Below are 72,089 nucleotides of genomic sequence, written 5' to 3'. Positions count from 1 at the left end.
TGATGAGGTTTATGTTATAATTATATTGATAGTGTATGGTTATATAGTATAATGTAATAATAAGAATTATAATATAATATAATAATAATTATTACAGATAGTATAACAATGGAATGTGTATAATAGTTATAATCGCAGTATAGTTATAGTTATTTTTATAATATAATCGCTACAATTATAATTACAACGTAATCTCCCCGACGATTTTAATTGCAATACGGAATAAATTGCCTCGGGTGACAGTGGCGTAATTTATTGAAATACAGTTCTGCAAACTTTTAGTCCGATCGGCTAAATCGTGCAGAAACTCGATCTATAATCCACGATTTATTTGAGTTCTTCTATCGGAAAGAAAAAACTGATCAAGAAACTCCGTCGAGCTGGATACATATACAGGTATATATACATATATGTATATACGTATATACATTCCCAAGCGACGACGTCGCGCAAATACTCCGCCGGTAAATAAGAAATGCATAGCCTATGCATTCTAATTAAAGAGAAGGGCCACTCCGGCGAACTTTATTCGTGAAAGTTGCAAATATATTCATCTGTGATCGCCTCGAAAGAGAAAGTTCAACGATCAAACGTCCAAATAGCTTTACGTCTACCCTGTTTTCTTTGTCTTCGTTACTCTTATCGCTCCTGTCGCGGATTCGTCCGGAAGTTTTGCGGAGAAAGTCACGCGACCGAGGACAGTCTATCTTTTCATAACTTTGACCTCTTTCTTTTTCTCGCGACGACGAAAATTTAGCAAAGATTGCGTCAGAACGAGTGATTTTTTTTTATTAAGATGACACTTATTTTACTTTGTTTGTAGGATGTGGTAATATTTGTAGTATGTATAAGGTGATATACATATTGCTGTACTACTTGTATAATAGGGTATTAAATATGGGAATTGTTAATTATTCTAGTATCTATAGTATCGTATTGAATACAGTAAATATGTTAACCCTTTGCACTCGAATGGTGACTCTGAGGCACCACTAAATTTATTCTATTACGTTACAAAATAATTTGTATTATAATAAAGTTTAGATTTTAAAAATTGTTGAGTAGTGAAAATGTTGCTATAAGTCGCAAGAGTCAATTCTGTTCGCATAAAAGTGCACTTTATTGCATACTATGAACCAGGAGAAATACTATGAGCCAGGAAAATTATTTCACATTTACAATTAAAGTGGCTTCGAGTGCAAAGGGTTAATAACTGTATTGTAGTATATTACTGTGTTAGTATAATACTATTACACTATCGTATAACACTACGTTACTGTATGATGCGGTATTAAATGTAGGAAATGTTAATAATTTTAGAATAAAATATTTTATCTCACTATATTACTGTATAGTATTGTACTAATTACAGTAAATATATTAGAACTTATACTATAGAATATAATTGTATTATACTGCTATGTTATTATGTAGAACAATAATATATAGAATATTATATATAGAATATTATATATTATTATACTATTCCACAGTACTTAATATACTGTACTACTTTACTACAGTAAATATAGTAAATATATTAATATTTCTAGTATAGAATATTACTGTATTATTTTGTAATGCTACTGTATAATACGATGATAAATATAGAAAATATTAATGATTCTAATATAAAATATTTTATATTACTATACTACTACAAAGTACTATATTAAGTATACTTCAACTATCGAATATTATTATATTGCTTCACTATAGTAGAATACGGTATTAAATATAGTCTAATCTTAATAATTCTGTTATAAAATATTACATGTTACTATATTGCACTATAGTACTATATTAAATATAATAACTAGTAACACCTCTATTAGAAGATACTGTGGTAATATATAAAATGCTGTAATAATAAAAAACAAACTAAATACTATAAAATACTACGCATATAACCATATCAAATATAACAAATAGTAACAGATCTAGTTTAAAATTCTACACAAGGCTCTACTATTAAAAGATTAAATTTAAATATTTAAATTAAATTACAAATTAATTATGATATTAAGATAATTTCAGTTTATAAATATAGTATATTACATGTATATTACATGTATATTACATGTAGATATAATTTTTATACCATTCAGTAAATGCAGTATTCCACAATTAATATAATAATGCATCATATTCTATAAATAACACAAAGTACTACAAATCTTGCATTATCAATATTTACTACTTTTGATATCCTATTACAATGCAGTATATTACTATCAATATTTAACATATTCAATATAGTAATACATAGAACTTTATGCGTGAAAAATGATACTTATTATATTCAGTACACGTATACAAAATATTATAGTATACCGAATATTTTCCGTAACTTCACATAAAGTATTTAACTTCCGAAAATATAGCCCAAAAATCGCGAATATAATTAATGAAATAATGATTGCCCTATAACGCCACAGTAGCCAACTGGGCTCGAGCATCCTTTCTAAAGATAATCGATACCCAATTAGCTGACAATTGAGCGAAACTGCCCCGTAATCGGGTCCCGTGTTCGCCGAAAATTCTCGGATAATTTCGGCGTTAGTTTTCGCAAGAACAGGTGCGTGTACAGGTAAAACTCAAGCGACGCAATTAACCGTCGTTACAAGAGCGGCCGCCGTTCCTCAGCACGTTTACGGCGCGCCCCCGACGAAAATGCTCCAATAGAAAAACACCTCTGCGCGAAAGGTGAGGCGAGGATTATAGTCGGCGGACTGTTACTTTGACTGTTAACGAGCCCTTTTATCGGCCGCCGGCTCGTAAACAACCGCGATAATTTATTTATACGAGCACTCCGCCGGCCTCGTAACTAATGCTATCCATTACGCTATCTCGAAGATCGCGTCTCTGCACAGCGATCGGTTCTCCTCGCCCGACTGTCCTTCCCGGTCCTTCGAATATCATTGGCGAAAAGGTCGGTCTAACGACTGGAAGAAAGCTCGTTTCGTTAAAAGATCGGCCAGGGTTAATTGTCTAAAAAAAAAATGTCATTCGCTAACCTCATTAACAGATGCGCAGAGCAGACTATCGTTGTTAGAATCGCTTTGTCGCACGATTTTAGCGAATAGTATAAACAGTGGATAATCGTTTCAACGGAAATTATTTCTGTGAATCAATCCGGTTAAATTATTTTTACAAATTATTTGTATAAATCACTTTTATATCATAAATGTGACAATCGTTTGCTGATGCCCGCGTTTTTCAGTTTTCTTGAGAGAAATTGTTTACGTAAACCTAGTGGATCGAATAAAATAAAAAATCTTTGAGGAATCTGATAATATATGATATTATTTAGTTAATTGTTAAAGGATTTTTGAAAAAATTGTTTCACGACAAAATGGCGACCGTTTGAAACGAAACTGTACAGCCCTGTTCAAATTTGTCTCGAACAGAAATGTTCTTTCTATAGAATTGTTCATTATCTAAAGAAACTCAGAATTTACGCTGTCACGATATAACCGAAGCGAATTGTTGTTAAACGAAATAGCATCCATTCGACTGAAACATACAGCGTCTCTGCTGGAATGCGATCTCCGTAAATCCGTAAAACGTCGTTCAACAAGAATCCGCGTACATTTTTAGAATTTATCGCCGATATCCCTGTAATTTATCAAAGAAAACGCTGCCGGTGTTTATTTATTAATTTCTCGAAGACGGGAAGGAGCGTCTCGCTTTGGGAGCACGCAGCTCGGACGCAGAACCGTTCGTCAAACAAAATTCCCTTCGCTCGTCTCACAAGCGTCTGATCGACAAAGAAAATGTTCCTCGCCGATGTAATTTAAATCTTCTTTCCCCCTCCCCCCCTCAGTCTCTCTGCCCTTTTCTCTGACCTTTCCTCTCCCTTTAGGGCCGACCTTTGCCACCCTCGAGTATAACGCCGGGCGGCACGGTCAAAGAGGAATCTAAAGTTGGTTTTTAATAACGATCGAAATTGAGTCGTTCGAACGGAATTAATCATATTTGATCGGCCACGGCGGACCGATGACACGCGTCGCGAAATTTCATCGGAACTATGGTAATTTGGCGGCGGATTTCTAATACGAAATTGTTCGGAAATTATACCGATATTGTACGGAAATGATGCGAATATTATTCTAATATCGCTCGCAAATTATTCGAGAATGATGTTATCTTAATAATATTTTAATATTGGTCTGAAATTATTCTGGTATTATTCTGATATCGTTCTGTTATTATTCTGATATTATTCTGATATTATTCTAATATTGTTGTGATATTGTTCCATTATTATTCTGATATTATTCTAATATTGGTCTGAGATTGCTCCAAAATTATTCAAAAATTATCCTGATTTTATTCTGATGTTATTGTGATATTATTCTGACATTATTCTAATATAATTTTAATATTACTCTCAACTCATTCTGACATTACTCTGATATCTTTCTAATATTACTCTGATATTATTCTAATATTAATATGAAATTATTCTAATATTATTCTGACGTTTCTCTGAAATTATTCTGAATTAGTTGCAAATTTGCATACTGTAGATAACAATAACTGATTACATTCATTCCTATAGTACTAGAAGATGACACCATCTTCCAAATCGTTGACCGTAATATTTTACTAAATTATTTAATACACTATCAAACACGACCACAAATGTTAATATCATTTTATCATATTATATAATACAACATTATTCAACAATGATCAATTTTTAACGAATTATGTAATATCAAATTAATGAACTACTATTGTTATATTCCTCTTTGGAAACTCGAAATTTTGATTCACTTTTCATAAATTATTTCCTAGCAGTAAACAAATTAAAAAAGCATACCTATATTACAAAATTGTACCAATTATTAAAAACTATTTTAAAATTGCACCAATATCGTCTTTAAAGTATCCAAAATCTCCACAAAACATTTAAATGCGATAGACGTTGAAAAAGTCAGCATTGCAGGCTTAAAAGTCGATTTAAAAATACCATTACCTAAAAATTCGACGATAACGTGATCTACGACGAAGTAGAATGATTAATACATTGTTTCGTCGCTGCCTGGAGCGTGTAACAACTTCGTTCAGCGAATCAGTGCAGAGAGAATCGCGCACTGCGGCTGGTTTTGTCCGGCTCTGCGCGAAACAAACCACCGTTTCCCAGTTAAGTCGTTGCCTTAGCCGGTCCCTTCAATTACAGTGAGTAGCGGCGAGGGATGCAGAATAACACAGGGACTGCAGTGATCAAACGTGCAAGGCGCGGCCGAGTTTTTAGAAAATTGCCGGGCAGCCGCGATGCGCCGAGCCGCTGCACCCCGTGGCGCATCGCCGGCGACAGAGTCGCGAGACTTTTGATGCAGTTAAGATTCCGCGGTGAAACCTTTCGCGAATTGCTCCGGCAACGTCGCCGAATGAGAGAAAAATAGGGAACGGCATTAAAAAATTCGTTTCCACTTCGACAATATTTATTGAAGTTGTCGCAGTCGACGCGGTCTTTCCAAAAATTTGGACTCGGACAATATAGATTTTATATTCGAATTCTTTTTCTGTTTAAATATTTAAAAATCCCAATACTACCAAATTGTAACATTTGAATGCTTTAATTTCATAATTGAAGCGTTAAATCAATATCACTTTATTAATGTAATCAATTACAAACTCAACGGGCTGGAATTAATGCATCTGAAAGGTAACCTCGAAGCTCAACTTTAATAATTATTCTCCAAGTGAAATCGACCGGGACAACTATTCCGCGTGTTTTTCTGTTATCGTGGAAGGTTTCAGCTCTCGTTTGAAAAAAAGTTCCATCCCGGTATCTCAACTAGATCAAAAGTTACGGGTACAAAAATGGCAAAATGGCTGCGGCGCTGGCGCGAGCGTTTCGGCAATCTGCACCGTGGAAATGGCCCCGGCATCGCTGATATGGCCGGCGCGTCCCACGATCCTGTCTGCTTGTAAACACAAGATGAATTTCCAAATCACCGTTCACGGGCCAATCACCATTCTCAGTTCGATGATCGTCCTATGGACGATTCATGATCGGCCCTGCCGGCGGTGTTCGTGGCGCAGGATGCTGGCAGGCATGCTCGATAACTACAGGGACGAACGCATTGCTTTAACACGCTGCCGCTCTGTCAATACGCCGCGATATTCTGGTTTTACATTCTGCCGATTCTGTTTCGACGATATCGATCACCGGCGATTTATTATCGGACCGTGGATCTTCATCGATTCCTGCTACGCTTGCAACGTCGTGGATTCGAATTAATTAAAATCGCCGTTACTTTGATTCGACCTGCAACAATTTCACGGCAAACGACGCCAGCTGTTTATTTATACTGCTTTTCGCGTAAAATGTAAAGAATCGCGGTTTATTTATTGCTGTTCGGATTTTTAAAAAATTTTTCTCTCCGATAGAATTTACTTTTCGAGTTCGATCAGAATTATTGAATTATATTATATTAACAGCAACAGCGTAACAAATAGTCTTGTTTATTACGCGCACGATTGCTTAATGTTGAATGACCGTTGGGCAAGAAAATATATTCCAAATAAAAAGTTGAACGAAATTGCATCGTGAATGGCAAACATTAAAAACAAATGGAAAATAACTGCATTAAATCTATATACTTACATTACAAATATGAATTTTTGCAAATTTCCGACAGAAGTTTGGACACTCACCTGTAACAGAAAAAATTCACCAATGTAAAATATTATTTAAAAGGAAGTTTATTCTCGTGTTTCTAATAGTCAATGACATTGTCCGAGAATTATTGACAAATCAATGAAAAAATAGATATTAGGAAATTATTGTTAAACAGTCGATTAAAGAACAGTTCAAATATTATTTAAAAAAATCAATCCGAAAGAGCAAATTTATCGCTTCGGTGTAAATTCGAAGCCAGAAATCAGAAATAAAATGTTCGCAGGTGTTCGACGTCCGCCAGATTTGTAGAGTCGTTCGGCCATTTTGTTTATCACGTTTATATAATTGTCGGACTGCAGGGAACCGGCCGACAAGCGGCCATCAAGCCCACTGTTAATTCGATTCCTCTGTTCGATTCGGATGTGTCCGTCGCCGTGCTTCATACACGGGATTCAACAGCTCCGTTGTCGACGACACGGCGACTTGCGTTCGCCGGTAGTTAGTGGACCGTGCAGCCACGCGGTCGCATAACCTGCAGGCTGATCAGAACATTTCGGTATACTGGGTGCGGCATGTAAAGCGCAAACCTTAAATGTCGCATTTATTTTCGATTTTAAAGCAAACATGTCCAGGATAAATTTGTTCTACACCAAACAGTACGAATAGTATTGTGAAGAATTTTTTTCAAAGTTATATTGTCATGGGAATTCAGAATTTTAATGGAATTTTATAATTTTGTTGAGATGTTATAAAGCGCGAGATAACGATTCAAACGAGTACAGTGAACGTACCATTCGGATCGTTTAATCGCCAGATATTCAAGTCTGAAAGATTTCGAGTATTTAGTGTATCCAGGCATACTTGTTTCAAAAAGGACCGTATATTTTTACTGAATATTCGCATAGATCATAAAAAGACGAGTCCAACGAGTATAATTACCACGGTTTTTCGATCATTCAATCTTGAGATACTTCGATCGAAAATATTAAGTAGTCCACCTTTCAGACACAAATATCTCGGGCTGGAATAATTGAGATGCTATTATCATTATACTCGTTGAACTCGTCTTTTCGTGCTCTGCAACAATATTGATACGGATATGCGTTTAAAAAACATCGAGTACTTTGGAAATTCTGAAAAAATTACCTCGAAACGATTATATTCTATGCTTCGGTGTGCAGGTTTGCGTGTCACACCCGGTACATGGGGCGAGAAGGAGAGAACGCAGAGATAGCGCGGGCCTCGAAACTGTGGCCAAACTGCCTTCGGCTATCCGGACGATTGTTCGTCAAATCGATTCATTGGATTGCCCTTTGCCAATTCATTTCCAAACAAACTGATCGATATGAAATCTACGTACGCGCGTCGAAATCGTCGGAACGTCGACGACTCCTTCACCGATCATATTAGGTCCGTGGAAAACTAATGCTAGTTCCGAACCGTCAACTCTCTCGAGCCGCGTACTACAGTCACGAATTCCGTGCACTTCCCTTTTCCCACGTATACACATGTATAATTATTTTTCAAACCAGCCAACTTTCGTATTGATTTTTAAAGTGGGTAATTTTCGTATTAATATTTAAGCTCGGCAATTTCCGCATTGATTTTTAAAGTGGTTAATTTTCGTATTCGACGTCATAACCGGAATTTTATGACGGGCCGTTTTGCAGGTTTATAAGTGCTCTTTAATCTCATAGTTGTAATATTACTTTTACTCGCACGGTTTCTTTCGTTCTCGATGTGCCGGGAATAAGAAATAAATATTTGGCTGTCGCGCAACAACGTGTCATTGTAGAATATTATTATACGGTCGGTAATTTAGGATTACAATATTTTATTGTATTAATATTTCAATGTATAGAATGTGTCGACATTACAATATACGAGTATTTTAATATTTCAATATTTAACCATTTTTATTCTTACTTTAATAGTTTAATATTAACATTCAATTTTATAATATTATATAGACAGTTGTTAGTATTCCAATATTTCAATTTTGAATTGCCTTAAGTTTTTATCAATTAAATATTTTAGTATTTTATGATTCCAATATTTCAATTTTTCAGGATTTTATTAATACTTCAATAATGTAATAATTGTATGTTTAAAAATTTTCGTTCTTTGAATTGTAATATTCCATTGTTTCAGTATTTCACCACCTCGATGTTCAAATATTTTATCATAATAATATTTCAATATTTCAATATCTCAATGTTTTGATATTTAAAAATTATATTCAATATTTTAATTCTACTTGCTGTAATTATTTTAATATTTCCATGTTTCAAGACCTCAATGTTTCAATATTTAAAAATCATCTTTAATATTTTAATTCTGCTAAATATAACTATTTTAATATTTCAATATTTAAATATCTCAATGTTTCAATATTTAAAAATCCTATTTAATATTTTAATTCTACTAAGTGTAACTATTTTATTATTTTAATATTTAAAGATTCCAATGCTTTAATAATCCAGTATTTCGTCGCTTTAACATTTCAAAATTTCACGATTTCAATATTTCACTATTTTACCGTTTAATTATTTCACTATTTTATTATTCTACAGTTTCAGTATCTCGTTACTCCATTACCTCGTCGTTCTAATATATTAACACGGCAATGAGCAATATTTGAAAAAATTTCATTCGAGAAATTCGGCTCGCATTATGTCCGAAAATCTGAGCGTCCTTGAAACACGTCCTCATCGTTTTGATCCTGGCGGCGTTGTCCCGTCCTTCCGATGAAAAATGAAAATCTGCGCGAGTCGAGGGTTGCAACTGCGACGGCAACTGCGACGGCAACTGCGACTGCAACTGTGACTGCAACTGTAACACGAGCATTCGAAATGGCGTCGAGCGGAGGAACGTCGTACGGCTGGTAGTCGTTGAGATATTTGATAAAATTTTCTGAAATATCGTGGAGGGGGAAAGCATCGAGGGTGGTGCACACGTATGTATGTAAGCAGGCAAACCGGGGCTATTTTTGATTTGAAACTGGGTTAGCCAAACAGTTTTCCGGCGCAGAACACTCCTGACATTATGCACGTCCTTCGTCGAGCTTAATCCCGAATTGCTGCTTCTTTTAGACACGTGGCATTAGATAAATAAAGAGATCGGTAGTAGCGTATGCACTCCTGAAAATTACGACCCCCGAAGCATGCGGTGATCCATTAAAGACTGTTTAATCCCTTCGAACACTCTCTCTTGATTATGTTACTTCGACATCAGAGTCGCTTAGAGATTTTATGTTCGATTTAGAGATGTTCGAAACTCGTGTATTTTCGACTTTGGCATTTTTGATATTTAAAATATTTTAATCGTCGATATTTCATTATTTTAACTATCATCAGGCTTTATAGCTTCAATGTTATCATTTTAAAGGTTTATTTATTTTAGTATTTGATATTTAGTAATTATTAATACTTCCGTTTCAATTTTCTATATTTAGTTATTTTATAAATTCAATATTTTATTGTTTTAACATTTTTATATTTCGTTTAAGTTTGCAGTATTTAATTGTTTAACCATTCTAGAATTTTGATATTTGCAATTCTTAATTTTTAATATTTACTTATTTCAGGGTTTTACGATTTAAATATTTCAGTTGTCAATATTTCATGATTTTAGTATTTCTATGTTTCAATATATTTTTCATCAATATTTGATTATATTCATATTTAAATAAATTAATTCTTGAATACTCTCATTTTCAAAATATTATTCATTTAACATTTGCAGTCGAGTTCATCTGCTATCACGCAATAAATATTGCTAAAAGAATACCATAAATATTCTACTTACAAAATCTTTTAACAAGCCAAAAGAAAATATCGCTAGATAATAATTTTATTCTATTAATTTCACGTGTCCTGACAATTCAATATCAAACGAAATATTATTTAAATATAAAATAATGCATTTATTTAAATAGTAATCTATCCAATACAAACTAGTACAGATTTATTCTGTAACTTCGTTACAAACGATTGCTAATTAGCGCATTGTTTGAACATCGGGTCGAAAATAAACAGCCGAGAACATAATTCTCTCAGTATGATAAGCCAGCCCTTGGCTCGCTAAAAACCTTTTCTATTTCCGAAGCGAGTTCCCATCAGCGGAATCGCATTCGCAGCATAATTACCACCTGTACTCGACATTTTACCCGGCACCGAAACGTAACACATTAAATCTGAAACATTCTGCTCGTTATCCGACGTTTTCCCGAAATACGGCTATTAAATCGTCGGAGTATTTTCGAACATCCCCGGGACATCGTTTCCGAACGTTCACCGTCCGGTCGGCGCGGCGCACGGCAAGTCTCGCAGATTAATGCGAAGTTAGCGTTGAATAATTAAGGTCGCGCGCGTAGTCGATACCGGGCAAGAAGAAATCCGGGATAGCATGATATCAGCAAGGGAACCGGGAAAGCCTCTTACGAACGGCGAAGAAAGAACCGTTCCTGTTAAAAATAAACGCGAGAGGTAAGAGGTTAAGCTGGAACGTAAGCTTCAATCGAGACCGGCCGCCATTGGTCGAGCCGGGGACTCGTTCGACCAACCGATCGTTCGCGGGTCTCGAAAACGAACGAACAACAAACGCGATCCCTTGCCGCTACCTCGACGATTTTTACATATTTTAAATAAGGGCGGAGAGGGGCTCCGTTAATGACTGGATTACGTGGAAATTGATCTTCATTTAACGCCATTTTCGGTACACTTGGTGACCTTGTTTTCTTTTCTTCTTCTTTTAGTATTTTGTGATCGTTGTATTTTAGCGTTCCAGCGTTTTGGGATTTTCATATTTTATTACTTTGATATTTCGGTGTATTAATATGTTAATATTTTAATATTTCAATGTTTCATGTTTTCGAGGTTCAATTTTTCAGGATTTTGGCACTACTTTCAGTTAATATTTTAATATTTTTATTTTAAAATGTATAGATATTACAATGTTGTGATATTAAACAATTTCGAGTATTTTGCTATTTAATAATTTAAGTACTTTAATATCATGTTAATCAATTGCAATTTTCACAAATGATTTCATTATAATATTACAGTATCTTAATATTTCAATATTTCGAGGCTCTAATATTTTAATAATTTAATTTTAAAAGTATTTTAATTTTTTAATATCTCAATATTATAATATTTAGAGATTTAAAGTATTTTAACATTCAGAAACTTAAGTGTTTCAATATTTTAATTTTTCAGAATTTTAATACAAAGTTAATTTATTATTTCAATATTTAATAATTTACATTCTTTTAAATTTTAACAGTTCAATTTTAATACTTTAATTTAAAAATGTACAGATATTTTAATGTTTCAATATCCCAATGTTATAATATTTAAAAATTGTATACATTTTGACAATTAGAAATTTAAGTATTTTATCATTTCAATGTCACAATATTTTAATATTTCAATTTTGTAATAAAATAATATTTCAGTAATTAAATTTCCTATTAAAATAGTATTACAATATTTCAATTTCTTAATAAAATAGCATATCAATGTTTCATTACATTACAATTTAAGTATTCCGACATTTAGAAGTACTTTAATATTTCAGCATCAACAGCACACTTAGTTAATAACGTAGCGTTTTAATATTTCAAAACTCGAACGTCCTAGAATAATTCATGGTCCGATCAATAATTTGAATGTCGCAGCCAATAGTTCAGTTGCTCCAAAGACCAATATCCCTTAAATTAATTGCGCCGAAACAATAAAACTGGCTTAGAAATGATTGAATTATCGGGATCGGTAATTCGTTCTCCGAATGCGAATCGTAATTCAGGATGAACGTGACTTAATCTAAGGTCGTTTAAAAGCGATGACGAAGGTGGTGGTTGAAGAACCACACAGGCGGCGGCGGCGGCGGCTGCGGCCGCGAGACGGAGAGGGAGGAAAGAAAAATGAGAAAAACGAAGCAAGTAGCGCGAGCTTGAAGACGGAATCCTTGTGCCTGACTCAGAATCCGAGACTAAGTCAGCAACTGTAAGCACAGATTTCTATTCCTGGCGGACTCAGTCATGGACCCCCATGGACTCTCACTTGCGGCGTTCCCGTTGCACATCCGAGACCGAGGAGAAGAGCCCCTTTATCTTCAGGGACCACCATTTTCTTCCCGGCGAAGCGTTTCACCAGATTACTGCAACCGCAACCTTGCATTTCATACTAATCTGCAAATATTTCCCCACCTCCGCTTTCCTACTTTCTTTATTTCATAAAATTCTTATATTTAATTCGAACGTTATTGTTCGTATATAATTGTTGTTTGCAGAAATTTGTTGAATTCTTAAGTTTAATACAAATTTTATCGTTAAAGGATAATCTTCTAATCATTATTTCTTATTATTATCATTACTTTTGTTATTACTGTTACTTTTATTCTTACTATTTTTATTTTTGATAAATACTTCTCAATTGTTATTTATGAAATTTAATTCGATTGAGGAATTTAATAGAAATTTTATTGCTAACTGTTGCCTCCTAATTTTTATAATTTTATTCAATGTTCTGTGTTTAAATATCGAAAGGAATAATTACATTATTATAATTGTTTACAGAAACTTAACCAACTATATCTATTATTCAATAATTTTGTACGATATGTTTCACATTATTAATTAAGTACAAAGTTAATCAGGTTGTATAAAAAGCACCTCTGTTATTAATTATTGAATATATTGTTACAATATTCATATCAATCTTTCAAAATAGTTAAATACATTGCTACGTTTAGAAATTTTAAATTTCACAAGTAATTTTGCAGGTAATGGATGGAAACGTAAACACAATTAACTAATAATAATTTTTATTACTATCATAATCAAGTAATCTTAATTTACAGTAATATTGTATTATATTGTACTATATTGTATAATATTGTATAATATTGTATGATATTGTATTATATTGTTCGATTTTATATTATATTATATTACAACGTATTAATAATCTCAGCAATAGTGGAAATATCAGACTAAAAATAAAAATAACTGCCATTAATACGCCGGTGGCAAGAAAACAAAATGGAGGACACCGCGGCGACGAACAAAGGGAGAAAATCAGTTTCCCGTAGTTCCTTCACCCATCGATGGAGTCACGCTCTCGAAAAGATCCGAATTCGATTGGCAATTCGAGTTTGATCAATGGCCGCCACTCGACGGTAAGTTACGTTACGCCGTCGGGTTCTGCGAATTTGATCGATAAGAGTAAGTGGCTCGAGTGTTTGAGAAAGCTCGGGAAAGACACTCGAGCTCCACTGTCCCGTCGAATAACAATTTGTTTAAATATATTCAGCCGGGACGAAAACCGTTCTCCGATATCGCAGCATAAAAGAATATTTTAAATCGAGCTTCTGACTTCTTTCTCTAGGACCGTGGCGGATCGTAATTATTCCGAATATTTTAATAAGCGCCGGTCCACTGAAAGCGAGGTTTAATAAATCGTTGCGCGCAATTAGCTGTTAATTAGCTCGGCGGGTTGTTAAACACGGTATTTACAATGCTGTTGGTATTCGGTGAATGATTGGAAGATAAGTTGGTCGAACAGCTTGAGACGACCTAACTTATTCGCATGATTTTGGGCGATTAGACGCTTGGGATTGAATTACAGTGGCAAAAGTGATTCAATATAATAATTAAAATAATAATTGTATCGCGATAATAAATTAAAATAATAATTATAACGATAGCATTTCTAAGTCGAAATTATTTGTTAATTTATTTGCAAGTGAATTCTACCGAGCATCCTATGGAAATGTTCTCTTTTAATTTTAACCAGCCGCGTTGGATCTGGGTCATCGATTAATCGATATTATCAATATTATTTTGTATTATTTATATTTTTTTTTACGTAGACATCATCGCCTGCATAAAACAACTATTGAGAAATACCGGCGGGGGAAAAGGTGCAGATAGTACGTGTTAAATATGGTAGAACGGATTCGCTTGTAATTCAAGCATAGTTAACCATAATTATGGGTCGGTAATAACAAGATGAACGCTATGGTTTGCATAATAGCTGGGGAACTTCACTGAAAAAGCTGCATCTTTCATCGAATAAAAATATGACGGTGCTTTAAACTTTCCCGTTTATACGGCCTCATTATAGAGATGATACAGGATTAAAATAAAAATTGTAGAATGTAAAAGAAGATTGCATTGTTCGTAGAAAATGATGATTATAACGGTGGAGTTTGTTTTTTACAGAGGCGAAAACATTGTGTTTACTTGCAGTTGAATTTTAAACTAGGATAATCTGATTACTTTTTGTCCGCGAATTAAGTGTTTTTAATTAATCTTACATGGAGTCGATGGAGATTAAATGGTTGTGACATTATTGTTTATAATAATTAATAGAGAAAGTCGTAATAGAGAAACAATTATCTACGCTTCAATTACTATCCATGGAGCAAATTATCAAATTTCGTGATTATCATGAAATTTACTGTGACAATCACTGTGTACTGTGACGTTTGATGAATACATTTGAATTTGTTATAATGTGCATTCTTCCAGCTTTCATTTGAAATGTAAAAAGTGTATATATTTCTATGGTAGAGTATTGAAAAGTTAATGCGAAGCGACCCCAATCTGTTTAATTATCTCCATCCTAGGAGCTATCTACTACTAATCACATTTCCTGAATTGTTTCAAATTATATCGAGAATTTTCACGAATCAATATGAATTTGTTGTAAAGTGCATCCTTCTAGCTTTCATTTCCATTTTCAAAATTGTAAATATTCCTGTGGGAAAGCACACAAGTGCATTCTACAAGCTTTCATTTGGATCCTTGAAACTAGATATATTTGTAATGGGAAAGTATTGAAAAATCAATTTGTAGCAACCACATTCTCAAATCACCACCTACATTGCTGTCTTTTTATCAAAGTTCCCCGGTTTTAAAAATAGTTATGCAATTTCCTCGCGAACCAGAGTGAACCTATCACGAAGAGCATTCTTCCAGCTTCCATTTACATCCTTAAACCTATCCGCATTCCCATAGTAAAACAGTGAAAAATAAATTCGAAGCAACGCTAACCTCCACGCACTACAATAACGAGTCAGTCTCGCGGTGGAGATTTTATGCAAGCTCTACTAAATAAGAATATTATTAATTTCTTCTGCGTCGAGGTAAAGATAAATTCTTCTGTTAACAAAGCATAGAAACGAAGGTAAATAAAGACAATGTAGAAAAATATTGTCTAATCCTATCAGGAAAATTATTAAGTACTAATAAGTGTTAATCGGCACAGCATGAAAGGAGCGATTCTGTATGGGGTTAATCACCTCGATCCTGTCACACACCTGCAACCAATCACTATTCCACAATATAACATCGTATCGCAACCATCCCTCGTATCGCCATAAAAATCTCTCTTCAAACACATCTGCCATCTATCATTATCGCCATCAAATCTCAAAATTCTCCCACCATCACCCCCCCCCCCCCCCCCCCCCCCCCCCCCCCGCCCCACACGAAAATCAATAAAAACCAACCCCCCTCACGATTCTTGTTCGTAAGCATCGGCACCGAACAAATTAAAAACGAATCAAAAACTACGCAAACACACGATGACCAGAGCATCCCAGCATCTCCGACACGAAGAACCGAAGCCCGGCCCACCCTGTAATTTCCTCCAGCCATCCCCGAATCTCACGAACACGGGTAGATCACGGGCGAAAGCCGGTAGATTGAATTCCGAGCACCGTGACGAATCACTTTTTTTTCAGGGGCCGGTACCGCCGCGGGACGCGTCCTCGGGAAACATTGAAAGTCGCCGGAAGAATTTCCATATGTAAATCGCAGCGGGAAGTCCTCTCTACTTTCTCGCCGTTGTCGTCTCCGTCGTAGTCCTAGAAGGACGTAGTCCTCCTCGACGTAGTCGCAACCGTGGTAGTCGCCTTCGTCGTGGTCGCGTCATGGTAGTCGCCCCCTTCGTAGTCGTCCTCGTTGTAGTCGTCTTCGTGGTAATCTCTCTGTTGTAGTCGCGTCGTGGTAGTCACGTAGCGGTAGTCGCCCTCGTCGTAGTCGTCTTCGTGGTAGCCTCTCTCGTCGTAGTCGCAACCGCGATAGTCACCCTCGTCGTGAGTCGCGTCGTGGTAGTCGCCCTCTTCATAGTCGTCCTCGTGGTAATAGGATGTCGGTCCGTTGCAAAAAGATGTCGCGGTTGGAAAAATTCTCGCCGTGGAAGCCGGGGGACAAGACGAAACGAGACCGCAGCGGCCAAGGACTAATGCCAAAACCCGGCGACACGGTTGACAACCCCGTCCAAACGAAACACGAACAGCCGGACGACTAAAGACGAGCAAGACGACGAAGAAGAGGACGACGAAGAACCAGAGAGATAAAGAAAGAAAGAAAGAGAAATACAAAAAGAAAGGGAGAAAGAGAGAGGCGGGCGAAGAGAAGAAAAGAAGAAGGTGGACGGCAGGGAAGTTTTAGGCTGCGTTCACTCGAGAACGGACACGGACGTCCTTCGTTGTCGCGCAAACTGCAAACGATTTCCAGGCCGGCGAAACAGAAGAAAAAGCCGGTCGCAGACGCCGAGGAACGACCCACCGAAACTTTCCTGACGTTTCCTCGCGACCCGTTCGAAAACCGGGCGAAAGAACGTCGCTCCCTGTCTCCGCGTGAAACGGCGAGAATACCGGCGGGAAAAAGAACGGCCGACCAGAGCGAGCTAGAGAAACAAGGAAAGACAGAAGGTTAGAAAGAGAAAGGTATAGAGTGAACGAGAAAAAGGCAAGAGAAAGAGAGAGGGAGAGAGGGAGAGAGAGAGAGAGAGAGAGAGAGAGAAAGAATGAGAGAGAGGGAGAGAGCTGCTTCGACCATTTGGGAAATGAAATGCTACGGAATTGGAAAAGTTTAAATGCGCCGGCGAGGACGCTTATGGAAATCGTCGCTCGTTCCGGAAGAAACAAATTCTCCTAACGGAACTGTGTTTTGACGATCCCTGCGCTGATCGCGCGGGCGCGACGGTTTCTTTAGGCTATCTAAGCCAGACCTAACGCCTCAGGTTTATATTGGGTCGGGTTCGGAACGGGAGAGGGTTATGTTGGTGGTTATGAAAATCTGAGAGCCACGTGGCAAGTTGATTCCTCCGTTTCGCGTCTGACTCTGAACTGATACAGCTGTAATATAGGCCTAATGTAGAACTAACTGTGATCTATGTTGACATGTACCTGAAATTATTTTACACGTTTGCATACATTTTAAACGATTTTTCAAGGCTCGTGCAATTTCACATATTTTTTACTATATTACACAATTTTGTGTGCCTAAAATTTTAGACATTTTCACAGATTTCATTTGATTTTTATTATTTTCATATATTCGAAACGATTCCAAAGAATTTTTATACGACTCAGTTTTATACATTTTTATAGATTTGAAAAAATATGCTCAATTTTCTTATATTTTATATATGTAATTTTAAATTTCTTTTAGTAACTCTAGGCAAGCTATTATATTTTCTGACAGCAAATACACATCTGACTTCGTAATAGGATTTATTCGTTAAATAAATTTTTGAATGAAACGTTCGGGTACTTTTAAAATATGAATTACGTTCTTTAAGTTGTTCTGACATGATTTCGTGAAATATTACGTTAAGGTATAATTAATAGAGAAATTATTTAAGTTACTATCCATGGAGCAGTGTCGAATTTCAGGATTTTTAAAATTGTATTGTGACTTTTGATGAATCAATACGAATCTGTTATAAAGTGCATTCTTCCAGCTTTCATTTGAACCCTCGGAAGTAGAAATATTCTTATGGGAAAGTATTGGAAAACCAATTCGAACCAATCCCATTCCCAAATCACCACTTTCAACGATGCTATTTTCAATCGGACTTTCTTAATTTTATAAATAGATTTGCAACTTTCTCGCAAATTAAAATTAACTTACAGTAAAGTACGTTTTTTTTTAGCTTTAACTTGCATCCACAAAACTATAAATATTCCTATAAAGAAGCCGTGAAAAATGAATTCGAATAAACCCCATTTTCATGTCACTACCTGCGATGCTGCCTTTTAATGTGCATTTTTTAAATCTTCCATTTACACCCTTCAAACTATTTATTTTCCTACAGAAAAGCACTAGAAAACGAATTCGATCGATACTATACCGTTCAATTTCCAGGATCCACGATGTTATTTTTCTACTCGAAATTTTTCAAAAACAATCAAAAGAAAGAATAACATTTTCATCGACTTCCCGTGTCACGGGATCGTTGCAGACAATTTTTCTCCAGCGTAAACAATCCTCGGTCCACCGGTAACAATGGAAGCGTTCGTTAAATGGCTCCATTGTTGAAGCGACATTCTGCTCGTTATTCCGCAGGAATATTATTTCTTGCGTACAAGCCGCCATAAATAATAATAAGTATTAGCGACATGCCCGGGCGGTGTAATAAAAATGGTGAATTTATTTAATGGCGATTCTGCCGATCGCTAGCCGCGCTCTTTCTTATCAAGCGCATGCCGCGTGATAAATGAAGCCTTCTGCTTAACCCATTCGCCGGATTAACTGGGATATAAATGCCTGGGGGATCCATTTTTCATAACTCGAGCGAAGTGCCGCGGAAATTTTCGTTTTAATTGTTTTGGTAAATTGCGGGAACGTGTTACAGCTGTGCGCGACAGAGCTTAATGCACCAGATTAGAAACACTTATGTGACCGACGCCCATATTATTCCGTTCTGTCCGAATGGGGATCCAATGTTTTCGCGAACCCTTGACGAGATTCAAATTCATTTTTCGGTGATTCCCTATAGGATTATTTGCCGTTTTGCAAATGCAAATGAAAGCTTGAAAAATGCACTTTACGATAGATTCATTATGGTTTGTGACGAAATTCCAAAACTAATTTAAAAAAAAAAAAAAAATTAGATTAAAAGACAGCGTCGTTGAAGTTCGTGATTTGAGAATGGGGTTGCTACCAATTGATTTTTCAATACTTTCCCATAGAAATATATCTAGTTTCGATAATCTAAATAATAGCTTGTGGAATACACTTTGCGATAGATTCACTCTGGCTTGCGGCGAAATTGCAAAACTATTTTTAAAATAAAAAAAATTAGATTGAAAGACAGCACCCTTGAAGGTGATGATTTGAGAATGGGGTTGCCACGAATTGAGTTTCCAATACTTTCCCATAGAATTATATGTAATTTCAAAGAGCCAAATGAAAGCTTGTAGAATGCACTTTATAATAGGTGCATTATGGTCTACGAAAAAAATTGCACAACTATCGTTAAAATGAAGAAGTTCTGCTTAAAATACAGTAATGAAGGTGATGACTCGAGAATGTGGTCGTCTCGTATTGATGGTTCACTGTTTTTCCGTAGGAATATTTATGCTTTTCGAACGCAAATGAAAGCTGGAAGAATGCACTTTATTCCCATTGACTACATTCATACAGATTCGCATTGACTCTATTCGCATTGTTTGTGCCAGCCATTATTCGAAAAAGTTTCAACAAAGAGTCGTTGCTCGAACGAAAGAACGATTAACATTTTGCTAGTCGCACCGACGAATCCTGCATCGACGTAATTAATATTAGTTTTTAAATGTACTTGGAGATGATCCTCGATGAAGCGGTGAATACGGAATTTTCGATTAGGGAAATCTACTTTGCGATGTAATATAATGAAAATCCCCTTCGTTTGATATATCCGGCTTATTTGAAAACGGTAATGAAATCAACATTGAAATTAATTAACGCGGTAATCCATTAATACCGGCGCCTTTATACAGTAATTATTAATTAGCTAGACACGGTACCTATACGAAGAAGCGCTTCAATCGGCGGGCAACATTTAGATAATATAATGGAATAAAATGCGACATTAATTAATCAGTTCGTGAATTAACTCTTGGATATTTAATCCCGAGTGTCGCTTACAATTTTCCATACTCGGACGTCATTCTGATATTGTTAAAATATATTACAATAATATACCGGTCCCATAAATTAACAAACTTTCTCTGATTCCATAAAATCATTATCAAAATCCCAACGGACTAAATAAATTTAATAAACGATACGCAACGAAGGCTCAATCGAGGTTTTATAATTTATTTACGGTTATTATTAATTTTTTAAAAGACCAACTTAACAGCTAGAAAACTTTCTTTATTTTTGTTGACAAACAGTATGAATCTTATAAACGTAATAAAGAGATTGTTTCGCTTGTTATGTTGTTTCTTTTCTTCTTACCGTTCCTTTATATATTCAACCGACTTTTAATTTTACCGTCAGAACGCTCAGCTGTTTTACGAAAAAATATCAGCGTCCCTCTATGCAAATTTTGTCCACTGTATCGTTTCCGCGTCATAATTTTCGTAGCGAATTATTTGCGAGCACGCGACCACTGACAACATTATTATTACAAAATCTACGATTTCGCCTGTCGTCAAAATCCCGGCTAAATGCCATCAATCATTTCTAAATGTATATTTATCGAGGGTACTTCGCCATTTAACGGCGTTCCATTATGCATTTCGCTCATTTGCTGGAACAATCACATAATATGACATAAATCGTGATGTTCTGACGTTCTATCGAAATATTAGATTGCCGTGGGACGAGTTATTGTAAACCGGCCGAACAGTGTTATAACATTGTCATTCGCTGCCATAAATTCTCTGTGGTCATTCGAATTATTTCTTTCACAATTTTTTAAATAAAATTTGATTCATACTTGCCGATGATTCGCTTGGTGAGAAATTCAAATTTCCAGTCAAACGATACGAATTTTATAATAAAAAATTGACTTAGATAGTCAATATTCTTTTATTTCAATTATCGATACTTTTTATTTAAATTGCGAATATTTTGTATTATATAAGCATCGAATTATATAAGTCCTGAAAATAAAGCAAATTCATATTGTTAAGTGTTACGGCTGCTTGTTCTACGGAATGAAAACTTCGAAAATCGCGTTCCGAGTAGAGGTTTGCGGGAAAAGGCGGCAGCGAGCGTCGCGACGCGTAATTTCTCGGGGCCACCGTCGCGGAGACGTCTCGGGAATGTTCAGCACCGAGATGAAGGTGTAACTTGGTCGAGGAATCGCGTTACTCTCGGGCCAGGGTCATTTCTGGCACGAAGTTGTCAACCGTTTCGAAGTATCTCGAGTACTTGGCATTGGCCCTCGTCTGGGCCGTCTCGTTTCGTTTGGTCTGGTCCTCGCTCCCCATTCCGTCTCGTCTCGTCTCGTCACGACTCTCTTTCCCTCCCTCTCCCTCACTCACTCTCTCTCTCTCTCTCTCTCCCTCCCTCCCTCTCTCTTTCTCTATACATCTATCTATCTCTTTCCTTATCTCTCCACCTCTCTCCGTTCAGATCGTCGCACGTCCGCGCGCGTCGCGTCGCGTCGCCGCGCCGTTTCCACGCGTCTGATACGCGGCGCGAGCGTTTTCGTCGATTTGTATGGCCGCGGCGAGGCCAGTTTCGTCTCGGCTATTTCCTGTCGCATTTTCCACGAGAACAGAACACCACCGGCCGGCGATCGTCGACCGCATTTCTCCGGGGGCCGTTTTAAACGTCGCCACCGGCCACCCCCGCCGCCACGCGGCGCCGTCGATCGCCGATGTTCCAGCGGCTTCGCAATCCTCAATAGAACGGGACAATAAACAATAAGCCGCGCTAATGATCGGACAATATTATATATTGTAACACGGAATATTTGTTTCTATAAATGTAAGTACAGATGACAAATGATATAGGACAATCGCTCGTTTTCTCTCGGATCATTACACGTATGGGGTGGATGTCTCAATTGTCGAAAAAAAGGGAGTGTTATACAAAATGTCGCAAAAATGTTTAATAATCTGGGATGATTTCAAGCAACTTTTTCCTGTACAAGATTCTTCTCCGAGGCGTCGTTAACGAGTTATTAATGAAAAATATTGACTAATGGGGGGTGGGTTTTTATTCATTGTTTTTTTTTTGTGTGAATAATTCGTTAATGAGGCGTCTTAGAATATTTTTGTATAGGAAAAAGTTGCTTCAAATGATTTCAGGGACCTTCTCAGTTCCCGATTGCGAGTGATTTTTGAGACATCCTGTATAGTTTTAGTGCGTCGAATGAATTTCTAGTATTTAACGAGAGTTTCGGCAAAGCAAAAATTGGCTTAGAGACGCAATAATTAGGGAATTGCCCTACCATAACTCGGAACGAGGTTAATAATTATGCACTTCATGCACTTGTGGCAAGAACGACGAGCTTCGATTAAAAACAGCAAATAGATTAAACAAATTTAAAAACGTCATTCCTATTATTTCGAATCTAATAAAATCACTTGGAATTTAACTTTTTATTCAGTTTTTGTTTCTTGCATCTAATATGGACAATTTTCATTTTGCATAAAAATCCGGTTGTTTTCTATCAACGCGCAGACCTCCGCGTTGAATCGTGCAATGTTCCCACTCGTTGGACCAGTCGATGTCTTTAGACTTACGTGCGATTCGTGTAATCGTATTTTGGCGGGCTTTTTGAATTCAACGCTGTAGCGTCGGACGGAAAGAATACCGTGGATACGACGGATACGTCCGGAAAGGTATCGGCTGGCCTCGGGAATCGTTCGATTAACGATTTTCGCGGGGTGCCCTCTAATAACCCCCGCGAAATTACAGACGCCGCGTTATTGAATCCCGAGCTGCGAGCTCGATAAGAAGCGCGCCGGCGTGATTAATGACGAGGCTGGCACTCGAAAGAGAGGTTAAGGGTGGTGGCGAAATGGGGCGGGGAGGGGCGAGACCTCTCGAGAGATTAACGAACCTCGAACGATCGGTCATTTTTTGATTTTACGCGGTCGAAAGAACGGCCGCCGCGCCCGCGCCGTCGCCAGATCATTTCGCCAATCAACAAGCGCCTGTCCGACTATAATCCTGCGGGACAAAAGCCCGAAATCGCGGGCCCGGGCTGAATGAATCTCTGTCACCGGCCATTGAGTCGTCGAATGATATACTGAATTGACGCGTGAGTCCTGTCGCCGGATGATTTAGGCGCGACTTTATTTTCGGAATCGATGCCGCTGAGTTTTATTGCGTCTGCGATTCGATTTTTCGAACGTTTTTATTTTGGGATTTGTTTTGGAACACTTAGCTGTGTCTGGAACGGTGAAAGTTTTTAATGGTGTTATGGTGTTTGGTATAGTGTATAGAAGTATATAGATAATCTATGGCGAGTGAAATCTTATAAAAGTTTATTCTATAGTAAGTGTCTTTTTTCGAACAAAATTTTATAAATATCAATTTCGAGATCAATTACTTTATTAATTGAAATCTTGTAGAGATTGATTAACAAATGAATGTTTATGTTTATTGAAAGTTTTGTGAAAGTTAAATTCGATATAAACGTCTCTCTTCAATTATAATCTTATAAACATTAATTTCGAGATCAATTTCTCTATTCATTGAAATATTCTGATCATTGATTTCAAGATTAACTACCCCGTTCATTAAAAATCTTGTACAAATGTACATTTATATTAAATAAAAATCCTATAAAACTGAAATTCGAAATGGATTGCATCTAATAAATATCTACATACGCAAAAAATCTTTTAGAAGTAAATTTCAAAATGAAATGCTCAATTCTTTGAATTCATTGCAAGATAAATGTCAAAATAAAATCTTTAGTTCTCCAAATTCATGTAGAAATAGATATCAAAATAAAATCTTTAGTTTTCTAAACTCGTGTAAATTATATATCAAAATAAAATCCACAATTCTCTAAAATCGTGCAAAGATGAAATGAAAAGTAAAATTCTCAATTCTCTAAAATCATGCAAAAATAAATATCCAAATGGAATTCTCAATTCACCAAGCTCATTGAAAAATAAAATAAAATGCTCGATTCTCTAACCTTGCCAAAAAAACAACTACAAAAAAAAGTATTTCGAAAGTCTGATCTTGTGAAAGCCCTAAACCCCGAGCAGCAAGGCCGGTTTCCATCGAAGAAGGGATTCCGGCGACGAAGTCCGGCGCGGAAGGATCTTAATAGACATTTGATGCCGCGGAAAATATTCGGCGAGAGCGGGGCAGAGAGATTGAATAATGTAACGTACGGCGCCGTCCGTCAGAATTCAATGATTAAATTTAATTTAGTATAGCCGGAGGGGCAGCGGCCGATGTTATTAAAATTCTTACGATGCTAATGCGCAACGCCGCCGGAATATCTCTGACAGTGCGGAGCTTATGTGTATCGGTTATCGGAAAAATGCGGATTAAATCCGGCGATATTATTAAAACGGTTCCGACCCGACGAGATTATTAGGATCCGGGGCCCTCCCACGCCATTGTGTGCTCCAGATTTATTGTACGCGTGTAGGGATGCGTGCGGGAAACGCGCCGCGATTATGCGTGTCTCTATGTTATGCAAATAGCCAGGAATGCGCCGGGGTCGCGTGTGTGTATGCTTAATCGAATTTTGATGCACAGCATTGTGTGTGCATTGTTGTTTAGTTTGCTGTTTCTGCTAGTTACTGCTTACGACGTGGTATAGCGCAGTCGACTTTTTTGGAGCGACGCTGCATTGTGGCAACGGAGAACTTTGCAGAGAACGTCCTAGTGTTTGGTTAGTGGACAGTTTAATAGCAGAACATCGCGTAAGAATGTAGAGGCAGCGAAATATTCAGGAATTTCTTGCAATATAGCGATAGAGTATTTTGTTCGAAATGTAAGCTGTAGCTGTAGTGAATTTGTTGACACGTGCAACAAGGTAGCAATAAAGTAGTTTGTTGAATGTTCTACAATGTAGCAATAGAGTAGTTTGTTACAAAAGCTACAGTGTAGCAATGTATTATTCTGTTGAAAAATTTAACAAAGCAAAGAAAAAATGGTAGAAAATGCAACAATATAGTAATAGGACACTGTTGAAAAATACTACAATGTAGGAGCGTAGAATTTTATGAAGGAATACCACAATGCGACCGTAGACAATTGTACTACAATGAAACAATGGAAAATTTTTGTGGCAACGTTGTCCAACAATGTTGCGATAAAAATTGTTGTGACAATGCTATATTGCAATGTTGCAGCAGTCAATCCTTCAGTAGTGGAATCATGCTATGACACAGCTATACAGACTTTGAGGGCGAAATTGTGTTACAATGTAGCAAATGAGAACACGTGGCGAGATCATGCTACAATTTAGTAACAAAGGATTTCGTCGCAAATTCCAGCTACAACGTAGCGAACGTAGAATACCCCGATGAGATTATGCTACAGTATAGCGGCGGTGAATTTAGTATAGCAGCGAGATCTTAATTTTTGGGAACAGAAGAAATTATAATTATAATAATTGACAAGAGATTTGCAGCTAAAGAATTTATATCAAATTTTTGTCAAATCAATTTGTGCAATTTAGCTCATTTATGGTAAAGCGTTATTATTATACAACGATGATCGATATTTTATAAATAGTATAAATACTGTATATAGATATTATTCAAATTTATTGAATAAAAATATTGCAAAGATTGTTAAACTTACAGCAACGTTGTTACATATTTTATCAGAGATCAAACTGTAATTATAATTATTGTCGAATATTTAATTTAACTTGAACAATCTCTGCATTATTTTTATTAACGAAATTTGTATATTGTTTATATTGCACGATTCTGTTTTGACAATTGTTAATACAACCTATAATAAAAGTTTTCACTGAAAATGGTGTACTAGAGAAAAACAAGTACAATTCGCACTGTGAGTAAAAAGTAATAATTGTTACAATATTCTGTTATATTTTAAACTCCCTGCGAACCGGCTGTCGCTCCATCGAGATCATTACCGACATTCAAACTCTGTCAAAAACGTAACAAAAAGCTGGCTTTCGCGAAACGAAGTCAAGTGTCCCTTCAATTATTATACATATAGCTGCAGGATCGATGGAACTTGATCCAGTTTATTGACAATGCGACACCTTTTACCGAATCGCTGAACGAAAAATACAATGTACCATTGAAAACCGGGGAAAGCATTTATGTTCAACACATTTTCCAAATCTATAACAATCTATGCTAGCAACCTAATAAAAATATCTTAATTCGATTAAAAGAAAGAAAAATCTATTTGTCTTCTTTCGACAATTTTAACAAGCTGAAAATGTTAAAACTCTTTTTAAGTTGGCATACCAATTACAATATTATATTTAATTATAATAATATACTTATTATTAATTTCATTAATTCCATACGAATTATAGTCTCTAAGGAGTCTCTATTTCATCCCTTTCACTTTTATTTTTAATTCTCGGAGAATATTAACATGTGACAACTGTCTTTCATGCTATAGTAAAGGTATTATCACTAAAACTTTTATAAGGGTTTTTATTAATATATAAAATGTATAAAGCTTTGCAAACTTTAACTATTTATTAGTCAATACACTTTATAAAATATTTCAGGACAAACCAACAAAGAAATCTTTATTATTTCAATCTATTATTATTATAATATTGTATTATCCAATTTATTATTGTTATTGTAATAGTGTATTATTCAATTTATTATTGTTATTATAATATTGTATTATCCAATTTATTATTGTTATTGTAATAGTGTATTATTCAATTTATTATTGTTATTATAATATTGTATTATCCAATTTATTATTGTTATTATAATATTGTATTATTAAATTTATTATTGTTATTGTAATAGTGTATTATCCAATTTGTTATTGTTATTATAATATTGTATTATTAAATTTATTATTATCACTACATTTTCTTCTCCATTTTATTATCATTTCAATTCTGTAAACAAGAAATGCCGTATCGTGCTAGAGGAAATAACGTTCGCAAGTGGAAGTTGAATAAACCTGGTAGCTCGAACAATTCCTGAGCAGCGTACGTACGGGACGTTCACTTTTTCTTATTACCAGCGACACGACAAGTGGTACAACCTATGAGGACGATTAGGGGAACTGGCGGGTAGAGGATATATCGACGATGGATGGCCCAAGAGCACAAAGAGTACTCGAGATCCTGGGACAATGTGGCGCCGAGTACTCTTAGCAAACTGAATCGAAATTGAGGTCAGCTGCTTTCATCGGCGAACATATTCCGGCGAACATCGTGTCGGGTCGCCCCTTCCCGACGTTCGCTAAAAGATCGCTTTTTACGACGGATTCGGGGATTTCGGTAGGTTTCGCCGGAAAGTCAACTCTGCCGAATCAATCTCTCTCACTATGGATCTTGAACGCAATGAAATTAATAAAATATTAGCTCTGCCTAATTTAATTGGATAGAAAATTGTGTCCGCTAATGTCATTTCATTTGCGACATATGTTTCTCAAAAATGATATTTATAAACCGGCATCACGCTGGCAACAGGGCATAAGTTATGATTATATGAAATTATTATAATAATACAATAAATATTAGTTGCATACAAAATTTATCGTTTTTTCCCTTTTTCAGAACAGATAGAATTTTCCGGTAGATCTAATATTTTATTTAAGGCGTACAATTGACGTTCGACGATTTAGAAACGGCTTGTTTTATACTTTCTCTGTTTGTTTGTTATCTTTTTATGCTTGTGAGTTTGTAGATGGCATGTTAGACATATATTATTTTTAATTATTTTTAGTATATCGGTATGTTGAATAGTTTGATCGTTTTAACAATTTTTAGTTTTTTTGATCATTTTTACCATTTTTATCATTTCTAGCAATTTTAATATTTTAAATGTTTCTGTCATTGATAACATTTTGTCGGGTAACATTTGCAACATCTTCGCCAAACATGTTAAACATTTTGATCATTTTCAGTTGTCTTAAATTGCTTAAATATTTGTTACCATTGTGTTATTTTATTATCTTGACTATTTTCAGCAATTTGAATATTTTAAACATTTTTACCATTGTTAGCATTTTTCTAGACTTATCATTTTTGTCGAACGTATTGAGCGTTTTAAACAATTTGATAATTTTTAGTTCTCTTAGTTTCCTTAGATAATGTTTGTCATTTCACTATTTTATTATTTTGATATTTTAGCATTCCACCATTTTAATATTTCACCATTTTATCATACAACCATTTTACCATTTTACCATTTAACTATTTTACCATTTAACCATTTTACCATTTAACTATTTTACCATTTAACCATTTAAACATTTTAAAATTTTACCATTTAACCATTTAACCATTTTATCATCTTATTAACATATTCACCATTAATAACATTCTCACAATTTCTAACATTTTTCCGTTTCGACAGCACCATAAATCGTTTCGTCCACTTTGTCAAGCTCTACCCTCTTCCTAATTCCTTACTGCACGAAGCCAATTTCAATCAAGAATCTAGGAAGTCAGAAATAAAATAGCAGGTGGCAACAATAAACGAAAACACCACGGGACATGTAAAAAGAAAGTGTCAAAGAAATGATCGTCTAGGAACGCGGCGTTATGTTAATCAGAGGATTTTGCAAGCCTGACGATCGTTACTGTACACCACCGTACCCGCATCATGTTTTCACTCGCAATATTATACATGACGTCCGCAGCTGCGATATTTTACGTTCACTTCTGTCGCCAGTATTTGCCGTCCAGCTAGGGAACGGTTTTGCCACCGAGAGACAGACATCATTAAACGAAATTAAAAAATCAGGAGACAGCTACAGAAATGAAATTCTGCAGACACCGTGGCCGAAGCCAATCGCTGCCGAACATATCTCAGTGTTTCGTTCGACACCGTTCGCGAAACGGCGACGCGGCCGTTTTTATTATCGAGGCGTCGGGAGAGACGACGTTAATCGAGTTATCGCGAGCCGCCCGTAAAAATTGCCAGCATTATCAAAGCTCGGGGGCGCCAATATTCGGCATACTTCGGATGTTTATAGGCAGCGAGTGGCCGGCTCTCGGCCGTGAACCCGTAAGGGTGGCTTGAATATGAAAGAATATAAATTATACGACGCTCTCGGTCCGGACGCGGGAGAACGAATCGCCGAAAAGGTTTTGCTGACTCGTGCCCCCGGGGGCTTTTAATACCGCATCCAGCACCTACAGGCTCGCCGGGAAATTAGTTTTTCCCCGGTGTTCGTTCCGTGCCGCCCCTTCCGTCGCCCTGACGTATTACACCCTTCGACCTTTTGTCGCGCGACCTTCTTCCGACGCCCAGGACACGATGGCCTGTGTCTAGAAGCACGCCGAATCTGAGCACTGGCTGAACCAAAAGCACGCTGCGTGTCTTGATGCAGTCAGATTTCAAGGTCACGCCGGATGGAGATCGTGTAGTATTGTAGAGCGCGACGAGACAAGTTCAACGAGTATAATGAACGTGTACTTCCGATCATTTGTTGTCGAGATGTGCGAGTCTGAAAATTTAGGTAGATTGATCTTCAAACGCCATTATCTTTAAATCGAATCTTCTGGCTATAAATATATGAAACCCATGTATTATTAAAGAGAGCGACGAGACGAGTTCAACGAGTATAATGAACGTACACTTCCGATCATTTGTTGTCGAGATGTGCGAGTCTGTAGATTTAGGTAGATTGATCTTCAAACGCTATTATCTCGAGATCGAATCTTCTGGCACTAAATATATGAAACTCATGCATCCTTTTAGAACACGGGAAGACGAGTCCAACGAGTATAATGAACGCATGTGTCCGATTGTTCAATATCGAGATATACAAGTCTGAAAATTCAGACTGGTAGTAATTTAAGTAGTTTACATTTCAGACACGAGTATCTCAAGAATAGATTATCGGAATCACGCGATCATTATAGTCGTCGAATTCGTCTCGTTACGCTCTATCGGAAGGTATGCTTGGGGTGGTATTTCGATGACCTTGAGAAACATCGTACGCTCGACGCCGTCACATGAAATTGATGGTGCGCAGGTATTCCGTTATAAAAACTATTCCTAGCATTGCGGATAATAGGACAGGCTCGATATGAAAATTGTCGGGGTTGTTTTATCAACGCTCGGCACGGGTCAACGTTTTTCTTCGTCGTACCACATCCTTATCGTGTCTCCGTCTAGCCGGCTTATCCCCGTCCGTTTCTTTTTTGCCCCGTCCACTCGTATATCAACCATGCTTCCATTCATTATCTTTGTCCTGTCACCGGCGTCCTCGTTACTCCGCCAGGGGGCGGCTCGTCCTCATCGTCTTGTCGATCCGATATCATAGAAGCCCCGATGGCGTTGTTTTAATCGCGTCTTCAGCCCCTTTCATCTCCCGTCGTTCCCCGCCTGTAATCCCGGCCGCGTCTCTCGTTAATTACGAAAAGAACACGAGAGCAACCCCGGTCCAACCGCCGCGAAGACGGATACCTGCTACGAAAATAATGAGGTGTTTCGGGGATAAATATTGGGAGACGCCGCGCCCGAGCCAAGGACACCTCTCGATTGAAATGGAACGAATCGATGAATCGACTCTCGACTCCCGACTCCCGACTCGATTCGTGGCTTTCCGGTTCGAATGCTTTCTGAACAATTTTCTCAAAAACAGGATATTCTTTTCGATATTTTAGTAGAGCTTCGTAAGGGGAATCTAACGAATATAATAACCGTATTGTTCTGATACGTTAACATCGTGATACTTGAGTCTGAATGCTTGACTACTTAATACTTTAGACGCTAGTATCTTGTGGTTCAATGATCAAAAATACACTGTCGACACGACAACGCTAGCTGCCACCGCAGTAAAATAGTGAAGAATTATTTACTACAAAATAACATCAAGACAATGCAATGGCCCGCGAATAGTCCCGACCTTAATCCAATAGAAAATTTATGGGCAAAATTAAAGAAACTCATTCGGGAAAAAAAGCCACAAAGTAAAGATGAACTTCGACAGGCTATAAGATCATCGTGGGAAGAAATTTCACCAATAGATTGCAGAAACTTAATCACATCAATGCCACAGCGTATTAAAGCTGTTATTCGAGCACATGGTAATGTTACAAAATATTAATTGTACCTTCGATCGGAAACTTATTTCCAAGTCTTTCCCTGATCGGAAACTTTTTTCCATGCAAGATTTTGTTTTCTCTCTATATTGTTAATGAAAATAAATGAAAGTTCGTGTTATTTTGTGGTTAATTATTTCTTATGAGAATCCTCTACATTCCTGATCGATTTAATTATACACAATAACATTTTAATGTCCCCAAACACGACAGTTTTTCATAAAATTTTGTATCAACCTGTTTGATCGGAAACTTTTTGCCAGGGGTTGTACTTGTTTTTTTCACGCTCTATAAGGACATATAGGTGTTTACTTAAAATAAATTTAATAATGATTTATTTGAAAGTATTGAATAATACTTTGAGATGCAAGTAGCTGAGGATTAAATAATCAGAAATATATGCTCATTATACTCGTTGGATTCGTTTTGCGAGGATGTACATGAATATTGGTAACGATATACCGGGCGTCGCATAAATAGCAGATTGATTAAATTCAAATTTCGTACAAAGCGGGCTCGAATCTTTGCCGCATGGTTATCTTATAGAATCAAAAACAACGTCAACGTATACATACGTACGCGCCGCTGGATTATTAACATAATTCGCAACATAACTTTTCCGTGCATTCTGCACAGCATTATTCGCAGACCGAGCCATCGAGGGTCAAAACTCGTAACCCACGTGCGCCGACTGTTATTAACAATTAAGGACCACTACGCCTTCATTATGCGCTATAAACACGCGGCCCGGCTGTAAAAGTGGCGTCCGCGCATGCCGTTGGTATCCGACTTTGTTTATATCTTTAAAATTATCGAGTAATCGCCCTCATTATTTCACTGGCGTTATCAAGAACCCAACATACCCAGCAACACGAGCATTATAGTTTCGGGAATCGGCGAGCACTCTCGTTAGCGCAGCAATGACATAACAACGTTAACCCTGTTACGAGCCGAGGGCCAGTTGCACACGAATGAGTTTTGGATTGATTCTAATTTTGCCTCGTAACTTCAAAAGAAATATTAATTGATACACCTCGAGCGACAAAGGTGTATCTTTGTGAGATCGTTACCAACAACTGACTCGATCTGGGAAATGGGATGAAATAACTTGTGCACTGAATTGCAAGTAAAACTAATATAATCTAACACCTTCAGTCTATTACAAGTGCGTAAGTGTAGTGTAAGATTCGCGATGGTCCTAAGACACGCTCCCTGGTTTTCGCACCAAGTCGGCGGGGGTTAACTGTTGCTCGAAGGAGAACTAGGCTCGATCTTTCTACGTTTCGTGTCGCGATTTGACTTGAAAACTGTCCGATGAGGAGAAAAATCTTGGCCCTTTTATATGCGGCTGAACTAGGAAATTTGGTAGTGGGGACTGGGCCTACGTGACCAGATCACACCGCGGATGATACAGTGAATCGGGGACGCGTGACCCTTCTTCAACTCGCGCCTATACGTTTGATTAAATATTCTAATTTTGGAAGAAAGGACCGTATTCACCGCCGACGTTATCTAACGTATGCCCTCAAAAAGGAAAGGAAAACGTCGGGAGAAAATCTCCGTACGTAACAACCCTTTGCACTCGAACGGTGACTCTGAGGCACCGCTAAAATTGTTCTACCACGTTCCAAAATCATTTTTATACCAACAAAGCTTGGATTTAAAAAATTGTTAGGTTATGTTAGGTTATTGGTAGGAGTCGCAAGAATCAATTTTGTATGCATAAAAGTGCGTTTTGTTGCATAGAATTGGAATAGTATGAATCAGAAATATTATTTCGGATTTACAGTTAAAATCGCTTCGAGTGCAAAGGGTTAATAACACTAATTCGTAGAATTTTAAAATTTCATGGAAAATTTATCGAAACGCATTCGACTAATTAAAACCGAAACAATAAAATTCGCGGGAACGGAACGAAAATCGTTGTTGCAGCGAAAGTTGAGTTTGTTAAAATTGATAGCGTCTTAAATTAAATTAAACACGAAACGCGTTCTTATTTTCCGATGGAAAATCGCGAGGATGAGAATTTGATTACCCGGCGATCAGATGCTCGATAATTAAACCGTGGTATCCATATTTAATTACAACGAGATCCAATAAAACAGTAACTGGCAGCCTGTTTAACCGTTCAAATAATTATTTACGTTTCGTAAATTAAATTCGCTCGAGAATCGGCACCCAATTAACTCGCGCACACAACGCGTCTATTCAATCCATTCGTACGTTTCTTTTTTTTTTGTAAAAGTTCGTAATCAAAAGTAAGCGAGCGCTGCAATTTTTCAATAATATGGTACGCGTTTCTAATTGATAATATCGTGCACGTTGCAAACGTCTGAACAATAAGTTAACGTGGTAAAATGTGATTGTTTGAATAAAATGTTATTCGAACGAAATCTTACTTGGATGAATTATTATTTCGATATAATCTTATTTGAATGAATTCGAATAAGGTCTTGTATGACTGAATTATTGTTTTTAGTAAAAATCTTATTTCAAAGAATTATTATTCCACTAAAAATTTCAATCGCATAAAATCTTATTTAATTGAATTGTTATTTGCATAAAAATCTTATCTGAATGAATTCGAATAAAATCATACGTGAATTAATTATAATTTGAATACAAATCTGATTTCAATGAATTATTATTGAACTAGAAATCTTAATGGAATAGTATCTTATTCGACTGAATTATAATTCGAATAAAAATCTTATTTGACTCAATTATTATCCGACTAAATTTTTATACGAACGAATTATTATTTCACTAAAAATCCAATTCGAATAAACTCTTACTTGGATGAATTGTTATTCAAAGAAAAATTAAAAATGAAACCACACGTTTCATCTCCTATTGTATCTTCTTCATTGCACCACTTCTTTTTTTTGTTCTCTCTTCGACATGCTGTTGGAGCGACACATTGTCACATAACCATAACACAGGATCTACAATATCCCGTTGACCTGAATGAACATTATCATTACCGAAAGAACATCGAGAAAGAATAATAATAACAATAATTAGATAAACCTCACGCGAGTGTCCTGTGTCGCAGCGACGAAGTTCGCCGGTGAATTCGCATAACAGCTGGTCGAGGGCGGGTCGGGCAGCGGTGAAGGGCCGAGGTGGGTGACGCGAAGGGAAAGTTGCAAAGAAACGAGGGCCTGCGAATGACACGTACCCCGAACCTTCGCGCGTTTTGCGACTGCGACGATCTATTTGCCGAGCCGCGTTGTGCGCATTTTCTCGTTTCGCGAAAAGGAATACGTACCCGTTGCCGCGGATAGTGTACGAGAAGGCATCGAGGGGAGGGAGGGGGGGGGGGGAAGGGGGGGGGCCACCGGAAGCCGGCCGAAATACTTTATGCTAAACTTAGTTTATGCTGCCGGGCGTTATTGAAACTCCGAGTGGGATTACGGCCGACCCACCGACAGAGATACGAGGCGTGCTTCTTAAGGTCAGCACCGAAACACAATATCTGCACCCTTATTTATCATCCCCCGTGCCAACCCCGCGCGTTCGTTTCTGTCGGCCGAATTCCACGGGCTCGTCTCGCTTTCGCTCGAAACGCTTTCGCTCGGTTCGACGCGATTAATTATTCTTTCTAGATTTTCCTGTATCACATCGTGTAATTTACTTAAATTAATAGTCATTTGTATTAACTTACTTGTATTAATACTTATTTATATTAATTCACTTGCGTTAATATTTATTTATATCAATTCACTTGTATTAACATTTATTTACATCAATTCATTGCATTAATATTTATTTATATCATTCACTTGTATTAACATTTATTTATATCAATTCATTTGCATTAATATTTATTTATATCAATTCACTTGTATTAATATTTACTCATATCAATTCACTTGCATTAATATTTATTTATATCAATTCACTTGTATTAATATTTACTCATATTAATTTTTACATGCCTTTTTTAAATAATCATGTTATTCTAAACACTTTATTACTTTCATTTCGCACACAATATAAAATAGTAACTCTATCATTTTCCAGTTCAAATAAATAACTTTCAAATAACCTATTAATCGAATAATTTTTATTATACTCAAGCGAATTAAAATAACAAATACTTAATAAGAACTAACAAAAATTCTTGAACGAGAATCGTTTAAAATCAACTGACAATCATTGACATAAATTAATTCCACTTAACTGCATTTAATTATACACAGATCAATTATAATTGTACACAGATCTGTTTTAATTATACACAGATCAGTTTTAATTATACGCGAAATGTTATTCTTACCGTCGTAAATTTCCGGGGCACGGTAATTGACTCATCTGACCTATATGTACAGGGAGGAAAGGAAGGTTAATCGATGTGCTATAGTGCGTGGACACGATCGTGAATCAAGAATTTCGATTGCAAATGGCGGCGAACTGGCGCGACGGTCCCCGATGAGCGACCCGGGGACACGTAGCAAACCGGAAAATCTTGGCACCCCTGGCGATGTCTCGATCGCCCTTCTTCCTATCGATTGCTCGTTAACTACGGTTATTATACCGTGCAGCAGAGTCAAGACGTCGGGGGAGCGATGCATCAAACGGCGGAGACCCGAGATTTCGATGGGGAATACGATGGAATTACTACGGAACTGCCGCGATAACTGACGAATTTTCAATCGGCTCGATCCGATGCGTTAATGCTGCTGCAATGCAGTCGATGCTGACTGGTGTATATTTCTTTAACCCGTTAAGGTAGTATTTACTTTACAGATAGTTGCGTTGGTCGTAATTAATTTTCGTTGGACGAGTAGTAATATATTCTAATATAATATAGTAGCATAATATTACTGTAATATAATAGTATAATATAGTACAGTAGGATACAGTATAGTATAATATTGCATAATATAATACTGTATAGTATGGTATAGTATAGAGTAGCATACTATAATATAGCATAGTATAATATAGTATAGTATAGGATAGCATAGTATAATACAGTATAGTATTAGGTTGGTGCATATAAAATGTCAGACGTTTAAGTGAATATATGAAACTGTATATCTTTTTTCAAAAGATAATGATTTAATCAAAATATGCCCCGTTTACTTTATTACACCTTTTTCAACGAGATTTCAATACAGAAATGCCTGTCTTAAACAAATTCTGATCTTTAGAATTAATAAACTCTGATATGGAATATTTTAGACTGTTTTCATTTATATACTATTTAGCCCGTAAAAGCTCAGGCAGATTTTGAGCTGTTTTAGGACAGTGTTGCCATTACACGTTGTTCGGTTGAAGAAAGTGACAGCGACCTGTCATAAATAATGTTGGGATTAAGAGAAATAGAATGACCGTTAGCATGAAAAACGTAAACATTTGAGTTTTTCTTCTCTATCGTCAACTCTCCGATAAGACGTTGCCAGTTCGTTCGTCTTCGGCGCGTGGCTGTTCCATTACCCACATGCTTGCATTTTACAGAATTTTCGTAACTTCCCCTCTACCTTTCGGACGTTAGAGACTATTAACCCTTTGCGCTCGAAGCCACTTCCACTGGAAATCTGAAATAAATCTTCTGGCTTATAGTATTTCTATCTTATGCGATAAAGTGCATTTGATTAGGTTGGCGTATGTGAATACTATATACTATTTAGCCCGTAAAAACTGTCCTGAATGTTTAAAATAGTGAAAGTCGGTGTTGGCGAAAGATCTATATTTTATAAAATCTTACATTTTACTTCATTTAATTTCGCAATTGTTTTGTACGACGTATGCGTCGTTTCATGGGCTAAACAGTATGTAAATGAAGAGAGTTTGAAAAATTCCATACTATAGTTTATTAACCTGAAAAATCAGAATTTCTTGAAGACAGACATCTATGAATTAAACTCACGTTGGGGAAAGTGTATTGAAACAAATGGGGCACATTTTGATTAAATCAATAGCTTTTGAAAAAAGATATGCAGTTTTATATACTCGCTTAAAAATCCGATATTTCATATACACCAACCTAATATAATATAGCATAGTATAATATAGTATAATATGGTATAGTATAGTACAGTATGGCATAGTATAACATAGCATAGTATAATATATAATAGCATTGTATAACATATCATCCATAATTATGATAAAAGCGGGAAATGGGGGGGTACCTGAGGTCATTTCAAGTAACCTTTTCCTTTGCCGAAATGCAATCCACGGCTTTGTTAACGAGTTACTAACAATTAAAGTTGGCTGCGCACCGACGAGTTCTCGTGCTGCTGCGCGCGCGAGCAGGGTCGACTGAAGCCCGTCTCGGTGACAGGAGCCACGGCCACGTATCACCTCTGAGCCGCGTTCGATCATCACTGAGGGCACAGTCTTTTCCTTCATTGTCTGTGAAAGATCCCTCAGTCGCACAGGATTTCAATGCTCCAAAACACTCGAAACAACTGTCTCATTCATTCCCTATTTTATGACTTTTACTCTCGCCGATTCTGCCGGTATACCACTCTGGCTTTCGTCTGAAAATCCTTACACCGTGTAGCAGTTTGGAAAACCTTTCTTTTCGTCGGAACATCTCAAATTTCTTTAAAACCTAGTGTCTGTTGCTATGACAATCGACAGAGGCTGTGTGAACATCTTCATGGAGAAGGTCAGTTCCGTTCGAGATTTCGCCCCTATAACTTCACCGTTCTTTAAAAAATATTTGAAATTACTTAATAACTTCTCCGTATTTGAAATTAATCGGCCCTTTTCAGGGCCACACAAAATAACGCTGGAACCTTCGGACATGTGTTAATTGTTGAATAATTCGTGATCAGTGTGGAATAATAGTGCAGTGAAAGTAAACGTGAAAGTGAAAGTAAAAGTTAGTGTAATCTGTGCCGTTCTACGTAAGTGGATTACAATTTCTGGATTACAACTTTTACAATTGAATAGGTGAGTTTTTCATTAATAATATTTGTGAAATTTTTGAAATTAATAAGAAATTCATGAAATTCTTATTTGATGATCGAACGCGGCTCAGAGACGATACGTGGCCGTGGCTCCTGTCACCGAGACGGGCTTCAGTCGACCATGCTCGCGTGCGCAGCAGCACGAGAACTCGCCGGTGCGCAGCCAACTTTAATTGTTAATAACTCGTTAACAAAGCCGCGGATTGCATTTCGGCAAAGGAAAAGGTTACTTGAAATGACCTCAGGTACCCCCCCTTTCCCGCTTTTATCATAATTACGGATCACCCTGTATAGTATAATATTATATAATGGAATAGAGTAGAATATAATATAATAGAATAATAATCAGCATTATTATAACATAGAAAAATATACTCAAACGGTATACTACACGTTCTCCTAGAATCGTCGACACGTTGACGACGTCTCTGTTGCGGAATTCGCGCGCAGCAGAAAGGCCGCGTCCTATTCTTGCCCGACGCCTTCCCGGCCGAGCGGATTTTCCCCAGTTTCATTAGTGTCCTCGGTGATTAGTTTGTTCGATTTCGACGGCGCACGCTTTGTTGTCGCGTCGGGGAACTCGTTGCTCCACTTTCGCGCCGGGACGCACTATATCGGCTCTCCTGCTTTGATGTCCCCGTCAGCTGTGCTGTCCACTGACTTCCTGTTCGGGAAACGCCACACCGGGGATTGGCCTGATCCTATGGCTTTTGCCGAGCCAGCTTCTTTCCACTGTCAAAGCCTCGGATGGTAATAACCGGACTGCGGATTATATGCATTTATGGGGGCGAGATTGGCTGGTTACGATTTAAAACGGCGTAATGCGCATCATCATTAACGCTGTAATATAGCTTTCTACAAGCCATTTTGCAATGTTAATCGATCATTTTGAATCTGTTTAAGCGATACAACGTTCTATGGATATTTTAAGCCGAAGGTTCTTTAAAGAATTACAATAGAATTACGATTATCAGAATTCAAAATTCACAGTTAAATTCGTTTTATTTGAGATCAATTATTAATACAGTAGAATTATTTTACAGTTTCATCTTTGTTAATTAGAATAATCATAGATCGAAATAACAAAGATTGACAAAAATCGAGTCCGGTTATGTTAGAATTATTTCGAGGTTACATATGTATAAGTTTGTAGGGCAACTGATTGAGAATGTTTAAATGAAGTACCTTTTGGTACCATTTTTTACCAAGAATATTCAAACACCGTCTAGAATAACATTCTTGAAACCTAAACTAAAAATTGGAATTGTATTAAACGTTAGAAAAACTAATTTATCTTCTCCTTAACCCTTTGCACTCGAGTGGTGACTCTGAGGCGTCACTAACATTATTCTGTCACGTTCCAAAATAATTTTTATACTGACAAAGTTCAGATTTAAAAAAATTGTTAACAATAACATTGTTAGTATGAGTCACAAGAATCAATTTTACATATATAAAATACACTTTGTCACTTAAAATGAGAATACTATAAGCCAGAAAAATTATTTTCAATTTATAGTTAAAATGATTTCGAGCGCAAATGATTGATTGTGTCACTACTTAGAATAACGGAAAAAGAATAAAAAACTCAGTAATTTGAACTTTTATATCTGACTCAACTTTTTGTTGATTATGTGCACGATACTCAATACACATCTCCTTGACTTACAATACAATTACACAATTAATGTATTATATTAATATTTTCTTTTACGTTAATAAAGTGCCACTCCGTTAGTATGAGATATCCCGTTGGAAAAAAGGGGTCCGAATATTAATGCGGGCTAGACTGTATTTACTCGAAAATAACAATTCGAAATAAATTTCGGCTCGGTCCCGTGGCGCGGCGGTCGGTTTCGGCGAGCCGCGCCGCGGAATTGCGGTAATTCCGTTAGCGGTGCAAACGATGTAATGAAATAAAAGCGTCGACGAGGATACACCGCTATGTATTCCATAATGGTACGGTTTTAATAGTCGGCCGCCGGAAGGAAGCGGCTTTTTCTCTCCCTCCCCCCCCCCCCCCCCCCTTTCTCTTTCTGCCCGCGAAACCTCATCCGAACGTTCCTTCGGAGTCCTCCGACGCCCCTTATCGCAAACCAGCAACCTGGACCAATCTCTCGCTTTCCCGTCTTCCCTTTCTCGGCGCACCCACGACCGCCATTTTACCGGCTCCTTTACAGTCCGCTCGAAACTCTATTCTCGCGATTTGCAGCTCCGTCTTTCTCCATCGCCTCGTCCACGATCCTCTACAGGGTGTCCACCTAAATACCTACTCCGACGGGGATGCTACAAAGGGATGCATTATGTCGAATCCGATCGGTGTCGAGAGACGAATGCAATGCGAAAGGTGGTTCCTTTTCAAGGTCATAGGTGTTGATTTGCAACGAGGGCATGGTTTTTTTTGTGTTGCATCGTTTAGTTGATGTTAAAATATATTGAGATATGTATAATGACTTGATCTTGAAATGATTTTTGTCTGGAAAAATGAAATGGAAACTGTGAAATTATATATTTCAACTTATACATTTGTTTAATTATATATTTGTTATTTATATATTACTTATTTATACATTATTTACTTATATATTACTTATTTGAATATTATTTATTTATATATTACTTATCTATACATTATCTATACATTATGTATTCGTATACTACTTATTTAAATAAAGTAACGAACAAGAATAGTTTAGATTTATTTTATAAACATTATCACAACGTCAAGTTATCGTACACATCACATATTTGATAATCAGCTATACACAAAGCCATGCACAAAAATAAGTGCACTATATTAAAATCAACATTGACCTCCTTAAAAGCTCCATAAGATATAACCTAGAAAAAAGTAATTATTTTTCGCGTGATATTTCTATCCAATATATTATAAAAAAATTTGTGTAACATCAGTGAGGGAGGAGATATTCAGGTGGTCCTGTTGGGGCAAATCACCCGGTATATCGACGGCTGCGCCGCGCCGGCTGTTTTAATTTTATAATGCGGTTCAACGATTATGGTTACGGGCCGCATTATAATCGCGCATTATTAACCATTAACCGAGGCGTCACTATTTTTTTTCTCTCTCCCTCTCTCTTCTCTTAGCTACTATCGGATGCGACTCCAGCAGCATGCTAGCTGAGGAGCTCATTCTCGAGATCCGAAGAGCTTCCGGGAGGTAGTGCCGGAGTCTATTGTTTAAACAAATGAGATTTAATTAATGTTTGTTGTACTGGGAAATTGCCGAGTTGAGAACACGCCGGACGCGTATACGAGCCACAATTTATGCGAATTTTCGTTCCACGGGGATATTTTTCGCACTAGGGAAAATAGCGCAAATAGATTTTGCAGGTGCAAACGAGAAAATACTAGATAATAAGTTAGCTAATTTGTTATTATTTAACCTTCTCGCGCTCGGAGTTAAATATAATAATACAATGTATTTAAATATAATTGTTTAATCTATTTAAATATAATAATTTAATATATTTAAATATAATATATTGTAATCTATTTAAATCTAATAGTGTAATGTATTTAAATATAATATAATGTAATGTATTTAAATATAATAGTGTAAATTAACATTTATCTTTAAACTCGACTGCTCGAGTTTGATACGTTCGTTGCAAATATGGATATTGTTGTATACAAATTACGTCTATGAAATTCATCTCTATTCAACAAATGGGTTTTCCATTTTTATAATATTTATACAAATTTAGAAATAATTTTATTATAAGATAACTAATTGATTTCTAGTAGACAAATGGATCATCATCCCCTAAATCACTGTGAAGATATTCTTGAAACCCTCTCGAATTTTTGGCAATTTATTCAAGTCTCTAGTTTAACATTTTTAAATAATCATATAAACAATGTAGATTGAAAGTAACAGTACGTGGAAATTGAAGAAGTTGAAACATCAAGAAATGTTTCAACCCCATGTGAACAATCGATAATATAGACTAATGAAGAACAATTCCTGATTGCAACTCCTAAGAAAAAATATCTTTTAAAATGTAACAATCTTTTCAAAGCTCGACTGAATGACTTGAATAATTTTTTAAAGCTAATGCAACTAATCCACTATAAATACAATCACTAAAATACTTTTTTAAATTTCGTTACCGATTGAAACAACAAAAACAAATGAGAAATTCTCGTAGAACCCATCCTTCCAATTTCAATTCCACCAAATAAAATACCAAAAATACTACACAATTTTTGCGATTATAACGTAGCAGTGAACATGGAAAAACACTATTAAAAGATCCTCGAAACCACCCCAATTCCAAAAATTCTTTTTCGAACAGCCGAATTAAAATTTTCAACGAGGATTGCCACTGACAGAAAATGAACCTCGAGAACGTCGAAATCCACAAGGGTTGTTTCCACCCCTCGTAAGCGGCGACCAACGTCGTCCGCTAAAAACCAGTCCGTCCGACCTCTTATTAGTAAAAACACAGCCCATTTAATTCCCGAAAATCGACCGACACTCGATCAACGCCATAGCCACCCCGAAAGTTCCATCAGGAGCCGGAGACCAACCCCAAAAGCTCGATCAACCCCTTCGACGTTCCATCGGGCGGCCTTAAAATTTTCGCCGAGCGCCAAGGATTCCGAGGGACGGACCCGTGGACCGCCGATGTCCCTGGAAAAAACAAACGGAGAGGAGCGGTAGGGAGGGTGGGAGGATGGTCACGGAGTTCCGGAGGGAGGAAATGAGAAAACGTCCGTCTTCGCCGTGTCCCCTGGAATATTGGAGGCCGCGCGCGGGCGCTCGCACCGTCCTCTTCGGCCGGTTCTCCGCCACAGGCCGTTCCGATCGGTCGAATTTATTTTGGGGCGGCAGGCGGGGGAGATGGGGATGGGGGCGGGGGTGGTGGCAGGGTGGCGACGGCGGCGGCGGCGGCGGCGGCGGCGAGCCGGTTCTACGTGACGCGAAATTTTCAATGGTGCGTGCCGTCGGGAAAAATGGCCCAGGGCGAGCGAGCAGACGGACGGGAGCCGAGCGTCTCTCGCGTCTGCTGTACCGGCAGCTAAATTAAAGGATTGTCTCGTGTCACCGGCCGAAACGTGAATGCGCTTCGAACTGTTCACTGGAACGGTCTTTGTGTAACGCGCGGACCGTTTTCGACGTTTATTACCGCCTAACAATAAATCAGCCGCCGCCTGTGTTTCGTCGGCTGGCTTTGATATCGATCGGTGGATTTTTAATTCCCGATGGTGGCCGTGCTGAATACGCCGTTTCCGGTATCCACTTTTCGGTGGGAACGTTGTTATTATACCTTCGAAGTTAGGTTATGTCAATCCGTGGGCCGGCACGATGTTTGCGGTACTGCGGATCTCATGCATTCAGGGCAAAGAATGCGTAGCTAAAATATATAATTTATCGACGAAAGTTGAGAAAGTTTGGTTGTTGTTAACGTTTGAATAATATTTGAGATTTAATAGTCATTTTATTGATTTTATTTTTATGTTGGGTATATGATTTAATTTAATATATATATATATATATATATCTCAATTTTTTATTTTAATATTAAGTATTTAATATTTTTTTGAAATTTTAAAATTAAGTACCTAACATTAACTTTCTATTTTAACATTAAGTACATATTTCAATTTTTAAGTTTAATATTAAATACACATTTGAATTTTTAATTTTAACATTATATACACATTTCAAGTCTTAATTTTAACATTGAATACACATTTTAATCTTTTACTTTAATATCAAGTACTCAATATTAACTTCCATTTTTAACATTAATTACTCGATATTAATTTTCAATTTTAATGTTAAATACATGTCCTAAGTTTTAATTTTAACTTCAAGTACATATTATATACAAATATAGCAGAATAATGAAATCAAAATGAAGAAACAGAATTGTTCGTTTACAATTACGTAGTATGGTCACGTGAGAGAGGTAATTCCGTGACCAATTCGCTGGTTCAATTATGACAATGGACGAAGCAGCCGTCCATTATTTATTTTACATTAAGCAGACCGAGGGAAATGTTTTCCTACTCTATTTCCAAAGGATCTAACAGGAGTTACCTAACTGTGCGCCTGTTAATACGGAGGACAGTGATCCTATATCGAAAATGCTGTATTACTAACATCTTAGGTTATGTTCGTTACAATATAAATCATTTTAAACAATTTAAAACAGTCTAAAACAGTCAATTTTAACAGTCTAAAATCTTAGACGATTTTAAGCAATTTACAATCAAACAATTTTCGACAATTTCGGACAACTATGTACAATTTTTAACAATTTTAAAATATTTTGAATAATTTCAAACAATCTTAAACAACTTTCTTGGGTCAATTTCCGGAACTCGACTACAATCTTTGACCAATAACAAAAGAATTCCTGAACCGAATTAAAAATTTCAAAGCGTGTTCGAAAGACGAAGAATGTACCTTCAAAACTATACAAAACAATTTCTTTAAAACACATATATTTTTAAGGTAAAATGAAACCTTAAGATGCAGATCGTACGCAATCGTTGATCTCGCTCTCTTCCACTCGGAATGTGATTCAGTTTTTAATCAGTTCTGTTGGTAACAGAATCCACAATAAATATCTTAATTCAGTATCAACGCGTCTCTTAGTAATGCAAATAAAAGAATACAAATCAAACGATTATCAATTTGGAAAAATCGACATTTTCCTTAAATGCCACCGAGTTCTTGAAACCGGACCACTGCGCGGCGCCGATGACGCGCGAGGCCGTCCGCGTGGATCTCCGTCAGGAGCCGTGGCGATGCATTATGTGCGCCAAGACGAAGAAGACGGAAGGAGGAAAGCTGTGACCCAAAGTGGACGGAACATTCGTATTGTACAGCCTCGAGAAAGGATTGTCAAGGGAAGCTGCCGTTTATCAGCAGCGAGGAGGGTGCAGCTGACAAGCTATTACTGCGACGGCGAGATCGCCTTTGCATCGGAATTGAATAGATCAGGACTTCCGGAAAATAAGGTATCAGCGAGGCGGCACTGCCGCCGGAAAAACGACTGCCGCTGGGACATGTTAACTTCGTCGCTAACAATCGAATCCGACGTAGCCTTACCTTCGACCTGCGCATGGAATTCGTCTCGCCTTGAACGTTCGATCAAGTTATCGCTTCGATTCGATTGAAACGAACGCGCACCATTCCCTCTTACCGTTCAACGCGCATTTAATCTGCCACCTTGAAATTGTTAATTATTCGCTAATTACTCCGTCATTAATTAAACTTTATTCATTTGTATGTTTTCTTGATGTTGAACGAACTGCACGTCTCGTAAATGCATTGTTTCAATGCGTTGCTGTGTAAGATAAAATTGTTCCACATCAATTGTAACGTATTGTAGTTCCATAAATATGTATACCTTCGTTTTTAATAATTTTAATAAAATTCGACGATGCACAAGAATATTTGAAAATTCATTATTTTGCAATAAATGCGGTTCGTTTTTTCTCATAATTGCATAAAACAGAATAAAATCGCTCGGCATCAATTACAAGGTTCTACATAAACACGTGTCTTCGTTTTTAATTACTCGTTTTTAATTACAAGTTCCAAAGGGTATAACAATGTTTGAAAATTCATTATTTTGCAGTAAACGTACTCATTTTTCCCGTGAACGCATAAAACAGAATAAAATCGTCCTGCATAAATTACAACACACTGTATTTACATAAATGTGTGTACCTCCGTTTTAAACAATTTGAATAAATTCTAAAGAATACACCAATGTACAAAAACTCATTATTTTGCAACAAACATACTTGGTTTTCCCATAAATGCATAAAACAGAATGAAACCGTACGGCATCAATTACAAGGTACTACATACATACGTGTCTTCGTCTTTAATAACTTTAACAAATTTCAAAGAGTATATAACAATGTTCGAAAATTCATGATTTTTCAATGCATGTACTCATTGTTTCCATAAGCGCATAAAACAGAATGAAACCGACTTGCATCAATCGCATCATACTGTATCTATATAAATATTAGGTTGGGGAGAAAGAAATCCATTATTTTTACGCGAACTTCAAGACTTTATTTAACATGTTTCCGATTGTCAAATTTAGGTCAAATATGCACCGTTTTATTCTATAATTTGTTACCATTTTAAAGGTACCTTCATAATGCCTCTCTCGTGGAAGTCTTGGTCCCTATTAGCGAAAAACTCTTGTAATCGACTTTCACAATCTTCTCTCGATGCCAATTTCTTATCAGTAAGGAAGTTTTGCAATGCAAGATAAATATGGTAATCGCTTGGTGCCAGGTCCGGAGTATATGGTGGATGCATCAAAACGTCTCAGTCAAGCTCCTGAATTTTCTGACGAGTAACTACAGACGTGTGTCACCTGGCGTTATCTTGATGGCACACAACATCTCTCCAGTTGGCCAATTCTGGTCAATCGCTAGCCTCAAATGGTTCAGTTGTTAACAGTAGAGATCCGACTTTAGTGTTTGACCATGTGGAAGCAACTCATAATAAATGATTCCTATCCAGTTCCATCAAATGCACAGCAGAACCTTCTTGGCTGTTAGTCCTGGTTTGGCCACCGTCTGACCTGCTTCACCAGGCTTTGACCATGAATTTTGTCGCACAATGTTGTCGTATGTGTTCGATTTCTCATCCCCAGCCACCATGCGTTCAAAGAATGGGTCGAACTCATTCCGTTTGGTCAAGACATCACAGACGGAAATTCGAACCATCATGGTTTTTTGTGTTAATTGATGTGGCACCCAAACGTCGAACTTCTTTTTAAATTCAGCTTTATGCAAATGGTTTAAAACCGTTTCATGGTCGATCTTTAGCTCCCGGGCGATGCTACGACTACTAACATGCCGGTGAACTTCGATTATTTCTGTGATTTTGTCAACATTTTCTACGACAGGCCTACCTGTACGGGGCGCATCTTTAACGTCAAAAATACCTGAACGGAATCGACGAAACCAAAATTGCGCATAATTGGCTGTTACAGTATCGGGACCATAAACACCATTCACAATTTCAGTCGCTTGACTTGAATTTTCACCTTTATCAAAGAAAGATTGTAAAATGTACCGAATTTTCTCTATGTTGACTTCTATTTTTAACACCCTGTAGCTCGCAACTGAATGGACCAAACAAGAAACAGAAAAAGAATTTTTATAGTGCGAAATGTCATTTATCCAACGAGCATAAATCTGAAATTGTTTCATTGTTACTTTAACAGATGTCGATCACTACAGCCGTCCACCGAAAAAATAATGGATTTCTTTTTCCCCAACCTCTAATACATGTACCCTCCTTTCCAATAATTTCAACAAATTCGAAAGAATCCAACAATGCTCGAGACCTCTTTAATTTCCATAAAATACCCATTTTCGCCATAAACACAGAGATACCAGCCGGTAACGCGGAATCACGCGTTCCGATGACTCCGCGCACGGTTACCATGGAAAGTGGTTGATGAACGAGCAAGTATCGATCAATTGTTCTGTTCGAGGACTGTCCGAAAGCGTCGGAGAGAACGTTGAAGTATGTCGAAAGAGCCGGACGAGCGAAGTCATCGCGCCGTTTCCCGATGTAACTGCAGACTCGGCGGCGCGCAGAAGCGGCGAACGAACGTGTTCCGGCGAGAAGATTCGCGTGCACGCTTCACCGCATGCAGCCTGTTTTTCCGGAGGGACGCGTGAATGCGAAGGCACGCGTGTGTATGCACAGCCCAGAGAGAACTCGGGCACCGCCGAGTCTCGCTGCTGGCTTTCAGAGACGAGCGAGCACGATAAATTGCCGCGGATTTGTCTTGCGAAACATCTTGTTGGCTGTTTCCCGGCTGCTGATTCCGCGGCCTTTTTTACCTGGCTCGCGAATCATTCGGCGTCGCGATTTCTCAGATACCGGCTCCGTTTTGTTAGAACGAACTGCTGTTTTCTGAATAATGCCACGTTCGTATGGGTTGCCTGTTGACCGTTCGAATTACTTGTAGTTTGTGGAGATCAATTTTAGGTTGTCGAAATACAGGTTGTTCGATCATTTTGCGGTTTGTTCGTACAATTTATTCGTTTGTCCGAACGCTGTTACGTTTGGATGAACAATTTATTTATTTGTCTGGACGCTCTAACGTTTTACTAAGCGATTTATTTGTTTGACTATACCATCCATAGTCTGTTTAAACGCTGTTCAGTCTGGGTGAATAATTTAAAGGTTGTCTGAATAATTTATTCTTTGATTATACAGTTTGCAAATTTCATTTAAATAATTTATGAAGATTTTGTAGTGTGTTTGTAGGTTTCACAGTTTGTTTGGACAATTCGTAGTTTATTTCAATAATTTATAGTTTGTGTAAATGCTTTGCTATCTGTCTGGACAATTAATTGTTGGTTAGAACAATTTGAAGTTTTTCAGACAAGTTTAAGTCGTAACTTGATACCTTATAGTTTGTCAGAATAATTTCCTGTTTGTCTTAACGATTTCTAATTTGTTTGAATAATTTTAAGGTTATTACAACGATATACAATTTCCTTTTACATTTTACAATTTGTCTGCACAAGTTGTAGCTTGTTTGAACATTTTACAGTTTGATATTTGTCTGACTTATTTGCAGTCGAATAAATGAAAAATTTTGTAAAATTTTCGAGCAAAATTACGAAAGAGGAAAATTATTACGAAGCTATAAATCAATGAAGTCATATCGTAAAAACGTAAAGAAATGAAACATTGTAATATTGCAAGACAATAAAATATCATTAAATTGCCAAAGTATAAAATATTGTAAAGTTGCAAAAGAATATAATGCTGTAAAATTCCTAAGGAATAAAATACAATAAAATTGCAAAAGTATAAAATATCGTAAAATCGCAGCTGTAGAAAATATTGCAAAATTGCTGAAGAATAAAATACAGTAAAATTAAAAATCAATAAAATATCGTAAAACTGCAGAAGTAGAAAATATTGCAAAATTGCTAAGGAATAAAATACAGTAAAGTTACAAATGAATAAAATATCGTAAAATTTCAAAAGTATAAAGTATCGTAAAATTGCTAAGGAATAAAATACAGTAAAATTCCAAAAGAATAAAATATCGTAAAATTCCAAAAGAATAAAATATCGTAAAATAGCAAAAGAATAAAATATAGCAAAACTTCTAGAGAAGACACACGATCGCAAAGCCATGAAATAACAAGGGAGCGAAGCACTGAAAAAAATAGTCAGGAAGCAAAATATTGTAAAATCATAAAATAATAGAACGATAAAGCGCGAACGTTGTAAAATCAATAACGAGCGAGAAACGCATAAGAAACGAAACAACGCCGTAAGAGAGCGGAACGGCGACAGTTTTAAAAATCGCGATAAATGATAAAAAATGGGAGGGCTAGAATGGAGAAAGCCGATCAAAAACGGATCCCTTCGACGAGCTCCCTCGTTCGTCGAGTAATCGACTCGAGCGTCGAAGCATTTTCGCTCGTCCGAGGGAACGATTTCAATTGCGACGAATTGATGTTGATTTTAATGATTCCGCGTCGCGCTAAAAGTCATGTAAGCACAAGGTACGTCCGGACGATAATTGCGCGCGGCGGACAGGATGAAAATAGTCGGCGGAGTGTAGGAGTCGTGAGCGAAATTGTAACGGGCGTGGAATTGGGAAACTCGGCACGAACCGTTTGATGGGGTCCGTTTAAGTTTATCGGCGATCGCGACGTGGATAAAACAAGACCGGAAACGACGATGCGTACGAGCAATTGCAGTCGAATAATTCGAACGTACTGCGACAGCGTCGAATAATTATTCGCGAGTGCTACTCGTCGCTCGCGGAAGACCATGTCATCTCAAAAAATCCAACTCCATGGCCGAAGATTAAAATAGCAGCGTGTAAAATACGCTTGAAATTCGTCTTTGAATGCGTATAACTTTTAAACCAATGGTTTCCTCAATTTGAGACTTGAATTTTTAGTGTCCCTTCGACAAAATCTATGAGAATATGTATAAAAGAGGTACAAATTTTTGGACCCAAAAAGTAAAGTTTAACCTTATTTCGAGGTATCTATCGTCCATTGATCAAAAGATAGCAATTGAGAAAGGTGGAGTATCGATTCCTACTCTATTAATGACCTTGCATAAGTAAGGTAAACACTTTTTCCTAATTAGCAGAATTAAACCCTTCCTGTGAACCCAATTTCCAGGAAACGGGGGACTCGTGCCTGGCCGAATGTAATCAAGCAGTGAGCAGTACCGAATATGGAACAGTGACTCGATTTTGTCCCTTATTTGAAACAGTATGAGTAATAAAATAAAAAATTATTAAAGCATGTTCAAGTAAATTTAAAAAATTATATTTATATTTCAGAATAGTCTCTATTTTACCAATTTACTATTATAAGCGTTATTAAACAATATCTGACTTTAAAAAAATATTTAAGGCTGTCTGGTACAACTATTTCTGACTCAGAAATTTTGACAAGTTTAATTATTTCAGGAATGACATGATAATTTCTGCTATCAAAATTTCAACATTTTTAATACTAGTTTAAGACGTTATATTCAAGAAAAAAAGTTCTTAACCTCTCTCAAAAGCGTTTCGTAAAAGGTACTTTGGCGTTATTGTTAGTTGAACGATATAGGAAACAATATTCCAACTTCTAAACTTCTACTTTCCATTCTTATTATATTCTTCGAAATTATAGAAAATTATATAAAGAGGACGGTGCGAATTTAAAAACTGGGTGGACCAGTCCAAAAATTGAACGGTCAATGGTCTCGTACAGATTCTTCATACATTATAAGAACTCAATGCACTATCCTCCAAGCATGGCGTGGATTTACAACTAATTAGATGAATGTCTCATTAACAACATTTCTGACATTGTTCGACAACTTATATTTAAACGTTAATAAAAAAATAACACAATTTCATTCCAGGTTAACACACTTGAGTAACATTTACTAGATCATGCTCCAAATTTTCACGAGTCTGATTTGTAGACCGAAGGGGTTAACGAAGACTATTTTACCGATTTGCGTCGGGAATCGTCACCGCATGCAAACAGACCGTCCGTCAACGGAGTCGATTGTAAAATTGAACGGAGGACGCCTGTTCCTCGCTAGTAGCATTGTGTCGTTCGTTTGAATAGGCTCGCGGGGCATCGAAATAGGCCGATGGTCCCATATTAATGGGCGCCGAAGCGAGTTATCGGTTTCAACTGGGCCACGGGCTCGCGGTTTTACATTATTAAACGACGACGCAAGTTTTGTCCTGATAAAGGCGTGCGGCCACTATGCCGGCCGGCGACGCTTTTTTATAGTCGTGCATCACGACCGCTCGACACGGGACGTGCATCTTTTATTATTAACCGTGTTAAGGCTGTAAAGCATTTTCACGGCACCGACGAGCCGAGCCGAGCCGAGCCGCGCCGAGAGCTGTTCATTAATTCCTTTTTTTTATTGAATTTCAACGGCAGACGTATCTCGCCGAAGGAAATACATACCTTGCGAAACAACATGGCCGCTTAGATAATCGATTCTCATGTCAAAATTTTACGTTTATTCGTCGAAACGTTCGAGCTTTGTAAAGATCAACTGCGGTATTATGTTCGAGAAAAATATCAACAAAATGTTTAACGATGCACTAAACAAAAATTAACATTTTTACATTTTCGTAACATTAGCGTTGAATAATATCTATTTTATCTATTCTATTTATTTTATTTATATTCTGTTTATTTTATTAATCAAGAAAGAGAGAAGTATCTGGAATTCAAAAAATTGTCTAACAATTATAATTAAATAACAAATTATTGGTTGATCATTAATTATTGATCAGACTGAAACGCCGATTTATTTTTCAGCCACTCGTTTCAGCCATGAACGCGTAAAGTATACTTATTGCGCTATCTTCAATGCGATGGCATTATTGGCAATTTAGTTTTGTTTAATCAAAGTGAAACATCGTCGTTCCGGATCAAAGAAAATGAACGGTCGATCGTCGATTACGGTAGACGTTTTGAGCACCGTTCGATTGTAGAAAATTGAGCGTCGATCATTGATTGGTGGAAATTAATCGACGATCGCAGGGAATTACAATTCACGTGTTATTGAATTCGAAACGAAGAATTTCAACATCCTCGCGCGATACGAGATCCTCGGACATTTTATATCTCGATTTTATATCTCAATTCGCGCATTGATCGATTAAAATTTTCAACTCGATTCGATCGACGATCGAAAAGTATTAATCGATCATTAATTCGATCGATCGTCGAGATTTAATTATCATTTTGCCGAAGACGCTTAAACGTCGATTTATGGTTTATTTTAATATTCCAGACAATTCATATGTTATTATAATAATCCAATGAATTTATATTTAATGTTCCAATCAATTTATATTTTATTTTAATATTCTAATTAATTTATATCCTATTTTAAAATTGTGATTAATTTTTATTTTATGTTATTCTTCCAGTCATTTCATATTTTATTATAATATTCCAATGAATTTATATTTTATTTTAACATCCCAATGAATTTATATTTTATTTTAACATCCCAATGAGTTTGTATTTTATTTTAATATTTCAATGAATCTACATTTAATTTTAATATTTTAATGAATTAATATTTATAATAATTTATATTCATAATAATTATTTATATTAATCGACCATTCATTCGATGGATCGTCGAGATTTAATTACCGTTTCGCCGAAGACGTTTAAACGTCAATTCGGTGATTAAAGAAAATTGATCGTCGTTCGTCGAGTGAACAAAATAATTACTCGACGATCATGGAAAATTCGCAATTGTTGATCAGAGAAAATTGATCGTCGATCGTCGATTCGAGGCGACTATTTGTCGATCGTTGATTAGAGAAAATCGATCGTCGATCGTTGATTAGAGAAAATCGATCGTCGATCGAAGAAAATTGAATCTCTTCTTGAATTACAGTGGTTGAAGAACAAAATGGCCGCGCGACTCTCTCACAAAAGTTTCATTTTATGGCGCGTGTTCGTCGTTGATCGATTAAAATTGATGAGCCTCGAATGGTGAAAAAAAAGGAGAACGTTAATTAAACGCGGTGAATGCGATTTTTGTTTAATTTCGACAGCCAAATGGAAACAGCTTACGTAAATTCGATATAATTATAGGTACGACCGTGCTCGCGGTTTCTCCGTTTCGTTTCGATCCCGATAGAAATGTTTATGGGAGTCGGATAAATTCCATGGCCAATTTAGCTACTGTGAATTACACCGTAGATATGAATATTTACAGGAACATGCTCGCAGCGTGCTTTCAATAAAACATTTATGTGTAGCTTTTTCTTATCGAAACTGGAATAACGGCCCATTTAGAGATGCATGAAAAATGAAGCTTTTCTGTTATTTATACTGTTTCGGGGGACACCGTTTTCGTGAATCTAGAGCTTGAACATTTTCTGTCGGTCTCCACGGTTCGTTTATTCATTTATATACTTTGCTGGAACGTACCAATCAATTTATATTCTATTTTAGTATCTCATATTTTATTTCAATATTGCCATTCATTTATGTTTTATTTTAATGTTCGAATCAATTTATATTTTATTTTAACTTTCCAATTTGTACTTTGTTTTAATGTTCCAATCAATTTATGTTTTACTTTAATGTTTTAATTAATTTATATTTTAGTTGAAAATTATGATTCATTTGTATATTATGTTATTATCCTAGGCAATTCATATTTTATGGTAATATTTCAATCAATTTATATTCTATTTTAATATTCTAACTAATCTATATCTCATTTTAAAATTGTGATTTATGTATGTCTTATGTTATTATTTCATTCAATCCATATTTTATTGTAATTTTTCAATCAATCTATGTTTTATTTTGATATTCTAATCAATCTATATCTCATTCTAAAATTGTGATTAATTTATATCTTATTTTATTATTTCATTCAATTCATATTCTCTTGCAACGTTCCAATGAATTTATATTTTATTTTAACATTCCAATGAATTTATACTTTATTTTAACATTATGATTCCATTCATAACAAAACATTGACATCTTACGCCTAAAATGAGCAATACATTCCTTATTTAATTACACAGGTACACACACTGTATAAGTGTCGTTCTCCTGTTACTTCACAAATTAACTCCTTCAAACTACAATAAAAACCTGCATCAAGTTTCGTCCGATACTCACCATTGAATTTAAAATAAAAGCACCGTTTCTCAATAACGAAAAATAAATAAATTCGCAGTCTAATTAGAAACGTGTAATAAACGAGATGGCAAGAGAACTTCGTTAAAAGATCTTGAAAGTATACCGCGTGCATAGACTCGAGCAATTGCAGAACCAGAAATCTATGCAACAAACAAACCCGACCAGCGCGGCCGTCGTTATTGTAACTCGCAGCGCGAGCTGGCAGACAATGTCGCTTGCTCGACAACGCGTCTCCTACAGCTTCCGCACGGTCGAACATTCGTTTCTCTCGTGTCGATGGCTATGCATTTTTCACGGCCTCTCTCGCATCCGTTTCGCTCACGGATTCTCTCCGCTCCACGCCGCGTCCTCGCGCGCCCGAGCCCGAAATCTTCTCCATCGTTGCGGAATACTGTACGGCCGTCAGTTTCTCGGCTTCCATTCGCGTTTCACGTCGCCTCCTCTTACCGTGGAAATCTGTAAATCGTGCGTGAGCCGCCGCCCCCCCCCCCCCCCTCCCCATCGATGCACCATCGCCCCTACTTTTTTTTTTACACTTTTCCAATCCTTTAAGAAAATGAAACATGCTCTTTCATACCGGCGCGCCGCGACAGCGTGCGTCCACCGTCCGCGAGTCGCCGGACATCCGTTTCAGTGGGCGTCGAATAAAACAGCACCGATCTTCTGAATTCTTGTGAACTATGGCATCCGGAAATAGCATAAATTCTTTGTAGAGATCTTTGTAGAGCGTGGAAAGACGAATCAAAATAGTATAATGATTGCGAACTTCTGATTGTTTAACATTGAAATACTTGTGTCTGAAAGTTGACTACTTGATATTTCAGACGCAAGTATCTTGAAGCTGAATAATCGACGGTACGTGTTCAGTATATTCGTTGAACTGGTCTTTCGATGCTCTGGAAGAATATCAACGACTATCAATCGTATAAAAATATATAACGACGAAAAATAAATACTTATATTTCGCATGAGAATATATCAGGGTGAAATCATCGGAAGCATATGTTCATTATACTCGTTTGACTCGTTTTTCAACGCTCTACAAGAGTATTCGAAAGAATATCTATAAATCGATTAAATAAATTATCCGCGGCTCTGGAATCTCGACCGTAAAATATGTCCCATGAAAGCAACAGTGGTCAAGGTGATCTGTGCATCCGATAATTGGTATTTAACGGTGATCCATCGGTTGTTATTGGACCCGCGAGGATCTCGGCTCTCAGAAAGACGTTAGCGAGCGGATCACCACTCTGCCACGGGCAGAACACGCGCCGTCGTTTTACGAGCACGCCGCTTGGTCGTTGTTTCGTTGCTTTTACGACGGTTAGTTACTCATGCTTCGTTACTTACTTACTCAGCCACCTTCCGCAAAACGTGCGGTCGTTTCCTACGACGTGCATCACTTGTGCATCGGTTCCCCATGCCGATGCTTCTGTTGCCGGTTGATACTTAAACGCCGCCCGGGGCGCCCGACTCCCGCCCTAATTACGTTCCGCCGATCGCTTAGCCAAACTTCGTTTGTTAATCCTTTTCCAGTTTTCCGAAGGAGACGCTTTTAATACCGCCGGCGACGCTCGACGTCGAAATTATCGGAAAATTCTCCACGGTCTCTTCCCGGAACATAGTTCCTGTTTCACAGAAGACGTAATTTTCCCTGCGGTCGCTGTCTTCCATTTTTACTTATCGAACAATTTGATCTCGCAAAAATATATTATTTAAGAAGCTGCATATTTATATTTATTTATATATTTATAGATTATTAGTATGACCAATTAGCTCTTTTGCCAGAAACAAATGTAAAATTTGAAATGTTGCTTGTTTACTTTGTTTTGCTGCAGATAAACATAATATTTTTATATATTATATTAATATTGAATATGTCATATGATATAATGTGATGTAATATGTTACGATATAATATAATGCAATGCAATACAATACAATACAATACAATACAATACAATACAATACAATACATTGCAATGCAATGCAATGCAATACAATACAATACAATACAATACAATACAATGCAATGCAATACAATAAAATGCAGAATTAAATATAATCTTTCGAGGACCTGGTCACGGAACGAACTCGATCGAAAATTTCCCGAGTCTTCTCATTCCAGATTCTAATATTTCATAAAAATTCTGTGTATCGTACGCTCGCAATAATTCGCGCCGGATCCTATTAAAATTTCAACGAGTTTAATTGCACGTGATCGCATTACGTTTTTATCGTGAACATATCAACGGCGGATTATATACCTGCAAAGGCGATCGCTAAATTTGTTTATTTCGGTGCATTCTGTTAATTCCCGTTAAATTGACAGGCCAAGATATGCCAGTCAAATTGGTTAATAAGTGTCGAAATATCGATTATCGAGTTGAAACAGCGGACCACTCAGCTTCAAGTGTCCATTATTGCCGTTTATTCCTCCGGTTGGATTCGTCTTGTGCATTATAATTACAATATCGACAACCACGTGACCGAAATCTGAGATCTACTCGATTCTACCTTAATTCGTATCGTCGATCAACATTTACGATCGTCTTCATGGCATAAATAATTGCGACATTACAGATTTTGCACATTTTTAGCAAACCTTAACGAATAAAATAGCAACTTGGAATTAAAATTGTCAATGAACTTCTATATATTTAATACTGTCGCGCGATTTCTGACTTTATCAACTGACTGGATACACGAGTACATTTTTATCTAATTTTTGTATCTATAATAATGAGAAACATAATTTTTTAATATAATTGAGTAGAAAAAACATTTATTATACTTATTTCTTTCTTATTCGTATATAAAGAATTAATTTTATTCTATTATTTATTTATTAGTACTCCTATTAGTATTATAATATTACTATTATTTTCTTATTTATTATTATTCTAACATATTTTATTCAATTTTCTTTATTTAAACATTCCACGGTCAATTTCAGTGCTACTATTTACTGTACTATACTATTTATAATACTATACTATACTATACTGTACTGTACTGTACTGTACTGTCTACACTACACTACACTACACTACACTACACTACACTACACTACACTATTTATAAAGAAATCGACTATATTGTTTCATCAACCGAAAGATCCCATAATAAAGAAGTGTTTGCACTGCGCATACAAAATTGCCGCGTCGAAGAAGTCGCGCTCAAAGAAACGCGGGCTCGCGTTGATTCGTTTCTGAACCGATGCGTGCGTCACTCGTCGGCGGAATGATTTTCTCGACGCAAGTGAAGGATGCTAGCCGAGATCTAATATCTAACGCACAGTTCCATTAGTTTTCGTCGTTGGATTGCATCGGTCATCATCATTAGACCGCGGATATTTATGGATCTGCCGAATAAAGTCCGGCCGCGTAACATTGTAATAAAGTCCACCGACAGATTTAATATTCTTCTTTGCCCGGCAAAAACGTTTATTGAGGCAGTGAGCTCCCATCTAATTCCTGTTTTCATCAATCAGTCCTTAATCCTTTCGCTGCGGAAGGCGCCTCGGAACGTTGCCGGCAAAAGCCGCAAACGCCGGTGCACCTGTCATTAGACCGCCGATCTCTATGCAACATTTAAATTGTCCGCTACGGAAATTACGGGGAACGGCAGTTTTCGAATATTTTAGTACGATCGAAGCGGTGCTAATATTTAAATATGTACGCTGAGAGGTGTTCAAATATAATCAAATATATAGTTAAAACAATTGAAATTTATTCAAATATATACTCAAAAGAATTCAAATATATCCAAATACTATCAAATATACGAGGTGCGGCAAATAAAGTGTTACAATGCAATAACTCCATTATCCGTTAATGATACGCGAAAATGCTTGAGGAACAAATTGTTTGGTTCGAAGGGGCACATGTTGTTGCGTGAGGTGAACAACTCAACAAAACGCGAACGAACATCATTTAGAGCATGTTCTGTAGGTAGAACCAAACCAAGGTTAGTGGATCCTGTGAAAGTGATTATTGCGATATTTTTCGGTTTTTCCACTATTTTCATACTTTGCGCGACTAGAATGGCCTTGAGTTATAGGTCGCTGGATTCGTCTTAAAATGGGCAATAAAGTCATCGAAAAACAAATGCATAGTTCCATTTGAAAAAACATCGATGACCTTGAAATCTCAAAAAATGTGACCTTTAAAAAAAAAACCATTCCCACCATAACATGTGCCCCTTTATTGAGATATTGCTTTGTAACACTTCATTTGCCCCATCTTGTATACTCAACAGAGTTAAAACACATTCAAATATGTTCAAATATATGTATACTTAAATGTATTCAAATATAATCAAATGTATATTCAAATGTAATCAAACGTATATTCAAATATAATCAAATATATTTGAATATACATGTTAATGTAATTAAATGCAAACTCAAATGTAATCATATATAATAAAATATAGTACTGAGGTGTATTGAAATATATCCAGATCTATTCAAATATTATCAAATATTCATTGAACAGAGTTCAGATGTATTCAAATATATTCAAATATATGCTCAAGTGTATTCAAATACAATCAAATATGTTTAAATATATATGCAAATATAATTAAATACATACTCAAATGTAATTAAATGTAATAAAGTATATACTGAAATGTATTCAGTTATAATTAAATATATCCTCATATGTACACGAATATGTATTCAAATGTATTTAAATGCAGTAAACAATAGTCAAATATAACATAAATAAGTATAGTAGATATATTAAAATATGGTCAAATGTAATCGGACATTATCAAGTATATTTAAGGACAGTCAAAGAGATTCAAGCATGGTTAAATGCATTCAAACATGCTCAAATTTTTTCAACTGCAATCAAATATAATGCGATTCCGCTTAATATAACAATTATAGCAATTATTTATTGGACACTTTGTTGGAAATTCTTTAAAATCTCATTTTTTCTCTCTCCGCACTGTGAAATAATTTATTAAAATCTATATTATTTCCAAGAATTGCAATTTCATAATCAATATATTCTTAATGTTATCATCACTAATCCAAATTTGCAATAGTTCAATTTTTAATAAAAGTATAAACGAACACTTATTACCAGAAATACTTTGAAATTTCATGTTTACATTTCCAGCTCTGCAAAATAATTGACAATAATTTTGTGCTATATCGACAATCTTAATTTAACAATTACTATGTTAAGTATTACTTGCATTGTTTAAAATTAGCACTAGCCGCAGCGTCGTGAAATCGTTCGATGAAAACCGGCGGCGGCGACATCGTTTTATTGCTCGACGAAAGAACAAGTCGGCGTAAGAGGGATCATTTGCAGGCGAATTCATTGTTTAATAACGCTGTCAGGGGACATGTATTCCGTTACACGTATAGCATTTTACAACGCAATGAAAGGTGCATGCCGCGGCGACCTTTCGTGGAAATGGAACATTACGAGGGCGGCCGGTGTCATGGCAGGCAATAAAAAATAGTTATAATGCAGGGAAGCGTTCCACTTCGATAATTATCGCGAATGAAAGTCGTGGATGTACTAGAAAGGCGATGCGCGTAGGTGCGGAATGTGATCGATACGTCGACGCGTTTTATAAATGACTGCTGGCGCTCTCCATTGAAATTGTCTGCGACATGCTCAAGTTTATTGGAATATTTTCTTTCGTGTATTATTGGAAAGTCGGTGGAGAAGTGATTATTGAAATGGTGCCTTCAAATGTGGCGAAATATAGTTAGACATTGTGTTTGATCATGGTTGAAGATATTAAGGTGTAGTTGAATATATTCAAAGATATTCGAATTTATTCGGATATATACGAATTTATCAAATATATACTTTGATATACTTAAATCTATACTCAAATGTATTCAAATATATTTAAATATACACTCGAATATATTCAAATGTATTTGAACATATATTCAAATGTATTTAAACATATATTCAAATGCATTCAAATATATATTCAAATATATTCGAACATGTATAGTCAAATGTATTCAAATACAATTAAATATATGCCTAAATGTATTCCTACTCGAATCTATATTTGAATATAGTCAAATACGTTCAAATATATTGATAAATATACTTAAATGTATTTAAATAGGTTGAAATATATACTCAAATATATTCAATCATACTGAAAAACATTCAAATATATTTATCTATATTCAAATGCATTCAAGTGCATTTAAGTATGGTATATCCGAATAATCTCAACTATATTCAACTATAATATACAATAACTACAGTAAAATATATTAAAATATAGTCAAACACAATCACACATAATCGAGCATACACAAACACAAACATATCCAAGCATATTTAAATGTCACCGAATTTAATCAAACACACTCAAATACTCTGAAGCATAATCCAACATGCTCAAACATAATTAAGCATAGTCAAACCGTTTCGATCACAGTTACCCTAATTCGATAATTTCTAATCGCTTCCAAACCACTCGACCTCCGCGCATTTTATGTATATCAGCGACAACAGCGGCACGGAAAATCGGACAAAACCGCGCGGCTGATTAACTTGAAAAAAAAAGAAGAACACCTACAAAGCTTCCTTTATAAATAAGGCGACGGAACCTGCTGAAAGTGTTAAAAGCACGGGAAACGGGGGGAGGGGGGGATTATGCGAGAAAGCGACGCGCGGCGCGGCGCGAAAAGCCGTCGAAAACAGATCCGATCAATGGGCTTTGGAATATAAATAGACGGCCGAGGGAGACGAGAACACGGTGTGAAGCACGGGGACGAAAAGGGAAGAGGCCGGCCATTTATTTATTTATTTATTGCGTCTGGACGAGGCACGGGCGCGATGCCTCATGGCGGAAAGTACATTGATCCTGACCACTCTTCTTCGTTCCTTCCTCGTTCGGGACCGAATCATTCCCTCTTGCGAAACAAATCATGCCTGTACCCCGCCGTCTTCGTCCGTCGGCGATCTTCATTCTGGTTCCACGGATGAGTCGAGCTGACGCATTTTTCCATGAAATCTCATCATCGTGACCTCTTTTTCCCTCCGCGGTTTATTCAAATGATATTACTCTGTCATTTCTGTTTTATCGTTTTACTTTCCTCGTTCTGAGAATGATTGTCCATGAAGAAGGGACAAGGCTATGGCCGGTTGATAAGTTTAAAATTGTGTTTTTACGTTCTATTTGAAGTGTGATTGTCGATGTGATGCATTTAGATGCATTTTTGTGCATTGTAGTACAGTCTGTAGCATTCTAATGTATATTAGTTCATTCTGTAACGTTTAGTGCAGTTTGCTGCTTTCTAGTATAATCTATACGGTTTGCTGCATTTCGATGCATTTCGGTGCACTCCAATAGAGCCTGTAGCTTTCTAATGCATATTAGTTCAATCTATAACTTTTAGAGCATTCTGCTATATTCCAGTATAATGTATAGTGATTGCTGTACTCCGTCGCTTTCGATGCTTTTGGGTGCATTTTAGTATAGCTTGTAGCATTCCAGTGTACTTCAGTTCGATCTATAACATCAATGCACTATGGCGCATTTTAATACAGTATGTTGCAGTCTAGCATATTTAAGTACATTCTAGTGCATTTCGATGGATTTTAGTTCTTACAGTTAAATTTACTTCTACATGCTACAACCACCTTTTATTTCATTATTTGTAACACTGTTTCGCATAGGGGACACAATCGTGACGGTGTTCCACAATAGGTACTGCCCGTTGCTTGAAGATAATCGGCCAGGCTCGAGACCCTCGTTTCCTGGAAATTGGGACTATAGGAAGGGTCCATTTCGGCTAATTAGGGAAATACGCGTTTACCATACTTATAGGAGGCCGTTAACCCCTTGCACTATAATAACGAGTCAGACTCGTGCTAAAGATTTCATGCATGGTCTACTAATTTATTTCAAATCGAAACCTTCATTCTTCTGTTACCAAAGTACAGAAACGAAAGTAAATAAAGACAATACAAGAAATAGGAATTGTCTAGTCCCATTAAAAAAAGTGTTAAGAATGAATAAATGCTAATTAACACAGCATGAAAGGAATCATAGCGCAAGGGATTAATATGAATGGGTTGGTGGGAATCGGTTCTATGCTTTTCTCTGCGCCATCTTTTGCGCAACAGATGGTAGATATAAATGTGTAATAAATATAAAGTTTTATTTTTCTTTTAAGAAATGATATCATTGTTAAATTAAAACATCTATATTATATATATTATAAAATAAGTATTGCACTCCGTTATCCCCTCTCAAGGGACATTGTAATTCTAATATATGACTAAACATTAAAGTTTATTAGCGATCTGCAACTATTTTTCGATGTTTACAAATTCATATAAATCGAATATTATTATAATAATATTATATATACATATATAATGTATACTATATAATAATATACAGGGTGGGTCAAATAAAGTATTACAAAGCAATATCTCCATTATCGTTAATGATACGCGAAAATGCTTGAAGAACAAATTGTTTGGTTCGAAGGGATACATGTTGTGGTGGAAATGGTTTTTCTTAAAGATCATATTTTTTGAGATTTGAAGGTCATCGATGTTTTTTCAAATGGCACTATGTATTTGTTTTTAGATGACATTATTGCCGATTTTAAGAGGAATCCAGCGACCTATAACTCAAGGTCATTCTAGTCGCGCAAAGTATGAAAATAGTTGAAAAACTGAAAAATATCGCAATAATCATTTTCACAGGATCCACTAACCTTCGTATGATTCTACCTACAGAACATGCTCGAAATGATGTTCGTTCGTGTTTTCTTGAGTTGTTCACCTCACACAACAACATAAACATATTAGTTAGTTACGCATTACCTTCTAATGTGAATACGTCGGATCGCGAAGATGAACGATTCAAACCAAACAATTTGTTCCTCAAGTATTTTCGCGTATCATTAACGATACTGGAGATATTGCTTTGTAACACTTTATTTGCCCCACCCTGTATTACACAACATACACTATTAAATTAAAATCATATTACAATGAAATTATATATTGCGATCGAAAAAGTCCTAATCATTGCAATCGTAAAGAAAATGGCGTCGTCGCTCGATAAAATAGACCGAAGGATATCGCATCGGCAGTGAGTTATACTAAAAGGAGGAAGGGAACTTTGCTAAGCTCCGAAGATCGGAAGAAACGACGACAGTTAATGTCAACGATTCCGTACACCGGGCTGGCCATCTCGATCCACCTCGCGGCCAATGATCGATGAAAATTTCATTCGCCGAATCGCGTGCCGTGCGCGTAGGCGATATTAAAACGCGAGATTAATGTCGCGAATAAGATCTCGATCCCGTCGCCGAAGTAATTTTCCCGGGGAAAAGTTAAACGCGTATTCGTTTCGAGTGCCACGGAGGAGGAGAGAGGCGCGCCCGTGTTCCCGGCCAGATAAGAGAAATTCGTCCCATTTGTTTCCGACGCGAGCGAGAAACTTTTCGAGCGTTTCGATGCCCCGTTTCTACAGCGCTGCTCAAAAATATTTGCCTTCGGCTCGTGGGGCAAAAAAACAAAACGAGGACGACAATCGCATTGTTATTTATAGCTGCCTTTGGTGGTACTTTTCAGGCAGTGGTAATTTTATTATTACAATTTTATCGTTAAGCATCGGGAAAATATAGTATCGATGTAATATTGAGATATCATTGAATATCCTTAAATTTCAATATATCGTAGATTATTGATTTAACATCGATAAATCGTTGAGTATCGTTAAGTATCAATATAACTTCTAGTAAGCGATATAATACCGATATATTGTTAATTATCAATATAATATCGATATATCATTAAGTATGAATATATCGTTATGTATCGATATAATACCGATATATTGTTAATTATTAATATAATATCGATATATCGTTAAGTATCGGTAAGTTATTAATAGAATATTTATTTATTCAGCTTTATGTAAAACAATAATAATACTACTAATAATAAAATAATGAGAAGAATAACATCAACAATTTTATTAAAAATACATCTATACCTCGATTATTACAATTGATCGCATTTCTATAAATTTTTGTCCAACAAATCCGAGTTCCAGAAGAAATAAAAAAGAATGTCAGAACCGCTGCAAACTCGCAGACATACATGTATAAACGGAAATCGAAATTTTGTGTTTAACGCCGGATATATTTTCATTAAAACATCGAGTCGAATAATTTGCTGAGGATTTTCACAAATAAGTAAACACGACTGGATCGGATCGGAGAACACACACGCACACACAAACATACAAGCACACACGTACGTACACATCGAGTCACGTCGGATTACTCTATATGCAAAAATCAGTCGAAAATGTAGAATAATATTTGTGCGGAGGATGATTCGTTTCGGGGATAATCGAATCGGAAAATTTGTCGGACACCAACGGACTACACTGGTTAGATAGAAACCGGTCAGTATGTCTGATCATGGCTCGCCGTTTCTACTTGCTGTCACCGGTGCATGAATATCGAACTTTCCAAGTCGATTATGTCCGACACGCAGCAACACGCGAACGGATATCCTGCGAATTCTACCGGTGCCAGTTTTCACCGGTGCAGGTCGAATATTATATATATAGACAGAAACGCGAACTTTAAGGGACATTGTTGTTTCGAATGATTACCGTAGAGTCAAATTATCAGACATTATTAACCCCTTGCACTATACTAACGAGTCAGACTCGTGGTGAAGATTTCATGCAAGCTCTACTAAATATGAATATTATTAATTTCTTCTACAACGGAGTAGGAATAAATTCTTTTGTTATCAAAGTATAGGAACGAAGGTAAATAAAGACAATATAGGAAAAAAAATTGTCTGAACCTATTAGGAAAATTATTAAGTACAAATCGTCAAAGTATGAAACGAGCGATAGTGCAAGGGTTTAAATATATTCGTATATTGCGAAATGCGTTAAAATATTTGTTGATGTATGTTTTCGAAAAATTACAGAGGAATTCGACATTTGGATGTAGTCAAACATGGTCAAATATATTCAAACGTAGTCGAATTTGTTCAAGTTTGATCAAATATGTTCAAACGTAGTCGAATTTGTTCAAGTTTGATCAAATATGTTTAAACATAAGCCAACTACAGTCAACAGTTTTTGCATTTGAACTGAATAATAATTGCAATTTTATTGATCTGTTGCTTTTAAATGTTAAACATAGGCAGAAGTAGTTGAATGTGTTGACATATAGTTAAGTATATTGAAACGTAATCAAATACATTCAAACGTAATGAAATAGACTTAAAGGTAACGAAATACACTCAAACGTAATCAAATACATTAAAACGTAATCAAATACACTCAAGCATAATAGAATATACTTAAACATGGTCATCTACAATTTTTACGAACATAACCAAATACATTCAAACATGACCAAGCATATCCAAAAACCATAAACATGTTCAAACATTTAAACATCACTGACTACATAACAGAAATTACACTATAACTTACGAAGCACATGAAACACTGCAACGAAATTTTCTCTAAAAATAACTAAAAAAAACACTAGTTTTCACCTACTGGCAAACTAAACATTTCTCGCATTCGTTAAACAATAAACTATCTCAAGAAACTGCTATCATCGATTTAAAAAATATCGTCCAAACGTGATTATATTTTCTATTCTCTATACGAATAACAAATCGAATAATTATCAATTTGTTGACACTATCATCGCGCGTCACTGAATTCTTTTCAAGCCGTGCGTCGTTCCCACAGAATACCGAGCTCGAAAAGAAAATTCTAAAACCATAGTCGGCGAAGTTCGCCTGCGGAGCATAACGAGGGGGTCAAGGGAAGAAGTTAATTTCTGTGGAAATTTCATCGGCAACAATTACTCCGCGGCGGTGGGTTCGTTTGAATGGCGACTACGGCCGAACGGCGCAGGCAAAATTTCTTATTTATTATCGTCGCGAACAGTCTCCGCGCATTCTATTGTATTATTCTATTTAACAATATTACCGCTGGTATTCTTGCGAAAAGAAGAGGCGGTAGGAAGGAAGCGCCGCGCAAAGAGAAGAGAAGAGAAGAGAAGAGACGAGAAGAGAAGAGAAGAGCAGAGAGGAGAGGAGAAGAGAGAGGAGAGACAAGATAGAATCGGGGACAGGAAGGAAGGAGCCGGTGCCCCTACTGTTCCACGGAGTTATAGCGCCGGCGAACGCCGAGTGGGAAACGTTTCTTAGCTACCTTAAATAATTGAAAAGGTGGTCCCCGTTTGTTTGACTGCGAGGATTCTGCACAAGACACCGTACCTAATCAACGAATAATAGATGCCGGCATAAATCGTCGTCGTTCCTCCGCGACTCTTTCCTCTACAGATTTTTCCATTGTTCTTCTTTAGCAATGTCACACTCCTTTATTAGACGCGTCAATTATGTCGCTTTTTTGTTTAAACGCGTGCGTATTACGCAATCATAATGGACGCATTTGCATTCTACCATTGTGTAATTGTATGTATAGTTATAATGTGTGCACCATTGTTATATAGTTACAGTATGTATTGTTTTGTTATACTGTTACAATATGTGTTGTTTTGTTATACTGCTACAATATGTACTGTTTTATTATACTGTTACAATATGTACCGTTTTATTTGCCGCACTTATATACATATATTGTATATTTATTATACAATTGCAATCCTATATATTTTTATTATACAGTTATATCGTATACATACATGTGTATCGTTATTATACGATTATATTATATATATTTTGGTTATACAATAATATTTTATGTATTTTTATTATATCATCATAAAGTGTATACTTTTATTGTACAATTAAAATGTATATATTTTTATTAAATAACGATAATCCCATATATTTTTGTAGTGCGATTATAATGCATATATTTTTATCTCACAATTTCATTATATTTATTTCAATAATACAGTTATAATGTATATATCCTTAGTTACAAATAAAATAGAAAAATCTGTTATCCGCTAACAATATGAATAAATTAATAACAATAATTTTACATTACCTTCTTTCAAACTTATTACACTTTGTCAAAATTCGGCGACTAACTTCAATAAACGCGCTGAAAATCTTCAACGTAATTTACAAATAAAAATCTATAACTACGTATTCATCGTCTGATTTATTTATAAAGTGGAAAATGCAACTGGAAATAAATGTTGAGTCCAAACTTTGTATACTGTTTGCTCAAGTATCCCTACAACGTGATTAATTAAGTACAACAGCGATTAAAATCGTATAAACTTAATGTATTCTCCAAAGGCGTTTCCAATCATGGATTTTCGACGCCGGCTGAAAAGTATAGCACTCGGACAATAGAAATTACCAGATGTCACACATATGGAAAGCACTTCCAGTTTAACTTATTGGCCAATTACGATTCCTCATCCGGCCAAGAAAATAAAGGACGGACCTATCTTAAGAATGAAGGAACAATTTTATCGGCCGTTAAGAAAGCAAAACGAGCGCAGCAAACGTGGCTTATTAGATTTAATAACATTTGATGCCATAATTATCTTCGGTACCACGCACGATAATTAAAAGTTAATAAGCACGGATAACGCTCCTGTTATTTTTATGTTACAGTCTTAATGACTGTGTACGAATTAAGGGCGCACGGCGATTATCGTTATTATCTTAATTGATATTACAACGATTATTTAATATTACGGCGGAATAAGTGCGCACAGATGAAACAACGAGAACGCAATTAAATGTACATTCGTAAAGAGTGATGCTGAAAATTATTATAAATTATTCATCGATTCTGGATCAATGTGTAATTAATATTCATCGAACCAAAATGCTTCGGAAATTCGAAATAAAAGGATTCTACGACTGTAGACCGTTCCAGGGAGAATTTCGAGCATTGTTTAAACAAATTCGTGGAAGAGTAATATTGATTGAAGAAATCTGTTCCGTTTGGAAAGGAGTGGGCTATTGTTTCACGTAAGAAGCGTTGTCATAGCTTTCGTAGTTACTTCATAAAATATTGTCAAAGTTAAAAATGTAATTCACATTCTGAAATTGAATTTTTCAGAATTTAATTTTCTGAAATTCAATGCTTCGGTATTCAAATCATCGAAATTAAACTTCTCAAAACAGGTTCTTTTGGATTTGTAATTTTTGAAATAAAATAGTGTCGAGTTCAATTATTCAAAATTCAATGTTTTAGAACTCAATATTTAAGACTTTAATGGTTTGGAATTCAATTATTCAGAATTCAATGTTTTAGCATTCAATTTTTTAAAATTCCGTAGCTTAAAATTCAATTTTTCAAAATTCCATGGCTTAAAATTCAATTTTTCAAAATTCCATGGCTTAAAATTCAATTTTCCAAAATTCAATGTTTTAGAATTCAAGTTTTCAAAATACAATGATTTGGAATTTATTTTTTCAAAATTCATTGGTTTGGTATTCAATTCTTCAAAATTCACTGTTTGACTATCCAATGTATCAGAATTCAATTTTCCAAAAATTACAGATACTTACAACAAACAATTTCACACTCGGATTCGATATATCGAAACTTATAAAATCATAGAAATTTCAACAGTGTTGTCTCGATTTGAAATGAAAATTAATCATGGCAATTTAAAACTTACAAATTAAAAGATATCTGTACGAAAACTTCGATGCAAAAACCAAAAGAAATATATTTAAATATATCGTGAGAAATATTGGTAAATAACATGAACGGGACAAAGTGATCGGCAGATTAAAAATAAAATTGTTAAATTCGAGTTCACCGTTCTCGAGAGAATTGAGCGAGCTTTTCAGTGAACATATTCTATTGCGACCGACTGCACATTATTTCGACAATCAAATATAATCAGAACACGGCCGGGGCTCGCGGATGAGGAACTTTCAACAAGTTCCGGCGAAGTTCTCGTCGAAGTCAATTTGCCGGAGTTTCGGGGGTGATAGAGGCTGATAATTAGGTCATCGGTACCGGTGCTCCGTCATCCCCTAATCGAATGGTACTCAGCTGAGTAAATACTCGGACAGCGGCATATTATAGTCTGCTGTTTGTCCGTCTGAAAAGTTCGGGACCCGGGCTTCAATATGTATGATCGCGGCGCTGGTTGCAATGTTTGTATCCCCGTTTCATTGGAAATTCGACCATTTATATTGCAATCCTTTTACGTAACTTACGAAACTGTGTCACTGTTGCAACACATATTTTTATTGGAGAAGAAGACATTTGAATATATATAATAATGTATTGTAAATTCAAGTTTGAATTATATTTTATAAAAAGATTCGATTCGTTGTTTTTGTTTAAAAAGTTCGATAAATTGTTTCATGAAAAGAAACTCGATGAATTGTTGTTTACGTAATAATTTCAAATTATATAATACTATATATTGTTATATAATATTATGATATATATCACTATAATACTATATTATACAATATCATTATATAAAATTATTTTATAAAAAGAAACCGGGTCGATTGTTTTTATTTAAGAAATTCAATAAGTTACGTATTACAGAGAAGTTTAATAAATTTTTTTAATCGAAAATCTCGATGAATTATACTTTATTAAAGAACCTGCTTGTTGGAATGGTGGTTTGTAATTCGCGCCTGATCATGGTTGTGTATAAACATTTATCGAGCGGTTGCGCCGTTTTTGTTTATCGACTATACGATGTTGTCTTGTCGACCGATCTGATCGCATCCTTCGTTATGTTGTACAAACACATCGCGTTACATAATTAAATACAATACGTTATTTCTTATTCAGCCAAATATATATATAATCACGCATCAACTCTAACACTGCTGAAATTTAATTTGTAAAGAAAATTGCTGTTATTCAAAATATTCTATAAATTACTGTATAAAAAGAATAAATCATATTTATTTAAAAATTGTAATAAATTATATTTGAATAAGAAACAGCATAACTTATTCTCGCTACACAACATGAGACATTATATTTTACAAAGAAACTGAATAAATTATTATTATTAAAAAGATCCAACTCCATTCGTGACACCTTAATCTCGTTAAAAAGTTCCGAATGACCTTGACGCGTCGCAAAACATGACCCCGAGAAAACGAGTTTCGCCGGCAACAATGTCCAACCCTCGAAATACTGTTTTTTCTACGGCACTTAGCGTTATTGTCAGCGGCAAGTGGGGTGTTTAAGTTAGGCGAAACATGTCGGCTATGTGTGCGTACGTGTCTGTTATGCTGGCACCTTGCGGCGGGGGTTATAGTAAGGCAAGGTAGCGCGTGTCATCCTCGGCAGGTACGCACCGAGGACAATGGCGCATTAACCGAATGCTCGCGGTCGGATGGTGTGTAGCACGTCAAGACGGCCCAATGGGAGACCGCGTCTCCGCTCATGCTCATTGTCAGCCGGGAGCGGCCGTTGTCATTGTGCATACTCACGGTCTGCCGCCCGTTCCAGCTTGTGTATACCCAGCCACGTGACAATTTCAATATACTCCGACATGCCCGGTTATATTATATTCGGTATAATGTTCCGTCGGCGCGCCGTTTAAAGCGATACCCGCGGCAGCTGCGCTCGAGTTACTCAAAAACGAGCGAACGGAAATCGAATAACATCGAGAACCGTATCAATTGATCAACTAACCTAACTTCCAGAGAGATATCGAAAAGATATACAAAGTATAATCATGCGTTGTACACGAATTTCTTAATTTCTTAATATTTATGTATCAATTTTATTATATGAATTAAGAATTTGTGGTAACAGTCTTGCAGAGCGTGAGAAGACGAGTCCAACGAATACAATGATGGTATATTTTTGATTTTTCACTTTGTGTCGGAAAGTTGACTACTTGATCCTTCAGACGTAAGTATTTCGAGGTCAAATAATCGAAGGTACGCGTCTTTACACTCGTTGAAGTCGCCTTTCGAAGCTCTACAAGAATATCAATGATAATACATAAGCGAGATGTCGTATAAAAATGTGTCAGAAAGTACAAGTAGGCTATCTTTCAGATAAGGGTACATGGATACTTGTATTTAAGTAGTTTAATTTTCAGACCTAATTATCTCGACACTAAATAAGGACAACTATACAGTTATTATACTCGTCGAAATCGTCTTTCGAAGCTCTACATGATTCTGGCAAAGAAATCGCGGAATTCCGTTTAAAAAATACCAGCGATCTTGACATCTCTCACGATCTTGATATTCTCGCGAACGTTGCACGCCTTCCTCGAGATGTCCAAACTTTCCGTTCCGCTTTCTTTCCGCCACGAAATGAAAAGTAATGCAAATGTTTATTGACACTGACAGCGGATCGGAAGATTCCATTAGGATCGTGTGATCGATCGCGGCGAAT

Source organism: Augochlora pura, chromosome 7 (assembly GCF_028453695.1).
Source record: "Augochlora pura isolate Apur16 chromosome 7, APUR_v2.2.1, whole genome shotgun sequence".
NCBI classification, from domain to species: Eukaryota; Metazoa; Arthropoda; class Insecta; order Hymenoptera; family Halictidae; genus Augochlora; species Augochlora pura.
The sequence above is the reverse complement of the archived record's forward strand: the minus strand, read 5'-3'. Positions refer to the sequence as shown.